The sequence below is a fragment of the Symphalangus syndactylus genome, chromosome 16 (genome assembly GCF_028878055.3).
Source record: "Symphalangus syndactylus isolate Jambi chromosome 16, NHGRI_mSymSyn1-v2.1_pri, whole genome shotgun sequence".
Lineage (NCBI taxonomy): Eukaryota > Metazoa > Chordata > Mammalia > Primates > Hylobatidae > Symphalangus > Symphalangus syndactylus.
Genome location: NC_072438.2, coordinates 45,057,580 through 45,129,668, shown reverse-complemented (window position 1 = coordinate 45,129,668; position 72,089 = coordinate 45,057,580). Strand labels below are relative to the sequence as shown.

Below are 72,089 nucleotides of genomic sequence, written 5' to 3'. Positions count from 1 at the left end.
TCTCTACTAAATATACAAAAATTAGAAGGGCGTGATGATCGTGCCTGTAGTCCCAGCTACCTGGGAGGCTGTGACAAGAGAATCACTCGAACCTGGGAGGCAGAGGTTGTGAGCCAAGATTGTGCCACTGCACTCCAGCCTGGGTGCTAGGGTGAGATTCCATCTCAAAAAAAAACAAAAAAAAAGAAAAGAAAGAGAAAGAAAGAAAGCAGCCCAAATGGAAAAGAAACACAAATGAAAGAGAAAGTTGAATGTTCACTTGGCATTGGATCTTACGCTGCCTTGGATAGTTTATGCTTCTCCTATGACTTCTCTTTATGATGAGATTCAAACTCTTCAAGGGTAGTGATGTATCTCATAAACGTTTGTATTTCCCAAAGTTACCCACGCTGTCTGATGTACAGACAGATAGACAGAAATGAGAGGGAGCTGTGATTCAGAATATTTTCCACTGGATTTTACATGTCATGCCTGGAATGGCTGACTGTAAATTTCATGAGAATGAAGACTTCTATGTTTCCCATAGCCTAGCACAGCGCCTAGCACATAGAATAATAAATATTCATTGATTAACTGAAGGGTACACTAGAGAGAAAAATAAGTGCTCTCTTCTCAAGGCCCTGTTGTCTCCCCCACCACCATCTCCTAGCAGTGGAAATGTTTAAATATGCTTCTTGTTGTTTTACAGCCTTTTGCATTTAAATTGGGCGTGTCATTATCACGTTTCATTAGCTATTCCTCATACCAGCCCTGTGAGGTTGGCTCTGTTATCTGCATTTTACAGGCAAGGGCACTGAGAGGTAAAACAACTTGCCTGGTTTCAGATGGCAAAGTGAGCTGCTAGAAGTGGATTTCAGTGTACAGCTTTGCCTTCCAGCCTGCTTGGCTGGTTCACAGAGGTCTGTGACTTTGAACATGGTAATAAAATGTAGATTTTCTATATTAGACTTTGAAAATCATTTTAATGACACTAATTCCAGAAAAGAGAATTGAGGTCAGATTTTAACTATTTGGCTTGATTGTTTTTTTATGAGGAGATTTTTTAGATACTTTAACTGGACTGCCTAGACCCGAGGTCCTTGAAATGTTCACCCTGTCCAGAGATGAAGCACCGTTATTTCCTGCTCAACTGCACTGCCTCTCAGAAGTCCCTCTTTCTTCAGCAACCTTCCAGGAGAGCCCACCCATATAATGGAACCCGTAAACAATATTTAAATAGGAGTAAAATACTTTTATGAAGCTGGAAGGGATTCAGGGCTTATCTATTTAAGAAAAATGTACCATGGCCCATGAACTTCCTAAAATTCTATGTATAAACATTATGAGTGCAGATGCATATGGCTTTTTTTTTTTTCCTGAAAAGCTTAAGCTTTTGGACCATTCTTTTAAAAAGTTTTTATGTCCCTAACAGACTGGGAAATTGAAGCTCAGAGAGTTTAAGAAACTTGCATTAAGCATCACACAGCAAGGCGAGAACATGCTCAGTCCAGAACCTCGGCTCTCCCTTGTGACAGCAGAACTCTGACCATTATCTTGATTCCTGGAACATGCATTTACCTTGAAGAATTACACCCATGGGCTCTTTAAGCCATTTACTTTATTCTAAAGAATAGGTTTCCCCAAAGTGGTATCCTCTATCGAGATAAAACCACTGGCACTCCCCTATAGGACAATTGGCTGAGGTAGCTCTTTTTATTAAGGGAAAGGTTACCCATTATTATATATTTCATCATTAAGGGAAGGGTTACCCTTTCCCTTGATAGCAGAAGGGAGCAACCACAGTTTCTAGAATTCCCATTTCTGATAACTCTGCCCAATGTGATTAACAATTCTATTATTGCATCACCCACTAACTCCCTATGTGATACCAGGTGATTCAATGAAGACAAGTGATTTTCGACCTAGGCAGCACTTTAGATTCACCCAGAAGAGCTTTTAAAGATCCCCATGCCCATGACCAGACCACACCCTGGACCAATTAAATCCAAATCCCCAGAGGAAGGACTCAGGCAAGAGGGTTTTATTGGTTGTTGTTTTTGTTTTTGTTTTAAAGATCCTCAAGTGACTCCAATGTGCAGCCAAAGTTGAGAACCACTAATAGAAAGAAGTAAGAGAGGAAAAGAAATCATGTTTCTAAGGCACCTATTACATACCAGGTGTTTTATATGTGTTAGTTCCTTTACTCCTCACTGACTCAGAGAGGCTGTATAACTTCTCCAAAATCACATAGCTGGGAAGTGGTAAGGTCCAGTTTTAAGTCCAGGTTATTATAATTGCTAAGGCTTCCTTTAATACAGGAACAGATGGTTTCTTGAAGGCTATTTGTAAAACATAGATTTAGTGAGGATTAAACGAGGTGCCACCCATTAAGCACTTGGCACGTAGTCAGTGGCCCTGAAGACTCTTTCTGTCTCCATCTCTCAGCCTATGCATTTTTCTTAAATGCTCCTCTTGACCCATGCTATGACATGACACCAAGACACCAAGGTCAGGGAGCTTCATGTTAACCCCAGCAGTTATGCAGTTATAACACCTTCTTTATACACAAACCATGTTTTATTAGAATTTCTTTTTTCTTTTTCTTTTTTTTTTTTTTTTTTTGAGACAGATTCTTGTTCTGTTGCCCAGGCTGGAGTGCAGTGGCGCAAGCTCCGCTCACTGCAAGCTTCGCCTCCCAGGTTCACGCCATTCTCCTGCCTCAGCCTCCAGAGTAGCTGGGACTACAGGCGCCCGCCACCACGCCCGGCTAATTTTTTTGTATTTTTAGTAGAGACGCGGTTTCACCGTGCTAGCGAGGATGGTCTCGATCTGCTGACCTCATGATCCCCCCACCTCAGCCTCCCAAAGTGCTGGGATTACAGGCATGAGCCACCACGCCCGGCTTATATTAGAATTTCATTGTATGGAGATGTTAAGTTTTAGGGGACATAAATTGATGGAATGTGTAACTGAAAATATGTCCTACCTATTACATGCATTTTATAGAAGCTCTTGGGTTTATATATGTTAATGTCCTGTAGTCATTATTTCCCTCTCTTGTGACTGTGGGATAAATGGAATTCTTCATTTAACTGATGGGAAAGTTAGCAATGGTGGCATGCCCTGTTATGCAGTTGAAACCTGGTGTAAGGTTTCATCCATCCATCCATCCATCCATCTATCCATCCATCCATCCATCCATGCATCCATGACCTTCACAGGATAAGGGCAGGGGGCTGTGCCCTACCAATTGTAAATATTTGCTGTCTCTTCCAGTCTATATGAGAGAGTCATAAACCATTAAATTTGTTTTTTTCTGAATTAGTGGTACTCAAACAGTAATGGATGGAGCAGGGTCCTCTGCAGGGTGAGACCTATTTTTGCATCTGAGGAGTGGAGGCAATGACTTTGTCCACCATGTCTCTCTGTGCTAACTAGTGCTGAAGAAATCACAGGCCAAGCATTGTCCTAGATACTTTGTGGCAGGTGAGTCAGTAAGTATTCAAACCAGGCAGTCTGGATCCAGAGTATGGTTTCTATGTACAGCGCTAATCCTTGGGAGCCACAAGAGAGCTGGGGGACTGTCACAGAGGGAGAACCTCAAAGGAGATGGGCATTAGGCATGTGGCTGATCATGTCCATACCCCTTTCCTTCTTTGTCCCCTGTTCCTCCAAATCACTGTTCACCAACCTCCTTCTGAGAAAGAAGGAACCACGAAGAGTCAGAAATAGTCTTCTCTGAAGAGAGGAGAGGAGAAGGACCAACAATCTATCTCCTCTTCACACTTTATTCATTTCTTCAGCCTGCATTGAGAGCTGGCTATGTGTGTGACATGCTTTTCAACTCTTTGCACACATTAACTCGGAAAAGTGCAGTCACCTGCCTAAGGTTCACTGCTATGAGGGGTGACCCAGGCAGTCTGACCCTACAGTTGTACTCTGAGCATGGGCTAATGCAGGCACCGAACCTTATCAAACTGATGACGTGCAGTGCCAGGCTTCTGACTTCTGGTAGTTTCTATTCTTTTTTTTTTTTTTTTTTTTTTTTTTTTGAGACGGAGTCTTGCTCTTTCGCCCAGGCTGGAGTGCAGTGGCGCAATCTCGGCTCACTGCAAGCTCCGCGTCCCGGGTTCACGCCATTCTCCTGCCTCAGCCTCTCCGAGTAGCTGGGACTACAGGCGCCCGCCACCACGCCCGGCTAATTTTTTGTATTTTTTAGTAGAGACGGGGTTTCACCGTGGTCTCGATCTCCTGACCTTGTGATCCGCCCGCCTCGGCCTCCCAAAGTGCTGGGATTACAAGCGTGAGCCACCGCGCCCGGCCTATTCTTTTAAAGGAATTTTTAGTAGAGCTCTTTGGTAGAATATAATAATTCATGTAAACTGAAATTAAACTTTTATCAGAGAAAGATCAGTGGCCTTATGTATTAGTCCATTCTCACATTGCTATAAAGAAATACCTGAGACTGCATAATTTATAAAGAAAAGAAGTTTAATTGGCTGATGATTCCACAGGCTGTACAGGAGGCCTGTCAGCATCTGCTTCTGGGGAAGCCTCAGGGAGCTTTTACTCATGGCAGAAGGGAAAGCAGGAGCAGGAGTCTTACACAGCAGGAGCAGGACAGTGCGGGGGAGGCACCACCCACTTTTAAACAACCAGATCTCATGAAAACTCACTTATTGTGCTGTACCAAGGGGGGATGGTGCTAAATCATTAATGAGAGACTCACCCCCATGATCTCATCACCTCCCACCAGGCCCCACCTCCAACATTGGGGATTACAATTGAACATGAGATTTGGGTGGTGATGCAGATCCAAATCACATCATTCCACCTCTGGCCCCTCCCTAATCTCATGTCTGCCTCAAATTGCAAACTACAATCATGCCTTCCCAGCAATCTCCCAAATTCTTAACTCATTCCACCATTAACTTAAAAGTCCAAAGTCCAAAGTCTCATTTGAGACAAGTCTAGTTCCTTCTACCTATGAGTCTGTAAAATCAAAAACAAGTTAGTTACTTCTGGCTGGGTGCGGTGGCTCATGCCTGTAATCTTAGCACTTTGGGAGGCCGAGGCAGGAGGATCACGAGGTCAAAAGATTGAGACCATCCTGGCCAACCAACATGGTGAAACCCCATCACTACTAAAAATACAAAAATTAGCTGGGCATAGTGGCACACACCTGTAATTAACTGGGCATAGTGGCACATGCTACTCAGGAGGCTGAGGCAGGAGAACTGCTTGAACCCGGGAGACGGAGGTTGCAGTGGGCCAAGGTAGCACCACTGCACTCCAGCCCAGGTGACAGAGTGAGTCTCCATCTCAAAAAAAAAAAAAAAAAAAGTTTTATAGGCATTGGGTAAATACTTCCATTCCAAAAGAGAGAAATTGGCCAAAAGAAAGGGGATACAGGCCCCATGCAAATCCAATTTGTGGTAGTGTAGCCATTAAACCTTAAAACTCTAAAATAATCTTATTTGACTCCATGTCTTACATTTAGGCACATTGTTGCAAGGGGTGGGCTCCCAAGGCCATGGGCTGCTCTGTCCCTGTGGCTTTGCAGGGTTCAGACCCCAAGGCTGCTGTCATGGGCTGGTGTTGGATGCTTGCAGCATTTCCAGGCTCAGGGTGCAAGCTGTTGGTGGATCTACCATTCTAGGGTCTGGAGGAGGGTGGCTGTCTTCTCACAGCTCCACTAGGCAGTGCACTAGTGGGGACTCTGTGTGGGGGCTCCAACCCCACATTTCCCCTCTGCACTGCCCTAGTAGAGGTTTTCCATGAGGGCTTTGCCCCTGCAGCAGGCTTCTGCCTGCACATCCAGGCATTTCCATACATCCCCTGAAATCTAGGTGGAGGCTCCCAAGCCTCAACCCTTGCACTCTGTGTGCCCTGGGGCTTAATACCACATGGAAACCCTCTGAAGCAGTGGCCTGAGCTGTACCTGGGCCCCTTTGAGCCATGGCTGGAGCTGGAGCATTTGGATGCAGGGAGCAGTGTCCTGAGACTGCACAGGGCAGTGGGGCTCTGGGCCTGGCCCATGAAACCATTCTGTCTTTCTAGGTCTCTGGGCCTGTGTTGGGAGGGGCTACCAAGTAAGTCCCTGAAATGCCGTCAAGGCCTTTTCTTCATTGTCTTAGCCATTTGGCTCCCTTTTATGCAAATTTCTGCAGCCTGCTTGAATTCCTCCCCTAAAAATGGGCTTTTCTTTTCTACCACATGGCCAGGCTGCAAATTTTCCATACTCTTATGCTCTACTTCCGTTTGAAATGTAAGTTCCAATTTCAGGTCATTTCTTTGCTCACACATTTGAGCATATGTTTTTAGAAGCAGGCAAGTCACATCTTGAATAGTTTGCTGCTGAGAAATTTCTTCCACCAGACACCCTAAATCTCCTCTCTCAAGTTCAAAATTCCACAAATCCCTAGGGCAGGAGCACGATTCAACCTAGCTTTTCCCTAAGGAATAACAAAAGTGACCTTTTCTCCATTTCCCAATAAGTTTCTCATCTCCATCTGAGACCACCTCAGCCTGGTCATCTCTGTCCATATCACTATCAGAATTTTGGTGATGATTACTCAACAAGTCTTTAGAAAGTTCCAACCTTCCTTAATCTTTGTGTCTTCTTCTGAGTCCTCCACACTCTTCCAACCTCTGCTCATTACCCAATTCCAAAGTCACTTCCACATTTTCAGGTATCTTTTTAGCAATGCCCCACTCCTTGGTACCAATTTTCTGTATTAGTTTGTTCTTGCATTGGTATAGAAAAATACATGAGACTAGGTAATTTACAAAGAAAAGAGGTTTAATTGGCTCATGGTTCCACAGGCTGTACAGGAAGCATGGCAGCAACTGCTTCTGGGGAGGCCTCAGGGAGCTTTTACTCGTGGCAGAAGGCAAAGCAGGAGCATGCATCTTACATGGCAAAAGCAGCATCAAGAGGGAGAGAGAGGAGGTAACTAAATACTTTTACACAACCAGATCTCATGAAAACTCACTCATTATACAGTATGAAGGAGGGACAGTACTAAACCATTCATGAGAACCCCACCCCCATGATCCAGTCACCTCCCACCAGGCCCCACATCCAACAGTGGGGATTACAACTGAACGTGATATTTGGGTGTGGACACAGATCTAAACCATATCACCTTAAAACAGAAGGGCTCCTTCTAGAGAAGCCTCATTATGCACCTTTTTTGTTTCTGTCAATCCTGCTCTGGGTCCTTGTCTGAGCTTTGCACTCATATGTTTGTTCCTTGTATTAATGAGGGTGCCACTAGCTGCTATTGCAAAACTCTAATATATAGATTGCTTAACAGCATCAGTTTTTATTTCACATTTCCATAAACAGCTAAGGCAATTTCAGGTCAGGCAGGGTTGGATGAAGCAGGGACTCTGCTCAAATACAGACAGACAGGAGTTCCATCTTTCTCAGAACAGGGATCCTGATGGTGCTGTATTAGTCTGTTCTCACACTGCTATAAAGAAATACCTAAAACTGGGTAATTTATTTTAAAAAGTGGTTTAATTGGCTCATGGTTCTGTGGGATGTACAGGCTTCTGCTCCTGGGGAGGCCTCAGGAAACTTACATTGATGGTGGAAGGTGAAAGGAAAGCAAGCACCATCTTCACATGACCAGCAGGAGAGACAGAGTGTCAAGGGGCAGGTGCTACACACTTTCAAACAACCAGATCTCATAAGAATGCTATCATGAGAGGGGGATGGTGCTAAATAATTAGAAACCACCCAGTGATCAAATCACCTCCCACCAAGCCCCACCTCCAACACTGAGAATAACAATTCAACATGAGATTTTGGTGAGGACACAGAGCAAAATCATATCAGATGGTCTGTTCATTGACATTGAACTGGCAAAGGGGAGACAGCCTGGGGGAATGCACAGGAGAGGTTTATATAGGCCAGGCCTAGAGGTTGTGCTTCTCACCTCTGTTCACATTTCATCAGCTGGCATTCAGTCCTAGGACCACACCTTAGAATGAGGAAGGCTGGCAAATGTGCCCAGCCATGTGCCCAACAAGGAAAAATGTTTCATTTTATCACCGTTCCTTTTCTTTCTTTTGTTTTGTTTTTGGATTTTATGGTTGTTGTTTTATGGCCAATAGTTTGAGGGCTGAAAGTTGCCAGTAGAAAAAAAGATAAGAAGTAGAATCTCCTGGTATGATTTGTGTAGAATATTAATTCTAAATGTGAAATAATCATAACTCATTTTTATTGTGTGCTTACTATGCACCAAACTGTACTAGGCCCTTCCCCTACATGGCTGCATTTAATCCTATAGCAGCCTTGCACGTGGGTTTTGAAGTATATCAACAGTTCATTGCAGGAGGATATGGCTCTGCTCTTCTAAAGCGAATAGGGAGCAAATGGGCTGGAGCACTGCAGGTTCATTCTCCACTCTACTTTCCCTTCTTGTGTGTCCAGGAGGTTGATTTTCATGGACAATACTTCCAAGTTTCATTGTCCTCTGGCTTCTGGTTGGATTTGGCTAACAGGAGGCACCAATAGGAGATCAGAGTTGGGTATAATGTCTGCAGGCTGCTCTGTGGTTTGACAGTACCTGTGACTCTATGGTCACATAGCTGCCACTCTCCCACTGCTGCAGATCTCACCAGATTGCCAAAGAGGCCCTTTTTCTACCTCTCCAGGCCTGGGATTACAGCAGCTTTCTGCTGCTGATACTGCCTTGGTGTTTCTCTACCCCTTGACTGGTCCCTTCTTCCTCCCCACACCTCCACAAATAGTGCTTTCCATGAACTCTCTTCAATTACTCCTTGGAGAGAGCTGTCTCTCTCTCACTGGTTCCTGATTGATTCAACCAGAACTTGGAGAACTTATGTAGCATCTTTTAAGAAATAAAACAAAACAAAAAAAACTTTATTTATTATAGTTTCTGCTTTGGAGTCAGGCAGACCTAGTTATGAACCCTAGTTTGATCACTTACCAGTTTGTGTGATCTTGAACAAGTAACTTAGCCCCTTACTATGAGTAAGCCATAGTTTACTCACTCAAAATAAAAGATAATGGTTTGTGAAGACTTTAAAAACAGGAATATGCAAACTACCTAGACGAGTGTTTGGCACATAATAGGTAATTCATAGAATTGAAAATGGGAAATGATGTCATGGAAATATGTCTGATATGGTTTGGCTGTATCCCCACCCAAATCTCATCTTGAATTCCCACGTGTTGTGGGAGGAGCCCAGTGGGAGGTAATTGAATCATGGGGACAGTGGGAGGTAATTGAATCATCTTTCCCCTGGTGTTCTCCTGATAGTAAGTCTCACAAGAGCTGATAGTTATTTTAGAAGGGAGTTTTGCTGCACAAGATTTTTTTGCTTGCTGCCATCCATGTAAGATATGACTAGCTCCTCCTTGCCTTCCACCATGATTGTGAGGCTTCCCCAGCCATGTGGAACTGTAAGTCCAATTAAACCTTTTTCTTTTGTAAATTGCCCAGTCTTGGGTATGTCTTTATCAGCAGTGTGAAAATGGACTAATACAATGTCAAACAATAAATTATTAAATTAGTTTAAATTAATCTATACATTGCACATTGAGCTGACAGACATTTTAAAATCCCAGTGTTGATAATGATATAACAAAAAGGCACACAATATAAGTGAATGCAGAAAATCTGGTAAAACCTTTATGAAGGGCATTTTATCTATAGGTCCGTAAAGCCTATAAAATGTGCATTCCCTTTAATCCAGCAATTCACAGCAATTTTAGGAATTTATCCTAAGGAAATAATCAGATAAAGATGCATCTACAAACAAGTTCACACTATTATTGTTTACCATGGTTAAAAATGGAAAATAACAAATATTTGACAATAGGGAATTGGCTAGATAAACCTTGGAACATCCATGCAATGATGAGTAGATGAATAATTGATATAGAAAAATGGCCATAGCACATTGGTAAGTAAAATAATCAGTTACAAAACTATTTCTGGAGCGTTACTCCAAATTTTTGTAAAACAATAAAAAAGAGGAAAAATTGAAGGACTATAAGTTGAAATATTGATTTTGGTTATTTCTGGATGGTAGGATTACAGGTGCTATTTTCCCCCATTCTTATTATTTTTCCTGTATTTTCTAACTTTTTAAAATAGTGAACTTTGTAAACATAAGATTGTCCTTGGCTGTAAGTAACAAAAATTCAAACAATAATGGTTCAGCAGCTCAACAATGCCAAGACCAATGTCTGAAATGTTTATGGCTTTTCTTTCATGGCCTTCATGTGGTCATTGTACCCACCAGTTATCACATATTCATTCAAAGAGAGAGGAAAGAAACAGGAAGGACTGTCTCAGGAAAACACGAACGAGAACGCCATCACAGATTTAATGTTAACTGGCCAGATTTGTGTCGTATGGCCATCCCCAGCTGGAAAGTGGAAGGAGGGATGGGGGTGTGCATGTGTGTGTTAGGAACTGGGGCTGAGTCAGCCACTTTACAATGTCTGCTGTAAAGAGGTATCACCAGGAGGCTGAGGCAGGAGAATCACTTGAACCCGGGAGGTGGAGGTTGCAGTGAGCCGAGATCGTGCCACTGCACTCCAGCTTGGGTGACAGAGTGAGACTTTGTCAAAAAAAAAAAAAAAAAAAAGGCATTGCTTTGATAATTTTAAAAATTAGAGTTATTAAAATGTTAAAACAAGTTGTTTCTTTTTTTTCTTTGACTACTTTAATGCTCTCCTTCCTCCAGCCACCCTTCCACCCACTTAGGCTGCAACAGCCGGCAATTTCACATTCACTGAGCCAAGGGAGTGAGGAAGAATGAAGAAACCTGAGAGGAGGCTGCACCCTCTTATGTGGTAGGAGTGGAGAGAGGGCAGTGTGCCAAAGGACTGGAAATCAGCTTGCTTGTTCAGTCAACCTCATCTAGATCTCTCTAGTCTGAGGTTCTGGCAATGAAAGCTTATCAGCAGAGGCTTTTGCAACTTCAGTACTTCTGGCCCTGCTGTTATTTTTTAGTCTGTGCAGAACTGGCCCTGGTATTTCATTTGGCTGCTTTGGTCTCAGCAGGCCTTCCAAATAAATAACATACCCATGAGACCTACTGAGGGAATGGACTAGATTGTCTGGGTTCAGTTCCTGGCTGTGCAGGTACCTGTTATGGTCCTTGGACCGGTTACTTAAACTCTCTGTGTTTCTGCTTCCTCAAATGTAAGATGTGAATAATAAATAATAGTATATATTTCATAGGGTTGTTATAAAAGATTGGATGAGTTGGTATTTGCCAAATGCTTAGAATATGCCTATCACATAGTAAGCATTATACAAGTATTTGTTTAAAAAATAAATAAATATGAGAAAGGCAGAAACAGCCATAAGCTGTCTGGGCCCCATTTGTTTGAGGTTACAACTTACTTAGCATAAAGCTGAGGCATCTAAAGCTACAAAGAGGGTCAAATTTTCTTTTGTTCCATGCTGGCTGAACCACGTGCTCCCAGAAGTAGGAAGGAAAGGGAAGGCTTAGGAAGCTAAGAGCCATGAAACACCTGCTGAGTGGCAGGACTCCCTAATGGCTTTCTGTGTAGCAGCTCAGTTAAGTCTAATCAGGCAGGTGCTATCACTGCCCTCATTTTACAGATGGGGAAACTGAGTCTCAGAGAGGTGAAGTAACTTGGCCACAGTCACACGCTATGAGTGGTGAAGCTGAGGTTGAACCCCAGCAATGTGTGACTTTCAAGTGTGGATATTCCACATTAAGAATGATGTTTACACAGGAGACTTCACTTTATGTGTTTCTAAAAGGTTAAAGTATACATCAATCTCTAGTTTAAAGATACTGAGGGCACTTTTATTTAACAGGCCCTAGTAGCAAATTTTCCTGTAAAATGTTTAATTTCTCTCTGTTTAGTTTGGCAAGTTTGAATTTTTACATGTTGAGTTTTCTTACAGTATAGTGTATCTCTATTGTTCAGAAAAATAAATTTCAGGCCTGGAACTTAGTTAAATTCTGAGGTTTTGTGGGTTGGTCTTTAAAAAAAATTTTTTTTTGTCTCTTTTCTTCCTTTCTTTCTTCGTTCCTGCCTGCCTCCCTGCCTTCCTTTTTCCTTCCTTCCTTCTTTCCTTTCTTTTCTTCTTCCTATTCCTCCTCTTCCCCTCCCTCCCTTACTTTCTCTCCTCCCTCCCTCCCTTCTTTCCTTCCTTCCTTCCTTGCTTAAGTCAGGAATACATGATCTAAAGATCTCTGTGTATCCTTCTAAAATAGCTGAAGCTCAAAGCCAGTAATTACTAGCAAAAAATGACCATTTTTGTTGCCAATTCTGGGCACATTATCTTGAAGCTCAAAGCCTGGCCTAAACCAACTGAAATTATAAATAATTAACATCATGAATATCTCACAGGTCCAAATTCCTCCACGAGTAACCGCAGAATTCCTTTCTGTTCTCTGATCTGTCAATGCTGCCAGTTCCAAAGACATAGAAGCAAATATTGCTCAATGTTTTTATTAATGACTATGATCATGTTCAAGCAAATTGTGAATGTTCAAGGCACATTCCCTGTTCTTTCTCTTTAAGAAAAAAAATCACTAAGCCCCACCCTACCCCACCCTTAGCTTTGAAAGGTCTGAAGTCAGTGGTGCCTGAGATACAGCCAAGATAAAACGAACTGAAAACAAAATGAGCTTTTTTTTTTTTTTTGAAACTTTTGTTTCCAGCTTATAGACACTCCCACCTCAAGTTGCTGAATCCCAGGGATCTGACCCAGTGTCACCTTCAGCCCCACTGGGGCCTTTGGGCCTGTCCTATGTAGGCTGAGGCCCCTCCCAGGTCAGTCCCTACCCCCATTGGAGGCAAATTAACTCTTTCAGGGGAAGACATGTGCTGGCTTCCAACAAGCCAATCTTCCTACTCTGTAGGCTAATCTTTTCCCCTTTTATGCTTTTGGCTTCATAATAGTCCTCATTCTTCTGCCAGAGGGTTAGAGGGTGCAAATAGCCAAGAAGCAGTTGCAAGAAGGCTCTGAAGTTCACATCTTGTGGGTAGGGCTGGCAGTAGGCAGGAGAGACCTGGGAGAGAGATTAGGTGAAACATTAGCCACAACCTTTTGGATTCAGTCCAGTGTCTTTCAATTATTTCTTTATGTGCTTTGGGTACTGGGCTTATTTGGCATGAGACAGGCATCCATTAGAAGATTTCACAATGATTTGCCATGTTACAGTTCTAAACATGCGAACTCATCACCAAAGAAAATTTATGTTTTTACCGCGTTTTCCTCCCACCTCTCCCTGGGGAGCTGCAGGAAAAAGCAATCCAAATGAATTAATCAAAATGACTAGGTAATGCTCTAAAAATAATAAACGTTGCCGTAGTCTGGATCTTTTTCAAGTTTGAGCTTATTTTGTGAGCTTGAATATCGATACGTCAAAGCGCATGTGTATGTATATATTTTTATTAGAGGGATGTGGACTATTGCATGAGGACAGGTAAGTTATTAAGATACACAAATGCAATTGCTCTCATAATACTAGACTGCATTTCAACTAAGTTAATTAAGCTACTTGGCCAATGAAGATGCAAAGGGTAGGTGCCTTAATGATTCCTTAACTTGTCTCATGAGCCAGCCTTGCAAATTAGGATAGGCTACAGAACTTGAGCTCTGAAAACAAAGCAAGACAGAAATTGAGGTGCAGACTTAGAACAATAACAAAAAGGAAAAATACATGTTGTGTCTCCTTGAGCTTCCCCTACCTATTACATAAGACATTGCTAGACAAAAGCAAAAGGACTGGAAAAAGTTGAAAATTTATTCAAAAAAGTTAGTAAATAATAACAGCAAACAAGCAAACAAGAAACTGTTATTATCATCATATTTTCAAAATATCTTCTAAGAGATCAGCTCCAAAAGAACGTTTTAATATAAAAAGAAACAGGCCGGGCACGGTGGCTCAAGCTTGTAATCCCAGCACTTTGGGAGGCCGAAGCGGGCGGATCACGAGGTCAGGAGATTGAGACCACGGTGAAACCCCGTCTCTACTAAAAATACAAAAAATTAGCCGGGCGTGGTGGCGGGCGCCTGTAGTCCCAGCTACTCGGAGAGGCTGAGGCAGGAGAATGGCGTGAACCCGGGAGGCGGAGCTTGCAGTGAGCCTAGATTGCGCCCCTGCACTCCAGCCTGGGCGACACAGTGAGACTCCATCTCAAAAATAAAAATAAAAATAAATAAAAAGAAACCTGTAGCTGAATCCTGAGTTTTCAAGGCCTTCATGTATTGTGAGAAGGCAATTAGATCAACATTAGGGTGAGGCCGAGAGGGAAAAATCTCTATTGGGAAAAAGGAAAGTGGTGATGATCGGGGTAGAGTCTCTTCTTATTTTAAATGATGCAGTTACCTGATTTTTAATTGACCTTTTTCCCTAACGTATGCCCCAAATATCCACAAGTAAGATGTTTAAAAATCCAGATCCAAACCATCCACAGCCCTTGATGATAATTTATCCATGTCAGGCAGGGCAACGAGGCCCCTGTGATTGTGAGAAAAAATTAGGAGCAAGGATTCCCCAGCTTTATTGTGCAAGTCCTTTGTCTCTGGATCTGATCCCTGATGTTATTGGGCTAAATCACAAGGTTATTTCTCACCTAAGAAATCTCATCTGGCTTGAGAATGCTCGTTAGATAATTTCGGCGTCTTTATTCTCCAAAAAAGGTTGATCTCAGTGTTACTAACCCCATCCTACTTTAGCCAGCCTCCATTAATCATGGCTGGCAGGAGAGACTAGAGGGTCATGGGTAATTGAATTCCAGCCAACCTTCAAACCTAATTCAAGTCAACCCTTTGACCTCTTTGCTGACCAAATCTGCTGCCAGAGCTAGTAAATAAATATTGCTTTTTAATTACAAGAAGCCTTTTTCGAGAGCCTACTATGTGTTAGCTTTGTGAGAGAGGCAACTGCTATCTCACTTCATTCATTCTTTCTGTCCACACTTCCATTGGAACCCAGACACAAGGAATTAACAGATAGTGGAGAGGAGTATAAAGATCAACTTGGGGTCAGCCCAATGGGAAAATATGTGCTCTGCAGACACCCTGACTTCCTATCTTTGAAAGAAAATAGATCTTTAGCATGACAGAAAGGCTGAAGCCCTTTCTGCACAGGAAAATGGAATAATAAACATTTTCCCTTCTCTCGAGAAGCCATGTAGGATCTTCCGACTCCAAAGACTTCTGTTCAAGTCCTCCCTCCACCATATTTGACATGCAATGTCGGGAAGGTGATTTTACCTCTGTAGGCCTCAGGGCCCTCACCTGTGACATGGAACAGGGTGTGCACCACTAACCTGGCAAGGTCATTGTGATACAATGTGTAGGGAAGCTCCTTGTAAACTGCTAGGCTCCAGCCACACAGGAGACTGCTGCCAATGGCTCTTGCACACTCTGTGTTAAAGATGCCACCCAGCAATGAGACCAGTCAAAGACAGGACTGGGGAACAGACACCTAGACAGAGAGTACGCACTCATTTTAAATAATGAAATTTTAGCTGGATTTTCTCATGAAATTTGTTTCTTTTGTTTTGCTTGGTCTCTGGGTCATCACCATGCCTAAGTATACACATGATCTGGATTTTTTCTTTTTTCTTTTCTTTTTTTTTTTTTTTGAGACGGAGTCTAGCTCTGTCGCCCAGGCTGGAGTGCAGTGGCGCAGTCTCGGCTCACTGCAAGCTCCGCCTCCCAGGTTCACGCCATTCTCCTGCCTCAGCCTCTCCGAGTAGCTGGGACTACAGGCGCCCGCCACCACGCCCGGCTAATTTTTTTGTATTTTTAGTAGAAACGGGGTTTCACTCTGGTCTCGATCTCCTGACCTCGTGATCCGCCCGCCTCGGCCTCCCAAAGTGCTGGGATTACAAGCTTGAGCCACTGCGCCCGGCCTTTTCTTTTTTCTTTTTGCCAGAATTCTTTTGTGGCATTTAGAAGTCTCCAGAAAATATGAAACTTACTTTTCCCTTTCAGAGGAGGCCACCCCACACTTTATCACCTATTTCTCATCCTCAGACAATTAGAAACCAGCTCACCAAGGACTAGCAGTGTTCCACTATCACCAACCCTCAAATTTCATAATAAAGCTAGCACTGAGTTGCTACGATTAATATTCTCAGCAGCAATACTTTTGGGGGGAAATGATGAGTCAAAGATGTGCAGAGGTTTGCTCAGAAAAAAACCAAATGTGCTTGAATAATTTACTCTCTCATTTTAATTCCAGAATGATATGAGGCCCCTAAGGCTTAGCAAGCAGCCAGGGGACCTGAGCAGCCTGGAAAGGCTGTGTTTAAGTGGTAATGTTAATGGAATTATCCGTTGCTGCTGGAGAACTGTCTGCTGTCGAGAGATAATTACCCAGGCAAAGATGAGGTATCATTGAAGATAAACGCTGAAGCAGGGACCTCAATGTTTATTTTCCATGCTAGGGCGTAATCTCCTCCGTTGTTTAACTTCATTAGCATCCCTGCTAACCCCGGGCCACACAATTTCACTTAAAAGAAAGAAATTAAATAACCCGAACATACATGTAATTGTAAACAAAGTGGCAGAATATGTGGGTTGGGCTGTTTTTTCTGCTACAGTCAGTGGCAAACAAGCCTTCTCGTTTACCCTATCCTTCTCCTGTGCAGTGAAAATGACAGCAATGTTTGTTGAGTGCTCACTGTGGGCCATATCTTGTGCATTTTATATATGTTGTCCTATTTAATCTCCACACATAACAATTCCAGGACATGAGTACTAGCAGAGGAAACTGAGTGTCAGAAATGTTAAGTGACTTGTCCAAGGTCACTGGACTAGTGAGCCATTGAGTGAGGGTTTCAACCCTGGCAGACAGGTCCCAGCTATTCACAGAAAATCACTGGATCCGCATGGAACTTTAGCTTGGTCTTCTTGACTTTACAGCAGAGTCCAGGCGATTTTATCACCACTACAGCTGCCACTGCTAACTTTCTTGGAAGGACTGCCAAACCTCCCATCCAATCCTTGAGTCCTTGGTCCAGTTCTGTATTTCTGTTTCATTGAGAAAGAATTTGCATTCAACCCCATGTGGTCAAGACCAGGCTTTTTAACTCATCCCTGAAGGCCTTCACATTGGCCAAGTTCCCGGCCTTCTTTGGCCAATCTGTAAGCAATCACTGTCTCCTCACCCCAGGCTCTTTCACCCAAAACTTATTATTATGAAAATTACATGCAGAAAACCTGAAAGAATATTTCAGTGCACAGCTGTCTAGCCTCCACCAGATTCAGATTCAACAATTGTTAACATTTGCCATGTTTAACTTACAAACCAATCTTTCTATTTTTCTTTCTGAACCATTTGAAAATTGGTTTCAGAAATCATGACACTTCAGCCCTAAAAGCTTCCCGGTGCATCTCCGAAGATTGTAGGACATTTCCTGCATGACCACATTAGCATTATCAGAGCTGAGAAAATTAACAATAATTCCCTTGCTATTATCAATTATCCAGTTCATAATCATAGTCATTTCTTAACTGTTCTCCAATTATCTCTTATAGCTGTTTTTAAAAAAAAAGAAGTATCTGCATTGTATTGGTAGTAATGTCTCTTTAGTCACTGGTAATCTGGAACTTCTCCCCAACACCTTAATTTTTTTCCCTACCATGTTTAATTTTTAAGGAATCACTAGTTTTTGAACAGTTGAATTGCTTTCTGTTCTGAAGGGTCTCAGGTGGTCTTTAACTCTCAACCAGCCCTTAGCAAGATGGTGGCTCCAGAGTCTCTACATGGGAAGGGCTTGAGGAGAGATGCAGTCTGGTTAAGGAGTCCCGGTGGAGGCCTTTTGCATAAGAAACGTATGTTTTAAAAAACTTAGATTGTTGAATTTTTTTTTTTTTTGGACATGGCTGCTGCCCTAATATAGAGGCAGTCTGTGCTATAGGAGAGGTGATGAATAGTAATTTGTGAATGGTGCAGATTCTGAGCAAATTGCCTAGGTTCAAACATCAGCTTGGCTACTTCCAAGATGTGTGACCTTGAACAAGTTACTTAACCTCTCTGTTACTCAGTTTTATCATTTGCAAAATAGTGCTGATAATAATAATAGAATCTAAGTTAAAGAGTTGTGCTGAAGTGAATTAATAAACACAAAGCAGTGAGAATCCTGCTTGGAACAGAATATTATCTATAAATTGTAACCATTATCATTATTAATATTCTTTCCCTACTTTCTGTCAATTTCCTTCTCCAGTTACTTCTTAGAACTGGAGCACCTAACATTTCTGGCTGCCTGCTAGTTTTGCCTATTGCCTTTTTGCTTATGTTCAATTTATTCGGGTTGGCCAAAGGAATTCTTGTTTGCCTTCAACTTCATCTTCATTCCTCTGTCTAATCCCCTGTTGTTGTTATTTCCAATCAAATTATTTTAAAAATATCCATTTGGTTCTAGTTTCTTCTATCATCTTGTATGCCTGGTTTAACTTCTGCCCTTTTTGCTCTGAGACATAGATTCATCCTTGGATTTAAGATGTGTTTAAATCTGGTGATTCTAATCCAGGAGCACTTCCCTACCGAAGTGACCCATGAAGTTTCTGGTTCCTATTCATTCATTCACTCACTCAGTCAATTATTCAACACACTTCTGAGCCCCCATGAGGAACTGGGCCCTTGGCTCGACACGAGGGATACAGCAGTGAACTAAACGTGGTTCCGGCTGTGGAAAAATAACCAACCAATTGCTGAAAGTGAATCTGAACCAGGTAGTTCTGAAAACTCCCTGCACCTCACCACATATGATAATTCTGGGAGAGTGATTGAAGGGGAGGTGAATAGGTTCCTTTCCCCAAAGTATCCTCCATAGCCCTGAAATTTCTCCTAATAAAGTACGGTCATGCATTGCATAATGACATTTTGATCAACAATGGACTGCATATACCATGGTGGTCCCGGTGGTCCCATAAGATGATAATGAAGCTGAAAATTCCTATTGCCTAGTGACTTTGTAGATGACATACTGTGGTAGCACAATCATTTAATTTTTAAAAATATATTTCGTGTGGCCTAAGCGTACAGTGTTATAAAGAGTGTACAGTAGTGTCTTAAACCTTCACATTCACTCACCACTCACTCACTGACCCACCTAGAGCAACTTTCAGTCCTGCAAGCTCCATTCATGGTAAGTGCCTATACAGGTGCACCATTTAAAAAATCTTTTATACCATATTTTATTGTACTTTTTCTGTGTTTAGATACACAAATACTTAGCATTGTGTTACAATTTCCTACAATATGCAGTACAGTAACATGCTGTCTAGGTTTGTAGCCTAGGAGCAATAGGCTCTATCATATAACCAAGGTGTATAGTAGGCTATGCCATCTAGGTTTATGTAAGTACACTCAGTGATGTTTGCATAAAGATGAAAAGGCCTAACAATGTGTTTCTCAGAATGTATCCCCATCATTAAGAGACGCATGACTATACTACTAAATAATAGTAGCTCGGGTCACTTCTTGTTTTCCTCACAAGTCCTTTAAACATTTTGAGATCAGCCTGTCCAACATGGTGAAACCCTTGCCTCTACTAAAAAAAGAAAAAAACAAAAGATTAGTCGGGTGTGGTTGGGGGTGCCTGTAGTTCCAGCTACTCGGGAGGCTGAGGCAGGCAAATCGCTTGAACCTGGAAGGAGGAGGTTGCAGTGAGGCAAGATTACACCACTATACTCCAACCTGGGCAACAGAGTGAGCCTCCATCTCAAAACAAAAACAAAAATAAAAGAACAACAACAAAAAATATCTAGAATCATTTAAAACTTTAGCAATGACTGCTTATTTTCACAAAAGTATGTGTATCATATTAGAATAACCATTACTTGGCATAATATTCTCATCTGAAGAATGGGTATTGTAATAGTACCCACCTTATAGGATGTTAAAAGATTAAATGTGTTAATATTAGTAAAATGCTTAAAACAGAGCATGGATTTGTGTTTGGTAAATAAAAATAAGTTTGTTGAGAGATCGTGATGGAATCAAAAGAGAATAAGACTCAGAGATGAGCTTTGAGAGGGGTAAAGGGAGGAAGGTAGAAGCTTGGGCTTCACTCAACTGCTAAATGAGTTAGGAATCATTTGAAGAAATTCTGGAAAGGTCAGAGGGAAAGTAAAGAGTAACTCTGACTACTTTATAGTTTTTAAAAAATGACCTTCTTTATTTTCTTTATTTTGAGTTCTGGACTCTATAATCAGCCGATTCCAGAACAAGCATGCCGTCATGTTGTGTGTATTGGGAAAGAAACTTGTTGGGAGACAATTTTTCGTGAGTTTCTCTAGTTTCCACACATCTTGTAAGCAGAGACACTGAGTATCTTTGCTCTGAAATATCTTTTCGGGAATGTTTGTATAGTGAACAGCCTTGGAAGAGGAAATAGTCCCTCTGTCTCCAGGCAAAGGGCAGAATTTTTACTGCTATTACAAAAGATTCAGGTTCCCTAAGTTCAGGTTCCTCTTCTGTAACAAAACTCCCTGTGTGAATGGTGTCACCTGGCCCTTTTCTCTTCACCCTGTGAGAATTGGGTATCAAGAAGCTAACAAGTGTTGATAGTGTGGCTGCTACTATTGGTGTAAGTACTAAGGGAGATTTCACAATCATAAAAAGGAATTACTATAGTCTTCCCCATCCCTTCTTTCTCTTCCTCACGCAGTTAGGCTACTACCTATAAATAATAACTTTTTTTCTCTCTTCTTAATCTCTTCCTTACCCTCACCTTACCCCAGTTCCTGCATAATTTCAGCCCCATGCCCCATTTCAACAAGAACACAGACTGTGCATTTGACCTCCCAACAAATGGGCCCATTTGTGATCCTGGACTGGGAAAAGGAACCTCACAAGGGAGTCCCTCCTTTTTGGCTTTTTCTCTCCCTTTCTGGCTTTCCAAAGCATTCCTATTTAGTGACTTCCAAATGCGTATGGACTTAGAAGGTCTCCATTTGCTGCCCTTTTACTATCTTCTTTTTTTGCCCTAATCCTTCTCTCTGTTGTCTTTGATCTTTTCTAAGCCTTCCCGAGGCCTTTTTCATGAATGGGGAGTGTATCCCAGCACCTGGCCCAGACCCTGGCTCATGGCAGATATCCAGTCACTCTAAATTCCCAAACTCTTGTGCTCTACACTTCTCCTTTTCTGGACCATCCTAACCTTTCTCTCCTACACTGTCTGCATCTCTTTTCACTCTTCAAACACTTCAAGGAAGAATCTAGAAGATAAAAATAAAAGCAAAAACTGAAACACATTAAACACAACATAACTTTATTTTCAAGATGAACAATAAAAATACAGAATGTGTGCATTTCTTTGTAAATGTTTTTCCACAGAAGACATTAGTAATCTAATAAATGTTTACAGGACAAACAATTGTGGTTTCACAGCCTTCTACTCCTTGAGCATTTAAACATTTCTACAAAGCAATTTCTGTCACCAGCATCCAGCACAAGGGTAGTTTTGGATGATTAAGTTTAGACCCTGTTGTACTGCATTTTGGGACTGATAAAAACGCACTGCTGTGGTAAAATGATCTTTTCAGCTTGTGTGGTTGTTGAAGTATGAGTCAGTTGGGGGAGCTTGGGGGAAAAGACTGGGAGATACCTGGATGCCTATGCATGTGGCAAGCTCTCGGGGGAAGGGAAGAGGGAGGATACAGACCCAGTATGCCCAGACCACTTTCTCAATATCAGACAGCTGATTCATGGGGTCTCTGGGCCAACAGCAAGACCCAGCTCACCTAGGGACTGGGAATTAGAAACAGGGAGCATCATTTTTTAAGAAAAGCTAAATCCACATTAGGAATTTGTTAATTGCATAAATTATGTGTGAACATTGTAAAGACATTAGAAGATATAACAAGGAAATTAATAAATAAAATTATGCATGATTTTGCTACTCAGGTGTAATCACTGTTAACATTTGGACAATAGTTTTATTTTCAATGTGTATGTATATTTTACACATGTATATACACCACATAAATGGGGGACATATTACGCATTCTCTCATAGATTCTTTTTTGTTTTGCTTACATTGTCCTGTGACCAAAATTATATATCAGCAGCAAAGTTTTCTTTCATGTCACTGTCCCAACCACCTCACTAGATAGGTGTTATTATTTTCCCCTCTTTTTTTCAGTTTTTTTTTTTGAGGCAGGATCTTGCTCGATTGCCCAGGCTGGAATGAAGTGGCATGATCACAGCTCACTGTAACCTCAAGCTCCTGACTCAAGTGATCTTCCTACCTCAGCCTCCCGAGTAGGGAGTACTACAGGTGCATGCCACCATGCCCCAGCTACTGCAGCATAGTTTTAAATGGCTACATGGTATTCCATTGTGTTGATAGTTTCTAAGTTATAATACCTACTGCCTATTTTATCCATTTTGGTTGTCTTCAAGTTTTAATTTTTTACTGTCATAAACAATGCCATAAGAAAAGCAAATTTAAACCACAATGAGATATCATCTTATTCCAGTTAGAATGGCTATTACTAAAAAGAAAAAAAAACAGATGTTGGCAAGGATATGGAGAAAAAGGAACGTTTATACACTGTTGGGAATATAAATTAGCACAATCTCTATGGAAAAAAGTATGGAGATTTCTCAAAGAACTACAAATAGTACTACCATTCGTTCCATCAATCCCGCTACTGGGTATCTACCCAAAGGAAAAGAAATCAATATATCAAAAAGATACATGCACTCATATGTTCATCACAGCACTATTGACAATAACAAAGGTATGGAGTCAATCTAAGTGTCAATCAGTGGATGGCTGGATAAAGAAAATGTGGCATATATACACAATGAGATACAATTCACCCATAAAAAGGAATGAACTCGTATCTTTTGCAGCAGCATGGATGGAACTAAGGCCATTATCTTAAGTGAAACAACTCAGACACAGAAAGATAAATATCACACGTTCTCACTTATAAGTGGAAGCTAAAAATGTGTACACATGAACATAAAGTATAAAATGATAGACAGTGGAAACTCTGAAGGGTGAGGGGTTGAGGGGGAATGGATGATGGAAAAATTACTTAATGGATACAATGTACATTATTTGGGTTATGGATACACTAAAAACCCAGACTTCACCACTACACAATATAGCTATGTAACAAAATTGCACTTGTATCCCTTAAATTTATACAATAATAATAATAACCCAATGCTGTAGTGCACATCCTTATCATACTTCTTTGAACGCTTGTCTGACTATATTCCTGAGATAAATTTCGAGAAAGGGAATTTTAAGCCAAACAGCATGCATATGCTTAGAGCTTAGATATGTATTACAACCATGCCCTCCAGAAAGTTTCAATCAATTTACAGTCCCACCAGCAGTCAGATTGGGTTTTTGAACAAAGTTCAATCTCCATTCTAAGGAGGAGTGTGAGAATTACTTGCCACTGAAAATCACAAGATGGCTTGAAATATGGGCAGAATGAGAAATACTGTTGCTCATACAAGGCTCTTCTTTAATGCTGTGACCTAAGTTACTTCTACAATAAAGAGAAGAGTATCCTTGTTTAGGTGGATGTAATTTATATTGATCATGAAAACAACAAAAGACCAAGAGTTTTCAAACTTGTGGAGAGATAAACTCAGTACAAGAATATTGGGTCAGAAAAGTAAGTTAGCAAAAGCAAGTGTATCCATTTTTAAAAAATTATGGCTACATAACAAATTACCACAAACTTAGTGATTTAAAACAACACACATTTACTATGTCAGAGTTCCCAGCACAGCTAATCTTGGTCCTCTAAAAGGCTGCAATAAAGGTGTCATCCACGGCTAGGTTCTCATCTGGAGGTTCAACTGGGGAATTGTGTGCTTCCAAGCTTATTTAGTTTATTTACTTAGTTGTTATTCATTTTCTTGCAGCTATACAACTCATGGGAACTTGATTCCTCAAACTCCTCAAGGAAAACAAGACACTATAGCATGTCTGCTAACAAGACAGTCTTACATAATGTAATGTGATTAGAGGAGTGATATCCCACCAGTTTTGCCATATTCTACTGGTTAAGAGCAAGTCACAGGGCCTAACTATGCTCAAAGAGAGGGAATTATACAAGGATGTGGCCGGGCGCGGTGGCTCACGCCTGTAATCCCAGCACTTTGAGAGGCCGAGACGGGTGAATCACGAGGTCAGGAAATCGAGACCATCCTGACTAACACGGTGAAACCCCATCTCTACTAAAAATACAAAAAAATTAGCTGGGCGTGATGGCAGGCACCTGTAGTCCCAGCTACTCGGGAGGCTGAGGCAGGAGAATGGCATGAACCCAGGGGGCAGAGCTTGCAATGAGCCGAGATCCCGCCACTGCAATCCAGCCTGGGCGACAGAGCGAGACTCCGTCTCAAACAAAACAAAACAAAACAAAACAAAACAAAACAAGACAAGGATGTGAATTCCAAGAGACGAGGATCATGAGGCTACTTAAAGTGTGTTCATCATAGTAAACAACTCTGAAATCTCTCTCCTTAGAATGCTTTCCACGTGAGTAATCAAGGAAGTTGAAAACTTGGGAAAATGTAAAATGCAAAACTCATTGACCAAAAAATATTTATCCTAGGTCTCTCATTTCAGGTGGTGGTAGATAACACAGTATTCTATAAATAAAATGTGGCCTATGATAAATGTGGTATTTTCAAAGGTGTACAGAGGAGCATGTGTTTTGTTTTTTGGGGAATTCACTTCCACATCCTTATGACTAAGATATTTTCTCCCAGTTTTGTCTTGTGGAATGAGGTGGCATATTCCCAAACCCATGTCGTGATGACCACAGTTGAGACGTTTTCCATATGAGAAATTGTGCTAGCTATTCTTATGTCTCTAATTACTATGTCTCCCCAAGACCTAGCCATACGTCTCCATGGCCTTTTAAAAAATACAAAGGGAGCCAGGCAGTTAAAAATATTCTTTTAAAAAAGTAATATGAATCATGTTATTCAAAAGGAATCCTAAAGGAGGTCCCTACTGATATCTGCGTTTTTCTCTTTTTAAACCTCTAAGGAAAGTTCATACTCTGTATTTCATACATTCCTCTTTAGTCCACTTAATTATAGCCTGAGTTGTAAAGTAGCTATAATACATTTTCTCAGGAAAACATTGTGCATTTGATGCACCTTCATATTACTGTTTGTAATTAACATTATTTGACATAGCATCAAACACTTGGAGGTGAGAGAAGAGAAGGGGAGAAGATTCCTCTTTCAGTATTTAATCTTTAGTCCCCTTCTCCAATTCCAACTGATTTCCTTCCTAGACCTTCAGTTAGAGGAAAGCAAACTGTGATGGTCCATGAATGAGTAATAGATGACCGAGAAGGAGTGTGAGCTTCTCATTCAATGAATACTGCAGAGGTTTCTGAAGGCTTGAGCTCTATGTATCTGCTTCATCAATTAAATTATTCCTTCAAAGGAAACAAAAAAGATAATTTTTTAGTCACAGTGAAGATGGTGATGGTTGGATAAAAATGTTTCCTGGGTGGTGGTCAGAGATTGTCTTCTTCCCCTTTCTGCTTAACTTCCGCCATCCCACCCCACCCCACCCGCCCCCACCCGCCCATTCTCTAAGGCAAGGAAGCTGCCTGGCAGGCAGATTAGCCTGAGAAACCCTGAAAGGAAGTAGAGGAATTACATTCCCCAGGGGACTGGCAGTGCAGAGTGGACCTGTCCGGGAACACCGTTTTGGGTGTTGTGCTCTCCTTGGAGAGGAGAGGTGAAAGGAACTAAGGAGGGGAAACAACATGCTTGGATTAAAGGGTCTTGGACTGGGAATGGGGTAGGAGAGCTGCAGAATAGGGCAGGGGCAGGCTGGACCTTCTAGTAACAATTGCTGTAGACTTTACACTTGGGCCCCTTTAAATGTTAGAGGGTGTTATTGTTGAAGACCGGTGTTCCCATTTAGCCTGGGCTTATTTAAGTGTTCTATCATTCTGACCCCTTATAAGCATGTGTGAGTTTCTCAGGGCTGCTGTAACAAAGTTCCACAAATTAGGTGCCTTAAAACAACAGGAATTTATCGTCTCAAATTTCTGGGGGCTAGAAATCTGAAATCATCCACCCTCTGAAACTAGGGAAATCCTTCTTTGCCTCTTCCTAACTTCTGGTGGTGGCTGGCGTTCCTTGGCTTGTAGACACATCACTGCATTCTCTGCCTTTATCATCATGTGCATTCTGTGCGTATGTGTATTTTTGTGTGTGTCTGTGTAGGTGCGTGCATGTGCGTCTTCTCTTCTTATAATAAGGACGCAGTCATATGGAATTTAAGGAGTACTAACCCAGTATGACCTCATCTTAACTAATTGCATCTGCAAAGACCCTGTTTCCAAATAACATCACATTCTGAGATTCCGGGTGAACATAAATTTTGGAAGGATACTCCAATCCAGTGCAAAGCAGAACATATATACACACACAGTTAAAACTACTAGCCAATTAACTTGAGTTTTGATGCCTAATGAGTTAGACTTGGAAAGAAAGCCAGTAGTACTCCACCTCGGAAAGGAACTGAGCTGAAATTTTCAACTGCTCTAGGTTTTTCCAAGCCAGTAGACCTCTCCTTAAGCAATGTGCTCTATTTTCTGCTGATTCTATTCTCCAATCACCTCCTTCCTACACACACTTACGCTCCATCGCTAGCAAGGAGAAGCAAGACTTTGATGATTATCTCCATCTTTGTCTCCAGCACCCACAGACAAAGCATTTTGCTTGCCCTGTTTTGAAGAAGCGGGACACTGGCCCCATCAGCGTCCAGTATCACAGAGGTAAGGCTGGCCAGAAGCAGTGTTGGGGGACTGGAAGACCAGGGGCTACTGGGCTATCTTGCTGTAGGAGCCCAGGAAGGTGAAAAGAGTACAGTGATGTTGGAATACAACTCCAGTAGTTGAAAACTCCCCACTCCCTTTAGCTAAGGAAGACTTACAAGAAACTAATTTACCAAGTGCCAGAAGATGTTTAGGGCCATATTTTGCCCAGCAAAGCAGTCTGCATGATTCAGGACAGGTAGAGTTCAGTCTCAGACTTACTCACTCTAGGCTCAGATGTGCAAAGAAAATGTAGCTCTATAATTTTATGGTCTTTAAATGTTTCCTAACCCCCACACCACTGACTAATGAGAGATTCTGGTAAACTGAATTTTAGACCAATCTGGTATACTCAGGCTATTCCAGTAAGCAGTCTCTTTTGAGTGAGTCAGTTTTTCCAATTTACAATATTCTTCCTGGTTCTGTCTAAGATGGTATCTGGGAATGTGGAAGGAAGGCACTTTGGGCCAGTAGGAGAGAGGGAGGCCCCTCAAATTGTGCTAGTGCATAGCTGTGAGCTAGCTGGCATTTGTGGGTGTGATTGGACTGCTATTCACACAGGCTGCTCAGAGGAAGCGTCCTGCTGACGTATGCAGCTGGGGCACTTGTGGTCTGTTTTCTCCTGGCTTGGACAGGGTTCAGGATCCTCCCGGCTGACTCAGTTCCACCTCAGTCCTCTCTGGCACTCTGGACTAGCTGGGATCTAGCTGGGATTCCTTTCCAGGCCCCAGCTTGGTGGACAGATCCACAATATACCCCAGCATGGACATTCTTCCCTCTAGGGCCAGGCGACAGGTACAGCAGGGCTCTTGAGAACAGAGCTTATGGCCCCATTTGTCCTAGTCTGAGCTTCTTCTCCCTGTCTTTGATATTCTTAGTTATATCCTCTGGTCTGGACCAAGATAGGAGCCTGAGAAGGATGCAAAGGAGGTACAGCGTTGCTGGACTGCCCTGGCTGGCTCCACTCTCAGAATCAGGGAAAGGTCAGGGACTGGAGATGGAGTAAAGGTTTAGATGAAAAAAGGAAAGCAGCAAGAATCTTAAGATAAAGTCACTTTGTCCCCACCCCATCCCTAATATTACTGTTTGAATATGTAGTCCGTAGTATTGGGCATAGAGAAGAGACAAATTATGGCAGTGAAAAGACAAATCAGAAATTAAGCACTGAGCTCCAGAATATGATGGGCATATGCTGAATCTGCCCTGCCCTCCATGGTAGCCACTAGCCACTTGTGGTTATTGAGCACTGGAAATGTGACTGGTGTTACTCAAGACTGAAATTTTGAATTTTATTTAATTTTAATTAATTTAAAGTTAAATTTAAATAACTGCATGCGAGCTGGGTATGGTGGCTCATGTCTATAATCCCAGTGCTTTAGGAGGCCAAGTTGGGAGGATCCCTTGTGACCAGAAGTTCAAGAGCAGCCTGGGCACCATAGTGAGACCCCTGTCTCTACAAAAAACTAAAATATAAAATAAATGAGCAGGGCATAGTGGTACAAGGCTATAGTCCCAGCTACCTGGCAGGCTGAGGCAAGAGGATTGCCTGAGCCCAGGAGTTCAAGGCTGCAGTGAGCTGTGATCGCCACACTCCAACTTGGGTGATTGATTTATATTGATTATACGATTTATATTGATAATAAAGTCATGTAGTGAGACCTTGTCTCTAAAATAATAATAATAACAACTTTTAAAAGTACATGTGGATAGTGGCTACCATATTTGACAGTTCGGTTCTATACATTAACCTTTTATGTGCCCTGTTTTGGTGATCTGGCAAGGCCCATAGATACCTCCTCAGATGGTGAGTTTTTAAAATTATTATTATTATTATTATTATTTTGCGGGGAGGAGGTCTCTCTCTGTCACCCAGGTTGGAATGCAGTGGCGCAATCACGGCTCACTGCAACCACTGCCTCCCAGGCTCATGCAATCCTCCCACCTCAGCCTCCTGAGTAGCTAGGACCACAGGCAAACGCAACCACACCTAGCTAACTTTTTGTATTTTTTGTAGAGATGAGGTTTTGCCATGTTGCCCAGGCTGGTCTTGAACTCCTGAGCTTAAGCAATCTACCTTGGCCTCCCAAAGTACTGGGATTACAAGCATGAGCCACTGCACTCAGCCAGATCAATGTTTTTAAATGCATAAAATAAAATATATAGGATTACAATGGAAATCAATTAATTTAATATTTGTATTGTTCTTTGGTTTTTTATTAGATTTTTAAAATTAATTAGAAAGTTCTCATAGTATAATGCTCTATATTGTTCTTTATTAATGCATTAAATATCAATCTAGCAGTGAACCTAATAACTGTCACAATTTTGAAGTAGCAATGAATATAAATGGTATCTTGACATATCTGATACATATCATAATGTCATGTGAAAGTGCCTATGATTTACACTGACAATAAAATCATGCGTACTGCTAATACTACTGTGGTTTAGGTTCAGTTAGGAATTAGTGAAATAAACATGTGATTTTTTTTTCCCATCTAAGTTCACAAGGTCCCTGAATTCTCTTCACAGGTGAGGGGCACATGGACCCACGTTAAAAAGTCCCACTCTAGATTTTTGTAGATAAGACAGGTTGATGAATAAGGTTAATTCCTTCTAGAAATATGTATGGAATGCCTCCTACATGCCAGGTACTGATCTAGACACTTGGGCTGCAGCATGAATAAGAGAGACAAAGTTGGAGTTTTCAAAAAGTTTGTATTTAAGTGGAGGAGGACAATAAATCAACATTCAGATAGTTTTAAATGGTAGTAAATGCTGTGAAGAAAATATAATAGAGTGATCTAATAGAAAGTGACGGGAGAGAAAGTGGCTATTTTAAATTGGGTGATGAGCAAGGTCTCTCCAGGAGGCCATTTGAGTTGAGGCTTGATTGAAAGACGGAGCCAGCCTCGTACAATCTGAAGGCAGCACCTTCTGAGCACAGAAGGCCCTGTAGCTAAAGGCCCCATAGCTAAAAGGGGTGGGTGTAATTGGAACAGGTTAATGGACAGAGGGAGCACTGTAGAAGATTGAGTTCAGACAGGTGGGATGGGGTGGCAGGGGGAGGCCAGGTCAGTGCTGGAGCACTGGGTTTTTGAGTACTCATCATAGACAGCTGGGAATTTAGATTTTATTCTAAATCCACTTCGAGTCGAAGGTGGATTACGTGACGCTCTTGGCAAAGGATGGATTAAATGGGGAAGTGGAAGCAGGGAGTTCATGCAGAGCCTGATGTAATAGTGCAAGTGTGATAGTGGCTGGTGACTCAGGAGGGCATAATGCAGGAGGAGAAAAGTGAATGAATTTAGAGAATCTTTTCAAGTAGGGCTTATTAGCCACAGGAAGGGAGCAAGAATCCCCAGCCTGACTCAGGGCAGTGTGAATTTCTGAAATGAAAGAGTGGTGGGGGAGGCAGATTTAGGGGCAGAGTGAAGATTTCTGTTTTGGTTTAATTAATGTCTTTCAGGTATTAAAGGGGAGAGGTTTGAATCTATAAATCTGAAGTTCACCAGAGAGGTTAAGGCTGGTGCTATGAATGTTGCATTCACCATCATCAAGATGGTATTGAAGCCAGGGGACTGAGAAAGATCAACTAATAGCAGAGTTGTACAGAAAAGAAAAGGGTGGGTCTGAACCCTAGGGAAACCAAGTATTTAGGATTCATTTTTTGATTATTTACTGTGCACCTATTCTTGGTCCAGACTTTCTGCTTCCAAAGGCAGTGCACCACTCTCCAACCAAAAACAGCTCTTCTACTGAACTGGTAAATTGACTATGGTTAAGATTATGACCCCCACAAAGACCTCTAACAAAGTATAATTGCACTTTTGCAAGGATCCATTACCAAATATTTCCATAACTAACATCACAATGAGGCTTCCCAGGCATTTGCCTTTTCTTTTGTTGTTGATTCCAGTATCTGAATCTCCTTCCTACATTTGAAGATTTTCCCCACTTTATGAGTCCCATCTTTCTCTGTAGATTTCCCAGGGAGCTGTCTTAGGGAGTGATCTGAGGCTTTGTTTCTTAGAACGCATTCTTCACGCCTGGCTTGCTGGCCTTCCTAGAGATCCTATGAGCTACTTATTATCCTTTAATAAATTCCTTTTCTGCTAAGCCAGTGTTGATGTTTGGGTTTCCCAGGAAACAGACTCTCAGACAGAAATTTGTGTGCAAGGAGGTTTTGGGAGGAGTGTCCTCTGGATCAACATCTGTCCCCTGGATCACAGGGAAAGGGACACAGGAGAGGGCAGAGAGAGAACTTGAACTGTGATGACGTTCCAGTAGAATCCTCATCTGATACCATGGGGAGCTCAAGAGCTGGAGGGCCCTTTAGGGGACTGGGATATTTGTATCCCTTCTCTTATCCCTGGTCATTGAATACAGGCTGCCCCAGAAAGAGGGCAAGCCCTTGGATGAGATGACTTTCTTAGGCTAAGAGCCACATCAGGTCAGGGATACAGCTGAGACCTATCATCCACTTGCACTCCCAGTCTCCACAACAAGCTTTACAGTTTACAAATCCATTCTTCCCCTGGATTCTAGCAATAATCCAATCATTTTCTTCATAGTTCGAATGAGAAACTGAGGCTCAGAAATAATAAATGAACATCTAGAACAAGCTTGTCCAACCCATGGCCCACAGGCCACATGTAGCCAGGATGGCTTTGAATGCTGCCCAACACAAATTTGTAAATATTCTTAAAACATTATGAGGTCTTTTTTGCTCATCAGCTATCATTAATGTTAGTGTGTTTTATGTGTGGCCCAAGGCAATTCTTCTTCTTCCAATGTGGCTCAGGAAAGCCAAAAGGTTGGACTACCCAAAAGCAACCAAAGTCCCACACTAGATATTGCTGACAGTAAACATCTACTCCTATCCTCCTATCATCTGGAAGGCAGCCAGGGTTCTGAGTGAGATTTCAGTTCTGCCAGTGAAATGCCTTTGATCTAGAAAGAGGTAGAGGTGAAATGCAAACCCTCATCTTATGATTCCAAATGCTGTTTCTTTGCCTGCACCATATTGAACATTGTTGCAGAGAACAAACCTTTGAGATGGGCAAGCCATCCAAGAGCCTGAATAGGGCCTGGGCACTTCAAAAATCTTGAGCCATATTACTTTTGGATCTTTCCTCAGGAGTTCTCAGAATTTGGGACAATGAATTCCAGTTGAAGCCACCATTTGTGAAGGAATCTCACCTTATCCTCCTATGGGAAAAAGAAAAAAAAAAAGGTCACTAAACAGCAACCAAAGTGCCATACTAGATATTATCTGTTGACAGTAGACATCTACTCTACCCTCATTTGTGTTTCCTCCGAGGGTCTGGAAGGCAGCCAGGGTTCTGGGTGAGATTTAAATTCTGCCAGTGAAATGAACTTTCATGCTATTTGGAAGGCAGAGGAGAGGTGGAGACTGTTTTCCCACAGCTGTGACAGCAGACAAGAATGTGCCAACAAAAGCAAGTAGCAACAACTGGGCTCTGCAATCCACTCTCTGGTCACCAGTGTCTGGAACAGAGGTGGCAGGAGCTCAGGTTTTCTGACCTCTAGCTTATAGCAACAGTGGTTGATCTTGAAACCAAAACACCAGAAGCTGATTTTTACTACTCCTTCTCTTCTAAAATGTTGTGAGCACTGAATTTCCTAGATGAAGCCAATCTCTTTCTGCTTGGAATATTATATTTGTAATGGTTTTCTTTTTTCTATGCTGAACCTGAGATACTACCCCAAGCGTGAATCCAGAGTCAGTGACTCCCCTTTCCACACCCAGACATGATATAACCAGAAGAAAAATGCCGTTTTACCCAGAGCACAACATGGAGAGTACCGTAAAACAAACTGGATCTCAAAGTGCTGAGATGACTCCTCCGGGGAAACTAGTGACTGTTGGCCCATTGGGGATTGCTTCTTAAAGTAGGTGGGATGACAGCCTTGTCTTGCTGTGTGGATTGTAATACTCAACCTTTACCACCATGCACTCAGTCCCAGCACAGACCTATCTTCTATCTTTTTCATCCACCATCCTAATGTCATAGAGAGGGAATGCATGAAATCTCACCAGGATGTTTGCTGGCCCACCATGTTGACAAGATGCCTCACTAACAGAGCAGAGGCACAAGAGCCCATGACCATGGCATGGAGCCAAGTGTCAGCTCAAGTCGGAGACAGCAAAAGGAGTGTTAACAAAGGAAGAACACTTTACAGGCATCATGAATCCCACACCCCAAAATGCAGACAGGCAGTGGACTTTTGGAAATGGAATCTCTTGGATTTGTAGCCATCAAAAACAAAAAGGCTTTTCAAACAAAGATGTCATTTTACAGAGGCAGAAAAAGCCAATGCTGCAAAGAGTCTTTAGCCCTGCAAATTCAAGCACGAAATGGATATTCAAGGATAGCTTGCCCACAAATGCAGAAGCTGGGACACAGAAGATGCATAAAATATACAAAATACAATTTGAATGAAATAAAATGTAAGAAGGAATCCAGAGAATGTGCAAGCACCTTCATTTTTAAGAAGAATCACTATAATATCCAGTTTCTACTTCATAAGGCTCTTTCCATATTCCAGGCAACAGCTGGTCCCACTTTATTGCTGTGGGTACAATGAGTTCTAGTAAATCCTGTGTAATAGATGTATTCATATGCTCCATCCTTTTAACAATCTTCTTAATTAGGGTGCTGTCCTTTTAAGCAAAGCATTTATATAGTTATTTTATTGCATTTGAATACAGTGTTAGCTTCAATAGACTTAATGTAATTTTATGGGTTTTTTAAAAATTGCTTTACAATGAGGGGAATTTATTTTATCATCAGTGTGGAGTTATTCCCATGGACATTTAAGAGCCTTTGGTACAGAGGTTTATGAATCACTGTAGAGGAGAAAGGATCCTAAAGATGTGGTAGATGGTGGTGGTTCTGCCACTTACCTTACTTCTGAGAACCTCAACTTTCACATCCGTAAAACAGAATCAGAATATTCCTGGCCCGCTTCATGGATAAATTGTGAACATCAAATAAGCTATTATATATGAAAGGGCTTTACAAGGCATCGAGAGTTATGTACATTTCAGGGGCTATTACTACCCCCTCGGAAGGTCCTGTCCTCAGTCCCATGAGGAGATGGTGCTGGTGCATGGGTTTTAGGGTAGACTTGGACTTTCAGGATGCATGGACAGGGGAGAGCAGAGAGAGCCTGGGTTGTTTAAGATGCTGGGGGTATGCAGAAAGGAGAGCCTCAGGCATTGCGGGATTAAGGGCAGAGGGCCAGGAACAACAGAGGACAGATGTGGAGTTAATTAGGTGTTAGCTATGGGTACCTGCTGACATTCTGGTACCTAAGGCTGGGCCTCCTCTTCATTACCAACAACCACCAAGTTATTTTCCAGGCCTCCACCTAGTCAGTATCACTCAAAACCTCATTCTCTCTTTCATTAGAGTTCAGACAAACAAGTCTTCACTTAAGCGACCGAATGTTCTGGAATATCCTCTGTGTACCCTAGAGCACTAAGATTCCATTTATTGGGGTCAAATGTCCTAATCCCCACTTACATGTAGATGAAATGGAACGTGGCCAATATCAGGTTTCAGCTACCCATGCACAACACAGACATATCCTCAACAGTATAATTTGCAAATGTGAATGACAAAGATTTATGAAGTAAGCCCTAATGTCTTTCAAATGATACTACATCACCATTATTTTCTTTTCCTTTTTTTTTTTTTTTTTTTGAGACAGGGTCTCGCTCTGTCAGCCAGGCTGGAGTGTAGTGGCGCAATCTTGACTTACTGCACCTCTGCCTCCCGGGTTCAAATGATTCTCCTGCCTCAGTATCCCAAGTAGCTGAGACTACAGGTGCCCATCAGCACTCCTGGCTAATTTTTTTGTATTTTTAGTAGAGATGGGGTTTCAGCATGTTGGCCAGGCTGGTCTCGAACTCCTGGCCTCAGGTCATCTGCCTGCCTCAGCCTCCCAAGGTGTTGGGATTACAGGCATGAGCCACCACACCTGGCCTGCATTACTTTTTTTTATCATTGTGCATCACAGAACCAAAGGAATGTTAGTTACCTTTCAAATCATGTCATGAAATCCATTATGTTGTCCACCATACATTCAATAAGAAAATTCAATTATGTCAAGCCCAGCTGTTTTATCTACTTCTTTTAAAATATATTAATGTTTCAGTTTATTCTCAAGTATATAGGCTGAGAGGCAGTAGTAACAGAGTAAAAAGACCACCGTACTTCGAGTCAGAAAACACAGGTTTTGTAGAGGAGTGAAAAATTTCTCTCTTTTAGTTTCCTTGGCTGGGCTACAAATTAAATGGACATATGACAGATTAACAGAAGGAAAACCATATTTAATTATGTGCATACCCATGGGAGTTCTACAAAATATGTCTCGAAGAAGGGTCAGATGATTGATGCTTACATAGCATCCAGAACTACAGAAAAGAATAGAGGGTTGGGGCTTCTAGGGGGTAGTGGAGACACAAGGAATGAGGTTCCTTGGCTGGGCTACAAACTAAATTGACATGTGACAGATTGACAGAAGGAAAACCACAGTTAATTACATACATACACATGGGAGTTCTACAAAATATGAGTTTCAAAGAAGGATCAGATGATTGAAACTTATATAGTATCCAGAGCTACAGAAAGGAATAGAGGCTTGGGGCTTCTACTGGGTGGTGGAGACACAAGGAATGGGAAGGTGAGGGGAGGAAATACAAGGTGAATAAAGCTTGTCTTGTCATGCAGATTACAAGACTCTGCACCCCTCAGAAGAACAGGCTATCGTCAGGGCATGGAGTTAATCTGTAGTCTCTTTTCTTGTGATTGAAATTAATCTTACCTGGTTGATAAGATTCCCAGAGAGAGGAAGTAACGGTTGCGTTCCTTTTAGAGGATCTGTCTTTAGGCGGATAAGGGGAGCTCAGAGAAGACCTCTGCCTGCACCACTGTTCTCCAAGTGCCCTCCAGTTCAAAGTAATCGGCATACCAAAATGTATTTTGTGGTGGTGTTTCCTGACCTCCTTCAGTTTGAATCTGATTTTAACACACTGGAGAAATTTGAGCAAGTTACTCTATCCCACTGGGCCTCAGTTTGCCAAACTCTTAAAATGGGGATGATATTATCTACCTCACAGAGCAAGGATCAAATCTGATAATGTGGATGAAAAAGTTTGGGAACAGTTAATGTTAGGGCCTTACTTTATCGATTATGTGTTATGGTCATGGACACATGTCCTAATTTATTGGTATCTCATTGATACTGTAAACTCTCAACTATATTCTTCTGCAAATACTGATTTACAAACTTCTTAGCTGCAGATCAAGGGGGTTAGAAGGTGACTTTCCTTTCTTGGCATCTCTCTCCTCTCTAGTTTTAATATTCAGTTTAATCGTGGCCATGCCCTTCTTGACTGACCTCGCAATTAAAGATCAAAGCAGAGTCTCATTGCCAATTTCAAGTCCATCTAACTGCTATCCAGATAAAGAAGCTTTTATTTATTTTTTTCCACCTTTTTTTTAGAGGTGGGGTCTCACTCTGTTGCCCTACTGGAGTACGGTGGCTATTCACAGGCTCAATCACAGCACACTACAGCCTCCAACTCCTCAGCTCAAGTGATCCTCCCACCTCAGCCTCTGGAATAGCTGGGATTACAGGTGTTTGCCACTGTTCCAGGCTTAGACACTTTAATATTCTCTAATACAATCCTGAGAATGTACACCACAGGAAGAACAAAAGGAAACGTGGACAGTCTTGGACCTCTGAGTGAATGAAGAGGAGTGTGCAAGGCCTAAGGCAAAATGTCAAGGCCAAATGATGTCCCATGTCACAGTCATATGATTCTGCAGCCTATTTGTTTACGTAAGTCCAAAACTGAATACCAAGATGTTTCTTTTAATCCAGTGCAAGGTGAAGGAAATGCTAACGTGAAAGGTAAGTAGAAAACAATGTGAAAACATATTTCCTATCAGATGAAACCCGCTACTGGCTGAGCATCTGTTGAGGCTTGTGGGGGGCCTATATTAGTCTGTTTTCTGTTGCTTATAACAGAATATTTGAAGCTGAGTAATTTATAAGGAAAACAAATTTGTTTCTTACTGCTATGGAGGTTGAGAAGTCTGAGGTTGAGGGGTCATATCTGGTGAGCACCCTCTTGCTGGGGGAAGATCTCTGAAGAGTCCTGACATGGCTCAGGGCATCACGTGGCAAGGGGGCTGGGCGTGCTAACATCCTCGCTCAGGCCTCTCTTCTTCTTCTTATAAAGTCACCAGTTCCCCTCCCATGTTAACCCATGAGTCCATTAACCCATTAGTCCAATCTATCAATGAATTAATTCATTCACAAGGACACAGCCCTTATGATCCGATCACCTCTTAAAGGCCACATTTCTCAACACTGCCACACTGGGGATTGAAATTCAACGTGAGTTTTGGAGGAGACAAATATTCTAATCAGAGCGGGAACCACTAATTAACACCTCTTTTCCTTGCCTATGTTTTTGTTTTTAGAGACAGAGTCTGTCTCTGTCACCCAGGCTGGAGTGCAACGGCACAATCTCGGCTCACTGCAACCTCTGCCTCCTGGGTTCAAGCGATTCTCACGCCTCAGCCTCCCAAATAGCTGGGACTACAGGCACACACCACCATGCCCGGCTAATTTTTGTATTTTTAGTGGAGACAGAATTTCACCATGTTGGCCAGGCTGGTCTCAAACTCCTGACCTCAGGTGATCCACCTACCTTGGCCTCCCAAAGTGCTGGGATTACAGGCGTGGGCCACTGTGCCTAGCCCTTGCCTATATTTTGAACCAATTGAGAAATAAATAGAACCCAAACATCACTCTTATTATTGATGATGTTAATATTATGAACATGGCTGATAGGTACAAATAAGTGGCTTCCTAATGCTAATATTTTAGAACGTGCCTTATAGGTACAAGCAGGTGGGCTTCCTACTGTAGACACACATCTAGTCATGGCCAGGTCTCCCCTGAAGGTTTCTCCCATGTCTGGGAGCAATGGAGACTTATTCTCTCTGCAGGTGGGCTCACTCCCAGGAGAAATAGAAGAGGAAGAAGCTCAGGAATGCATGCCCAGGTCCTCCATCAAACCCACCCTGAGGAAGAATAAAGGATGGAAAGCAGAGAAAACCCAAGAATATCATGTTAGTAGAAGTCCTTCTGCAGAGATGGAAGCTTCAATTCTGGGAGAGAAGCACTTCTGTATAGCAGAATAGTCTTTCTTTCAGCCTAAAAGTAGATTCCTGTAAGAGCAGTTAACTCTGAAAGTCCACAATATGTAGCAATTGTGTTTCTTAAAGATGATAACTTGGATAGAACATCCATATTTTAAGAATAGTTGTGTATTGAAAAATATTTGGCTGCCACATCTTTCATCTCCCTTCTTACAGTGGTTTCTCCTCCAGGCCATCTACCCTGCTAATTATAAGCCCATCTATCAACCCAAGACTGGGAAGACAATAGTTGATGGGCAGTTGGAAACAGAGGGATTGAGAGCAATGGCTGTTTTCCAGATCACAGAGTCAACGCTATGAAACACTTTGCAAGATGGCATGTTGTTTTTTTTTCTCCCTCAGCCTGGATTATTTCTTAGTGTTCCTGATTCTGCTGGCAGGAGTCCTGTTGAATTCAGGAAAACCATATGAAACCCATCCCGGGTGTTGCCAAAATAAATTGTTAATCATATCAGATGTAGCACCAAAGAGTCTTCCATCATAGTCAATTTTCTGTTTTGCAACTGTTCCCCTTGGCTCCATTCAGGATCTGCCAAGAGAAAAGGAAGCTTCCATTGTGCATGCCACATCTTGTTATCTGCTGGAGGAGAGAGGCCAGTGGGGAAGGCTCACTGGGTCAGGATGAGGGTACCTCTAACACTAACAAGAGGTGTTTACTACAGCCCAATTTCAATGATCCTTCTGGGCCTACTGAGAGCATGTGATCCTCAACTGTATCCGTTAAAGCTTGGGAGCATGAGAATCTCACGAAGGTTCAATTTGCACAGAGTGGGGATGGCCTGTAGGATTTGTACCCGAATATTTCTAAATGGCTTCTTTAGATGCAAAAGTTATATAAAATGACTACAATTGCCTCCACTATCTGGTGCAATTAAATGAGACCAACTTACCTGAGCACATAGTTATCTGGACTGTTGTCTAGAGGAGAAAGAAAGAAGCAAATGACAACCAGGGAAGCCATGATCTAGATTTTTTTCTAATGGAATGAAAGCCAATAGGTAAGCAATAAATAAAATCTGTCCTAGAGTAGGTCACATCAACACATTCAGTCTAGTCATAACAGATCCTTGGGAAACATACTGAATTGCTTTGAATTGAATCTGCACCCCCTCCTCATTTACAGTATTCTACAGGTGTTGACATGAACATGCTGGAGGGCTAAGCAGTTCTTGAATGTTAATCGTGGCATAGGTCCTTTATATGTACCAGGGCTAGAAAATGAACTGATATGGTTCAAACAGGAAGGAGATTTTTTCCGAACCTCAGATATTCAGATGAACAAATTCTGCATCCCTCTTTGGCTTCCATTTAACTGAAGTTCAGTTGCTTTGCAAGATAAACACAAAGGTTGTTCTACTGTCATTCTCAAAGCATGCCAGTTCTAGTGGCTCTCATCAAACCCACTTCTGGATATAAGTCTTGATTTCAGTCTTAATAAAGCAAGTTCTAGTCAACAAGCTTTATTTCCCATGACTCATTTAAAGAGTGGTTTTTGCGTGCCGATTTGTTTTGATCTATATATCTCATTGTTCTTCTGAATTCAGAAAGCCATCTTACCTTAACAAGGATCAAGCATCCAAGTCTAGAGCTGAACTGTAACATTAGAACATTTCTGACACTCCACAAAGTCAATCTAAGTGTATAAGCATACCGAAGGGTTGAAAAAGTGACACTTGAAGATGGTTAGCTGTTATGTGAGGAGACATTTATTTATTAAAACATAAAGGAAAAATGAATCCCAGAAAGCAATGTGGATACCACTTTGCTGTATTTTTAACCTGAAATTTCCAAATATGAAGTTTTAATCCACCAGTTTAGGTTCTAGCAATGATGTTTCTGTATATCTGGTGTGTATGTGTGTGTGTGTGCGCACCCATGCCTGTGTGTGTAGTGGGGGGGAGTAGGTGTACATTTTCTGTGGAGAATTTGAAAACGATAATAAAGCCAATTAAGAGATGGTTACTTTTTATTATCACCACATGATGAACAGTCTTCAACCATGTCAGAGATAAAATGCCTTTCCTCAAAAAACTTGTATTAGTGTAAGTTCTACGCAATTATAGCTGTTACCTTTGGATTTAATAATATATAGATAAGCCTCAAATTAGCAAATGTTATTATTTATCCATTTCTCTTCTGGCTATTATTATTCATTTTATTTCACAATTATTCCTGAAATAATGTCATCAATATACTAAGTACATCACTGAGTTCTAGGTAAAAATACAGAGTGTTTCTACTTTGAAGAAGTACAAAAAGTGATCAAGGGGAAATAATGACTTATTTGCAGATGAAGCAATGAATGAATGAATCCAGCCTTGTTATACAAATGTTTGAGGTAGCTTTTAAGCAATGCCCACATAAAATAGCAAAATTCAAACAAAACATCAGATCTATAGGAAATATGTCCGAATAAGGAGGTAGCCTAGGGCAGAGGAGAGAAACACGCATGTGCGTGTTGTAAAGTCTTCTATGGTGGCTAACATGAAGCCTCTATTTTCAAAGAAAATATGCAAGCAGAAACAGACACACTACACCAGGGTATGACTGATGTAATATAAAGTGACACAGCACTGGCTGGAAGTATGCAGCAAGCATGTATGTTCCTTGCGGTACTATGATCTGTAAGCTGTGATCACATCGATGGTTAATTACAGGTTAATTAATGAATAGTTACAATGCAATGGGATAAGTGTTGCGAGTAGCTCACACGGAATTGTCTGCTCTCCACGGGAGTTTCCTAACCTCATAATGGAGTGGGAAAAGATGCAGAAAAGCATGCAAACAAAACATATCGACTATGCAGAGCCTCAAATAATTAAAAGAGCACTTGAGTTTGAAAAGTATAAGAACTTCAGTGTGACTAGATGGAGTATATAATTTAGGGTGCAGCAGCTTTTGAAGAACTGCAGGGGTAGGAAAACTATGGCCCTCAAGTCAAATCTGGCTCCGTACTTGTTTTCGTAAATAAAGCTTCATTGAAACACAGCTGTGTCCATTCTTTTACATATTGTTTATGGCGGCTTCCTCATTCTTTTTGGTGGTGGTGGTGGTAGGTTTTTTTTTTTTTTTTTGATACAGAGTCTCACTCTGTCGCCCAGGCTAGAGTGCAGTGGTGCAATCTTGGCTCACTGCAACCTCCGCCTCCCAGGTTCAAGCAATTCTCCTGCCTCAGCTTCCCAAGTAGCTGGGACTACAGGTGCACACCACCACACCCAGCTAATTTTTTGTATTTTTAGTGGAGACAGGGTTTCACCATGTTAGCCAGGCTGGTCTTGAACTCCTGACCTCAGGTGATCCACCCGCCTTGGCCTCCCAAAGTGCTGGGATTACAGGCATGAACCACTATGCCTGGGCCTGCTTCCTCATTCTTTACTACAAAGGTGAGCAGTGGACAGAAATCCTATGGCCAGCCTAAAATATATACTCACTGATCCTTTATAGAAAAAGTTTACCAATCTCTGGTGTAAAACATACCAAGGAGTTTGAATTTTATCCTGTAGATGAAAGGGAAACAGTGAAGGATTTTTAAAAGTTAGGAAAGTTAGGAAAACCAGAAGGGTTGCCCTGGCAAGTTTACTTCACAAATATTCGTCTTAATTCCTTAAAGGTAAAAATGATTTGATGTGTCACCTAACCCACGCACCTTAAGGAAGACAATGTCATGGCAGAGTACATACCAGGGTCTCAAAAAAGGTTAACTGGACACCAAGACTTGAGTTGGGATCAAATGATCTACTACTCAAATGAGCTCATTTGAGATACGCTCAAGGCCACTGTGTAAGGATGTGAGAAGTGAAGAGAGTGGCTGCAATATTTTTATCTGCATAAAAGAATCATTTTGTACAGCTTTTTGTATGTCCAAAAAAAGAAAAAGAATGGTAATAAAAAAATAAATTCCTTTCCTATATCCTGTTTCCTTCTAAAAGTAGTATTGTTTTACATTTTACATTCGAATGCATAAATCTATGACTCATTGTGAATTCATTTTTGTATAAGTTATAAAGTTTAGGTCAAGATTCTTTTTGGAGGGCTGTGTGTGTGTAATGGCAGCAGCACCACAATGTTGAAAAATGAAAAATATTGCTTTTTAAAAAATTAAGACATGATATACTTCTGCTGATTAATTTTCTTGTGGATAGTTTTCTTTTTTTTTTTTTTTTGAGACGGTGTCTCGCTGTGTCGCCCAGGCTGGGGTGCAGTGGCGCAATCTCGGCTCACGGCAAGCTCCGCCTCCCGGGTTCACGCCATTCTGCCTCAGCCTCTCCGAGTAGCTGGGACTACAGGTGCCCGCCACCACGCCCGGCTAATTTTTTGTATTTTTAGTAGAGACAGGGTTTCACCGTGGCCTTGATCTCCTGACCTCGTGATCCACCCGCCTCGGCCTCTCAAAGTGCTGGGATTACAAGCGTGAGCCACCGCGCCAAACCTCTTGTGGATAGTTTTCTATGCATATGTGCCTGCTCTGCCGCTTTATGAATTGAGATTTTTTCCCAGGTCTTAATTTGCCCATATTATATTGCAGCAAACAGAAAGAATAGTTTTTTGTTGTTTTTTAAAGAATCATTTTGAGTGGCATTCCCATGTTTACAAGGCATATAGGTAACCTAGTGGTTAGGAGCACAGGTTCTGGAGTCAGTTTCTTGGTCAAACCCTGTCTTTGGCCATTTACCAGCCATGTGCCTTTGGAGACAAGGTTCAGTGTCCTCGTCTGTCAAATGGTAATAATAATAGGACCTGAGCTGGGCACAGTGGCTCACTTTGGGAGGCCAAGGCGGGCGGATTGCCTGAGCTCAGGAGATCGAGAACAGCCTGGGCAACACGGTGAAACTCCGTCTCTACTAAAATACAAAAAATTAGCCAGGCATGGGGTGTGTACCTGTAGTCCCAGCTAATTGGGAGGCCAAGGCAGGAGAATTGCTTGAACCCAGGAGGCGGTGTTTGCAGTGAGCAGAGATTGCACCACTGTACTCCAGCCTGGGCGACAGAGCGAGACTCCATCTCCAGTAATAATAATAATAATAATAATAATAATAATAATGATAGCACCTACCCTATCATAAGGTTGTTGTGAAGGTTAATGAGTTACACAGTTCTGTTCACACAGGAAGCACTCAGTAAAGCTTCATCGTTCCCCTTACTAGAAGCATTTAGGTGGAATTTAACCCTGACTTTAGGATATGACATTACATCATATCACATTACTTTACGTTACATCTCACAACATTTTAATGTAAAACGAGAGATTCTCTTCTGTTCTAGTCTCTTGGCAGCTACAGAAATAAGAAACTGGTTATAAAATTCCCTGAGAACAGAGGGGACAGGAATTGATATTTGAAAACAAATGATTAATCTTTTTTGATCCAAGACCCAGCTCCCAGGGTTTGTTTTTTGTTTTTTGTTTTTTTTTTTTTTTTTAAGCTATTGGATTAGTTTCCTAGAGTTGCCATGACAAATTACCACAAACTTTGTGCCTTAAAACAATAGAAATTTATTCTTCTGTAGTTCAGGAGGCTAGAATCTGAAGACGAGGTGTTGGCCCTACTCCCTCCAAAGCTGCTCATTTCAGCTTCTAGTGGCTTCCAGACATTTTTGGTGTTCCTTGGCTTTTAGCTGCATCACTCCAATCCCTGCCTCCATCCTCACATTCCCTTATTCCTTTCTTTGTGTCTTATAGGGACACCAGTTATTGGATTTAGAGCCCACCCTGATGCAGGAAGACTTCATCTTCTTTGATCCTGTCACCCACGTAGTGAGCATAGTATCCGATAGTTTTTCATCACTCGTCCCCTCCCTCTAGTAATCCCCAATGTGTATTGTTTTCATCTTTGTGTCCATGTGCATTCAATGTTTAGCTCCCATATGTATGTAAGAACATGTGGTATTTGGTTTTCTGCTCCCGTGTTAATTCACTTATGATGTTAGTGTCCAGCTGGAGCATCCATGTTGCTACAAAGATACGATTTTGTCCTTTTTCATGGTTGCATAGTATTCCATGGTATATACATACTACTTTCTTTATCTAGTCCATCACTGATGGGCATCTAGGTTGATTCCATGTCTTTGCTAGTGTGAATGGTGCTGTGATGAACATGCAAGTGCATATGACTTTTTGGTAGAATGATTTGTTTTCCTTTGGGTATATACCTAGTAATGGGATTGCTGGGTGGAATGGGAGTTCTGTTTTTAGTTCTTTGAGAAGTCTCCCAAATGCTTTCCACAGTGGATGAACTAATTTACATTCCCACCAACAGTGTATAAGTGTTCACCTTTCTCTGCAGCCCTGGCAACACCTGTAATTTGACTTTTTAATAATAGCCATTCTGACTGGTGTAAGATAGTATCTCATTTTGGTTTTGATTTGCATTTCTCTAATGATTAGTGATGTTGAACATTTTTTCAAGTTTGTTGCCTGATTGTATGTCTTCTTTTGAGAAGTGTCTGTTCATGTTTTATGCCCATTTTTTAACAGGGTTATTTGTTTTTTGCTTGTTCAATTGTTTAAGTTCCTTATAGATTCTGGATTACACCTTTGTTGGATGCATAGTTTGAGAATATTTTCTACCATTTTGTAGGTTGTCTGTTTACTCCGTTAATAGTTTCCTTTGCTGTGCAGAAGCTCTTTAGTTTAATTAGGCCTACTTGTCAGTTTTTATTTATGTTGCAAATGATTTTGTGGACTTACTCATAAATTCTTTGCCAAGGCTGATGTCCAGAATGGTGTTTCCTAAGGTTTTTTCTAGAATTGCTATAGTTTTAGGTCTTATATTTAAATTTCTAATCCATCTTGAGTTAATTTTCATATATGGTAAAGGCAGGGGTCTAGTTTCAATCTTCTGCATATGGCTATCCAGCTATCCCAGCACCATTTATTGAATAGGCAGGGAGTCCTTTCACCACTGCTTGTTATTGTTGACTTTGTCAGAGATTAGACGGCTGTAGGTGTGCAGCCTTATTTCTGGGTTATCTATCCTGTTCTTTTGGTCTATATGTCTGTTTTTATGCCATCACCATGCTGTTTTGGTTATTCTAGCCTTGTAGTATAGTTTGAAGTCAGATAGTATGATGCCTCTGGCTTTACTCTTCCTGCTTAGAATTATGTTGGCTACTTGGGCTCTTTTTTGATTCCATATGAATTTTAGAATAGTTTTTTCTAATTCTGTGACAAATTATGTTGGTAGCTTGATAAGAATATTATTGACATCATAAATTCCTTTGGGCACTATGGCCATTTTAACAATATTGATTCTTCCAACTCATGAGCATGGGATGTTTTTTCATTGTTTGTGTTGTTGTCTGATTTCTCTTAGAAGTGTTTTGTAATTCTTGTTGTAGAGATCTTTTGCCTCCTTGGTTAGTTATATTCCCAGGTATCTTTTTGTGGCTATTGTAAATGGAATTGCATTCTTGATTTAGCTGTCAGGTTGAATGCTATTGGTGTATAGAAATGCACTGATTTTTGTACATTGATTTTGTATCCTGGAACTTTACTGAAGTCATTTATCAGTTCTAGAGGCCTTTTGGTGGAATCTTTAGGGTTTTCTAGGTATAGGAATCATATTATCTGTAAAGAGACATAATTTGATTTCTTCTTTTCCTATTTGGATGTTTTATCTTTCTTTCTCTTGCCTGACTGCTCTGGCTAGGACTTCCAGTACTGGGCTAAATAGGAGTGATAATAAGAGTTGACATTCTTGTCTCCTTCCAGTTCTCAAGGGTAATGCTTCCAGTGTTCAGCATGATGTTCCACCATTCAGTATGATGTTGGCTATGGATTTGTCATAGATGGCTCTTATTATTTTGAGGTATGTTCCTTCAATGCCTAATTTGTTGAGGGTTTTTTTAACATGAAGCAATGTCAGATTTTATCCAAAGAGTTTTCTTCATTTATTACACTGATCATATGGTTTTTGTTTTTAATTCTTGTATGTAGTAAATCAACTTTATTGATTTACGTATGTTAAACCAACCTTGCATCCCAGGAATGAAGCCTACTTGATCATGGTCAATTAACTTTTTGATGTGCTGTTGGATTTAGTTTGCAAGTATTTTGTTTAAGAATTGTTGCCTCTATGTTCAACAGGGATATTGGCCTGAAATTTTCTTTTCTTTGTTGTGTCTTTGTCAGGTTTTCATATCGGAATGATGCTGGCTTCATAGAATGAGTTAAGGAGGAGTCCCTCCTTCTCGATTTTTTAGAATAATTTCTGTAGGATTGGTACCAGCTCTTTTTGTACCTCTAATAGAATTTGGCTATGAATCCATCTGGTACAGGGCATTTTTTTATTGGTACTTTTTAAAATTACTGATTCAATTTTGGAACTCAATATTGGTCTGTTTAGGGTTTCAATTTCTTCCTGTTTCAATCTTGGGAGGTTGTTTTTATTTGGGGGGGCGGAATTTATCCATTTCTTCTAGGTTTTCTAGTTTGTGTGCATAAAGGTGTGTGTAATAGTCTCCGAGTATTTTTTGTATTTCTGTGGGATCAGTTGTGTTGTTAGCTGGTTTTTACATAGACTTGACTGTGTAGTTGCTTTATAATGTCAGTGGGCTATATGCTGAAGTGTGTTTTTGTGGTGGAATGTATCTTTCTTTTATTTCAATGTTTAGCACTCCCTTAAGGACCTCTGGTAAGGCAAGTTTTGTAGTAACAAACTCCCTGAGCATCTGTTTATCTGAAAAAGGTTTTATTTCTTCTTCTCTTATGAAGCTTAGTTTGGCTGGATGTGAAATTCTTGGTTGGAATTTCTTTTCTTTAAGGATGCTGAATACAGGTCACTAATCTCTTGTGGCTTACATGGTTTCTGTTGAAAGTCTGTTGTTAGCCTGATGGGATTCCCTTTGTACATGACCTAACCCTTCTCTCTAGCTGCTTTTAATATTTTTTTTATTTCACATCGACCTAGGAGAGTCTGATGACTATGTGTCTTGGGGATGGTCGTCTCATATAGTATTTTGCTAGGGTTGTCTAAAGTTCGGGGATTTGCATGTCCACTTCTCTAGCAACGCTGGGGAAATTTTCATGGACAATATCCTCAAATATGTTTTCCAAGTTGCTTGCTCTCTCTCCCTCTTTTTCTGGGATGCCAATGAGTCATAGGTTTGGTCTCTTTACATAATCCCATATTTCTCAGAGGTTTTGTTCATTTAAAAAATTTTTTTTCTTTATATTTGTTTGCATTGATTCAAAGGAACAGTCTTTGAGCTCTGAGATTCTTTCCTCAACTTTGTCTACTCTGTTGTTAATACTTCCAATTGTATTATGAAATTCCTGTAATAAATTTTTAAATTCCAAAAGTTCAGTTTTGTTCTTTCTTAAAATGGCTGTGTCATCTTTCAACTTTGGGATTGTTTTACTGTTTCCTTTGGTTTGGGTTTCAACCTTCTCCTGTATCTCATTGAGCTTCCTTGCCATGCAGATTCTGAATTCTATGTCTGTCATTTAAGTCATGTCATCTGGTTAAGACCCATTGCTGGGGAGCTAGTGTGGTTGTTTGAAAGCAAGCAGGCTGGTGGATGGGGTGGTGTGCAGATCAGACTTGCTCCAGTCCCATGGAAAAAAATAGCCCTACTCTCTCTAGATCTGGCAGTTAGCAAAGGTCAGAACCACCTGGAGGAGTATGAAGAGCCTTTGGGTATGGGTGCCTACGATCATGTTCCTTTGTATCTGTCCCTGTGCCAAACTCCCTGGGCTCCATAGAAAATTGTGCTCTGTCTCTACCAACTCATCAGGTAATTCTCTCTGCCAACTCAAATGTCCATGAGGCCATGGGATCTCCCACAACTAGATCCCAGAGGTCCATGGTGAGGGTGGGCTGCTCTGCAGTTACCTCACTCACCCCTTCCTCAGGAGCCACTTAGGGCCAGAAATGAGTCTCAGTGCTTAGCAACCCCATGCAGTGTTCCTAGCTTCCTCCCACTTCAGCCCTGGTGTCCGTGTAGTCTCTCCATCCACTCTGAATGCATTCTCTCAAAAGATCTGTTTGGAATATGCTGGCTCACTTGATATTCTGGTCTCTCTTGGTGAGAGAAGCTCTTCCTGGCTGTGTCTATTTGGCCATCTTGTCCTGCCCCCAAACTTCATCATAATTTAAGGAATTACATATGCAAAAGCATTGTCTCCAGATAAGGTCACATTCTAAGGTTCTGGACGGACATGAATTCTGGGATGGTGGGGGGCTATCTAACCCAGTACAGTTATTTATAGACTTATTTTCCCTTCTGTAGCTTCTGGACATCACTATCATTTATTGTCCTCTGACATTGGCTCTCTCTGTCCCTCTTGCTCCTGATGCACCTTGAAGCATAGCCACCTCTGCCATGGAGAACTCCCAAAGCCCAATCCCTCCTGTTTCACCCCTTCCTTGGCAAAGCAGAACATGAGTGGATAATTCTTTGCATTGGGGCTATGCTTTGCCATTTGGAACAGTATCTATTGGAAAATGCAATATTTTCTCTTAGAAAATACATGAAGTTGCAAACAGTCAATTTAAAAACTATTTTTAGGAATGCTGTCAGCTTGATGTTGGGGGATGCATGCATTGTTAATGAGATATCATGCAGGGTTTTAGATTGTGATTGGAGTCACAGTGGGGTTCCTGCTTTAGGATAATCCATACAATTAATGTCTGTTTGATGTTTAAGAGTGGAGTATCATCATCAAATATCAAATTTTGTTTTTGAAAGACCCATAAACTTAAGTCAATTTATTCAACAATATTCTAACTTACATGGAAATGATTTAAATGTTAGATTTCTTGGTGTAGGTTCTTCTAAAGAGTCTGGAATAAGATCTTGGGTCTAGATGGTTTACTTGGGAAGTGATCCCAGGAAGTAGGCACGAGTGAGCAGGGAGAATGAGAGAGACACACTGAAGGAAAAGCTACAATGAGGACGCAAAGTGAAGATCAAAGTCACTACTGTGGGCAATGGAGGCATGATTCCCCAAGACTCTGGAAAAATATAGAGAAAACCCTCCCCAAATCATCCTCCTGAAAGACTGGAGGCTAGAACATCCCCTTAGCTTCCTCTCTCCATGAAATGAGGACTGTCTTTGGGGACGTTAATTCTCTCACACTTGCTAACCTGTGCCTGCCTGGGAGAAGATGCTACAGCAGAATGTTCTTAAGATGGGGTGCTGGCAACAGGTGATAAGACTGAGTTCATGTCTTTTTAACTTTTTATTTTATTTTATTTTATTTTTGTAAATGGGTCTCACTCCGTTGCCCAGGTTGGTATGCAGTGGCACAATCACACCTCACTATAGCCTCAACCTCTTGGGTTCAAGCAATCCTCCCACCTCAGCCTCCCAAGTAGCTGGGACTATAGGCATATGCCAACAGGCCCAGCTAATTTTTTTTTTAGAGACAGTGTCTCACTATGTTGCCCAGGCTGGTCTCAAACTATTGTACCCAAGTGATCCTCCTGCCTCATCCTCCCAAAGTTCTGGGATTACAGGTGTGAGCCACCATGCCTGGCCCAAAACTCATATTTCAATGTCCACCACAGCTTCAGTTTCAGTCAGAGGTGGGCTGAGGAAAGGTGGCACAGGCACCAGCAACATCTGCTCTATTAGATTCCTTCTTTTTGTAGAGGATATGACCTTCATCGTACTCGTCTCTAAAATTTAACTGCCCTATGAATTAGGAATGGCATACTGTATGCTTCTTTTACAAGTAAAATATAATTAAGGCATTGTAACCTGAACATAATTTATGTACTGTTATACCAGCTAGTATGCCTTAGGCTGCAAATACAAAAAGACTCACCTCAAGATGGTATAAAGAGAAGGCTACAGTCTGCTATGGTACCCTGTGCTGTGAGAACATGATCTCTCATCGTTGGGTAGCCAGATGATAGAATCCTTGGGCAGGTTGACTCCTACTACAAGCAGCCTTTTGGGGGCTTATCACAGGGTGGCCTAAGTGGGAATGGTTTCTAGACCTCCACCACAACATGTTAAGTGTAGCCAAGGAGGCGTTGTACCAAGACATGGACTTCTCCAGTGATGCGGCTGGGAATTTTCATGTTCTAGGTTCCTAAAGAATGTGGCATGGAGTCCAAGCTTTGGGGAGTGGAGTACAGGGTGATGCAGACACTCCTGGCAGGCACAACTCCAGATGGTGGCGCTAACATTTGCCTTTATGTACATTAGACACTTATGTCCTTTTATAGCTGATATTACCATTTAGTGCCATCTGAGCTAGCTGCAGTGTCCCTATTTTAACAGTGAATCTATAAATTAGAATTTTAAATTGTTTTGACATATTTAATGTAAAAAATTACATGAGATGAGAAATTCATTTGCATTAATATAAGAAATTTTAGCATTAAATTAATGAGAGAAAAATTAGTTATTGAACTTGTCAAATATATTTCAACAATTATATATTTTAATAGTTTTTTAATGTTTAACTTCTTACTTTTGCAGTTTCTTGTTGACAGTCATATTCAAGTATTTGAAGCTATCATCATCAAAAATTTTCATCAGTAATTTCAGGTAGCCATTTCAAGCATAAATCTCTGATTTAGTTATGTTGTATTCACAGACGCAAGCAGCTCAAGTTCCTCATTAAGGAAACTTGAAATTTTTGAAATTTTATTTGGAAATTTTATATAAATTCTGTATTCTAAATATTCCCTAGTAATTTGCATTTTACTTTTCCTAACTTAATTGTACAGTATAAACTTCCACAGTGCACATATGCCAGTGTGACATGCAAACATTATCGACATGCAAACGTTATCATCATGCAAACATTATCTATGAGCAGTGATATGGTTTGGCTGTGTCCCCACTCAAATCTGGAATTGTAGCTCCCATAATTCCCACCTGTTGTGGGAGGGACCCAGTGGGAGGTAACTGAATCATGAGGGCAAGTCTTTCTCATGCTGTCCTCATGAGAGTGAGTAAGTCTCACGAGATCTGATGGTTTTATAAAGGGGAGTTCCTCTGCGCATGCTCTCTGTCTTGCCTGCCACCACGTAAGATGTGACTTTGCTACTCCTTTGCTTTCCACCATGATTGTGAGGCCTGCCCCACCAAGTGGAACTGTGAGTCCATTAAACCTCTTTTTCTTTTTAAATTACCCAGTCTTAGGTATGTCTTTATTAGCAGCATGAGAACAGACTAATACAAGTGCCATGTCATTAAAACCAAGTGAGAACCCTTGAATAAATATTTACCTTACATAAGAAGTTTTGGAGAAGTGCAGTTCCTGGGTTAAGTTGGATGCCTAATGACATCTTCATGTACCCTCAGTTCTTCGCTCTTTGGCTCTGCCATCCCCTATGCTTTAGCCTTTGTCCTCAGTGTGTCCCCCTCATGGTTGCATGATGGCCACAGCGGCTGCAAATGTCGTATCTTCATGCAACAATATCCAAAGTTTAGAAGAGAGAATTCCTCTCCTCGGGCACACTCTAAGGGCGAGGGAGGCCTTTGTAAAAGTTTCCCAGCAAACTTCTCATCACTTCTCAATGGCCAGAATGTACTCATGTGCCTTTTCAGGAAGGGAATCACCACATAAATTAGTCAGATCTCTTCACTGCAGACCTCAGAAACTGATTCTAGCTGATAAAGACAGTTTTCTTTAAAAGATAGTGGCCAAAGCCCACTAATCAGTGTTAGCAGCACTAAAAGGAAGACCCACCAATGTTCATCTTGTGATACGAGGCAATACAAGTACTTAGCACTTCCTAGAAAGTATTCTTGCCGAAACATAAAATTGAACCTGAATCTTGTCAAGTCTTCAGATCCAATTACCAGTTTAAAGGAAATGCTGTGGGTAGAGGAACTAGCTAAGCATCAGTGCAAGGGGAAAATTCTCTAAATCTGGGATATAGTACATTCTACAGAGCAAATCATCTGGTTTTTCCAACAAATCAATGGTTTCAGAAAAAAAGGGAAGGCAACTATTAGAATAAGAGAGAATTAAGAGACGTCACAATCAAACACAATGTGAACCTTTTTGGATCAAGCCAGACAACTATAAAAAGACATATTTAAGACAATCAGGCCTGGCGTGGTGGCTCATGCCTGTAATCTCAGCACTTTGGAAGGCAAAGGTGGGCAGATCACCTGAGGTCAGGAGTTCGAGACCAGCCTGGCCAACATATAGTGAAACCCTGTCTCTACCAAAAAATACAAAAATTATCTGGGTGTGGTGGTGCATACCTGTAGTCCCAGCTACTTGGGAAACTGAGGCAGGCAAATAGCTTGAACCTAGGAGGCAGAGGATGCAGAAAGCTGAGATCACACCACTCTACTCCAGCCTGGGTGACAGAGCAAGACTCCATCTCTCAAAAAAAAAAAGAAAATCAGGGAAAATAAAACATAGAATGGATATTAGATAATATCAAGAACACTGGATACTGTTAATTTTTGTGTTTAAAATGGCATGGTAAGATATTTATTGGTGAAATGGCATGATGCCTGGTATTTGCTTTAAAATAAGCAAAAAAGTAGTGAAAGGGACTAGATAAATCATGAATGACAAAATTGTTGATAATTTTTGAAGATGGAAATGAGTATATGGGGCTTATTTTATGACACTTTCTAATTTTATGTAGCTTTTAAAGTTTCTATAATACAGTATAAATATTAAACAAATACTAGATAGCTCTCATTATTTGGAGAAAGGCCTTGTGTTAGTCTGTTTTCATACTGCTATAAAAAGCTGTCTGGAACTGCGTAATTTATAAAGGAAGGAGATTTAACTGACTCACAGTTCAGCATGACTGAGGAGGCCTCAGGAAACTTACATTTGTGGCAGAAGGAGAAAGGGAAGCAAGGTACCTGCTTCACAAGGTGGCAGCAAGGAGAAGTGCAAGCAGGGGAAATGCCAGATGCTTATAAAACCATCAGATCTCATGAGAACTCACTATCATGAGAACAGCTTGGGGGAAACCATCTCCATGATACAATTACCTCCACCTGGTCCCACCCTTGACATGTGGGGATTATGAGGATTACAATTCAAGATGAGATTTGGGTGGGGACACAAAGCATAACCATATCAGGCCTGAACACTTTGCTGGAAGGTAGACTTCCATCAACAAAGTCTCTAAACGATGACTGAGAACTGGCCTACTGAGGAGGCAGCCCCAGTGATTCCACCCACTGAGCACCAGAGGAAACTGCTGCCCCCAACCGGTGCCTCTTCTGCACTAGGAATTCATCTTTGAGACCACAGAGAAACTGATGCTTCTGATGCAGCAGCCCTTGAAAGCCAGACACCTTGATTACTACTTTAAGCCTGTAAAAGATGGAAATGCCAAACAGAGTCTGTTTCCCCGCACTGCTCCCTTCTCAACTGAAGACTTATACAGGTGCATCTGAGAGATGGAGTCTGTATTGTGTCTTAGCTGCAAGGGAGTCTGTGAATTTCTATTCTGGATTATCCATGAACAAACCAGAATTTATAATTCCACCATGTATGTGGCATGTCCCAATTTCCCCCAAATATAAAAAAGTTATCCAAAAGATGATGAGCAGCCATACCCATGACAGATATCTACAATCCACTACACCCTAATCTTAATCCCTGGAGCTTGGGAGGGACTCAACCTTCCCTGAAACACGTGGATACCCCATACCTGATTAATACAGGGTACTGATGGAAAGGAATAAAAGGAAAGGGGCATGGAGGGCCGGGCAGGGGTGGCTATTGGATAGGCGCCCAGAGCATGTGTCACAGATGGTAATGCATCTGCATGACACAACTGCAAGTGCCCTGGTCAGGAAACAGAGACTTGCTAATCTTGAGTTAGTGATAGCCTTGGGTTAGTTATTTAACCTGTCTGCCCTCAGACCCAATAGGAGAGCTGACTTAGATCAGTGGTTTTCCTTTCTTTCTTCCTTCTTTCCTTCCTTCTTCCCTTCTTCTCTTTCTCCTTCCCCCCTTTCTCCCTTCCTGTCTTCCTTCCTTATTTCCTTTCTTCCTTTTTCCTTTTCTACCTTCCTTCCTTCCATCCTTCCTTCCATTTTCCTTCCTCTTCCATTCATTCCTTCTTTCTATTCAACAGGACATGCTTTTTACATTAGCTAACCATAGATAAAACCATAATCTACAAACAGATCATCAGCAAACTGTCGTAGTGGAAGCTGAAGGGCAGAACAGGGTGAAAGGGGAAGGTCCCACAGCCCTGTTCTTTCTCCTTCTCTCCTTCACCTCAGAGAAACCCTTGGAAGCTACATCGACTTCTAAAAAACTTGCTATACTAGGTGATATTTTAGTTACTTTTCCTCCTGTTCTAGCATTTTATTACTCAGTGACTCCCCCTTGGATCAATTGATAGTTTATACTTTGCTTTACATTAAAGACAATAGAGTAACAATAGAGCTCATTGTTCTATTAAAATAATATCTAATCAACTAGAGGGCCACAGCAGTTCAATTTTATGCTGTCCTGACACTGCTTACTGCGATGAGTCATTTGTCTGTTCTGTATCTCAGATTTTCAGGCAGTAAGGTATTCAGGTCCCCAAATTGTCAGAATGTAGACTATACATATATATGCTCTCTATCCATACTCTCAGTTTATAAACTCCTTGGGGAAGAGGTTCTGCCTTATGGAGAAGAAAGACAGAGCCTCTCCCTATCTGTCAGTCCTCCATAATGACTTATACACAGAATATGCTTAGAACATGTTAGCACATCATTTGATAATATATAAATATAATATTGATGTTCTGGGTAGTTAATATCCTCTTAAATTGTCACTAGTACCTGTACCTATGGAGATTGGCTTGGGAGAGTGTTCCTCCAGGCCGTGGGAGCAGAGCCAGGAGCCCATCTGAAGCCACTGACACATAGAAGCATTTTCAACACTGGAGAGGTGGCAAGCAAAGCTGCATCTCTGACCATCTCCCTCACCTCCAACCCTATCCCTTGGAAAACTGATTTGTAAACTCTTTCGCCTATTTCCCCAGATCCTTTTCTTTCTAGTCCACACATCATCCATGAACAGCACAACATTTTTCCTACTTAGAATCAGTGAAAAATTACATAGATGGGTGAAATTCAAGGAAAGACTCTCTTCATCACCAGGGTTGATATGGCTAGCATTTTTCTTACAAGAATCAGACATGTCAGGAGGCATTAAGATGCTATGATGTCTCTTTGATAGTCTTGCCTATCACAAAGAAGGGAGCAAAGGTTATAAAAAAACTACTTAGCATTCTGCAATAGGCAGTCCTTTCAAATACAATTAGCTTCACACAGTATTCATCTGTTCTTGTATTTGCTAAAAGACAAAGTGGCCTATTAGTCCATCGTGTCTCTCCTCTGCCTTTCAAATCACGTTGAATGTTTTAGCAGAAGAACTGAGCTGCACTCTCCCCTATAAATTGTATAATTGGAAAGCAATAAATTTAAAGATCTAAAAGGAGCAGAATAAAGAAAGTGTCAAACAATGACTTACTCTAATTAATAACCATTTAGGTCTCCCATTTGGTAAAGTGCTTTGCAATTGTCATCACCTTTTACCTTAAAGCCTATTCATTTTGTGAGTATAATATGATTTCATTTGTGAGTATGAGAATTATATATGGCTTTTAAACAACCTGGAGCTATTTAGTATTTAAGAGCTCACTTCTGAAAATTACATCGGCACAATGAACAGTTAATTTGCTACATTGTTATAAAAATCTAATCTCACCATGGAAGTTAATGCTTTATTTATTTCTAATTGATAAAAGAATTAAATATATACACACATTATACAGTCAACCCTTGAACAATAAGGGGATTAGGGGAGCCAACCCACCACACAGTCGAAAATCCACATATAACTTTTGACTCTCCAAAAACTTAACTACTAATAGCCTGCTGTTGACCAGAAGCCTTGCTGATAACATAAACAGCTGTATTTTGTATATGTCTTATATACTGCATACCTATAACATACAGGTAGACTGTATACATTGTATACTGCATTCTTATAATAAAGTGAGCCAAAAGGAAAATATTATTAAGATGATCATAAGGAAGAGAGCATATATTTACTATTTATTAACTGGAAGTGGATCATCATAACGTGTCCATCCTCTGCAGGCTGAGGAGGAGGAGAAAGAGGAGGGGTGGTCTTGCTTTCTCATGGGTGGTAGTTACTCTACAAGTTTTTTCAAATTGTCAAAAATATCCATACAACTTTTTAATACATTTATTGAAAAAAATCCACATGGTACGTTGACCTGCACAGTTCAAACCGATGTTTTTCAAGGGTCAAGTGTATATTAAAACTGTTACGGTGCCTAAGTTTCTCAAACGCTAGTGGTATTTTGGTAAGTCATATCTTTAGTCATGACTTGATTTTTGTGATTTATTGTCTTAAGTACCAAGCTGCTCTAATTATAACCAGCCATACAATTGAGTTCCAACTAAGGAAAATTTCTAAAGATATTGCTAATATGAATAGTTTCACATTAATGGCATGAAACATTTAATATCTGTCCTACCAGGGACAAAATATCATTTTTTGAGAAGGTTAATGATATTGTTTCTAACTTACAACTGGCTTGCAGAAATCTTTGTTTGAAGTTTGTTTGTAAAAAGTACAGGCTGGGCGAGGTAGCTCACACCTATAATCCCAGCAGTTTGGGAGGGTGAGGCAGGCAGATCACTTGAGGTCAGGAGTTTGAGGCTGGCCTGGCCAATATGGTGAAATCCCATCTTTACTAAAAATACAAAAATTAGCTGGGGGTGGTGGCACAAACCTGTAATCCCAGCTACTTGGGAGGCTGAGGCACAAGAATTGCTTGAACCTTGGAGGTGGAGGTTGCAGTGAGACAAGATCGTACCACTGTACTCCAGCCTGGGCAACAGAGCAAGACTCCACCTCAAAAAAAAAAAAGAAGTGTGTACTATGTTGGAGTTGGGAAGATGTGGCCACCTGAATGCTGGAACAGTGGCATATGGGAAGGGCTTTATAAGCTTTCCTAGATTCTCATTGCTAGTGTGTCCCATGCAGAAGGAAGAAGAATTTCCCTTTTTCCCTTCAAGGTTTTATTAATAAAATCTGTAGACATACAGAGAAAGAGTTTTACAGTAAATACCTACACATCCATCTCTATATTCTACAATTAAGACTTTCTATATTTGCTTTTTCACATAACTATCCATCTACTCATCCCTCTCACCATTCATCAATCCAGTTTAGTATTTTGGTAAAATTCAAAGTAAGTTGCAAATGCTAGTGCACATTGTTTTAAATACTTCAGCATACATATAATTAGCTAAGGTTCTATATTTATTTACAGTTCTTTATGGCTGTTTTCTGTAAGACGTATGTATGTTGAAATAAACATACATCTTAAGTGTTCCTTTGATTAGTTTTGACAAGTATCTGAATAAATTATCAAGATAAAGAACACTACCATCGCTCCAGAAAATTACATCTTGTCCCTTTCCAGTCAATTCCTGCCTGTACTCCCCAATCCCAGGCAATCATTGTTTGGATTTCTTTTCACCATAGTTTTGTTTTACCTACTCTAGAGCTTCATATAAATGGAATCATAGTGCACATATGTTTCTGTGTAAGGCTTTTTTACTCAGCATAACGCTTTTGAGATTCATCCATATAATTGCCTATTTGTAGTATGTTTCATTTTTATTACATTGTAGTATTTCTTTGCATGAATATACCAACTTTGTTTATCCGTTTTCCTGTTGATAGACAGATTATCTCCAGTTTGGAACTATTGTGAACAAAGCTGCTGGTACAAGTTGGGCTTGTCGTTGTGTGTGCGGACATACACTTTCATTTCTCTTGGTCCCCTAGAGCAGTGGTCCCCAACCTTTTTGGCACTAGGAACTGGTTTCTACATTATACAGAAATAAAGTGCACAAAAAATGTAATGCCCTTGAATCATTGTAATATGCAACAACTCACCATAATGTAGAATCAGTGGGAGCCTTGAGCTTGTTTTCCTGCAACTAGATGGTCCCATCTGGGAGTGATGGAAGACAGTGATGGGTCATCAGGCATTAGATTCTCATAAGGAGCATGCAACCTGGATCCCTCATATGTGCAGTTCACTATAGGGTTCATGCTCTTATGAGAATCTAATGCCATGGCTGATCTGACAGGAGGCGGAGCTCAGGAAGTAATGTTTGTCTTACTGCTGAGTTGAAAAAGCTCTTTATGTATTTTGGATACATATGCTTGTGGTGAATTGTTTTGTCATATGCATGTACCGTGAATTTTTTCTTGGAATGTGTCATTTTCATTCACTTAAAAAATATCTTTAATGAGCAGAAGTTTAAAAACTTTCTCATGCTTAGTTTTGTAAACATAATTTATTGAAAATATTTTTCTTTCCTCATTGTATTGTTTTAGCATCTTTTAAAAAAATCGAATGACCCGTAAGTGTTGGTCCATTTCTGAGATCTCTATTTTTTTCACTAATTTATTTGTCCCAGTACCACCCTGTCTTGATTATCATAGTTTTAAAAAAAATCTTAACATCAGGTAATTAAAGTTCTCTAAATTTATTCTTTTTCAAAATTTCTTTTAATATTGTAGGTCTTTGGAATTTCTATGTAAATTTTAGAAATAGCTTGCCAATGTTTGCAAAACTCGAAGTGGGATTATGATTTGAATTGAATTATATCACTAGAGCAATTTAGGAAAAGTTGGTATCAACATTATTGAATCTTCTAATCCATTGACATGATATATCGCTACAGTTATTTAGATCTTTAATTATTCTCAGCAGTGTTTTAGTTTTTCAGTGCAGATCATGTGTATCTTTCGCTAAATTTATTCTTGAGTGTTCTTGAACTCTTTTTTTTGAACATGTTTTTGAAACTATTGAAAACAGAATTTTAAAACTTTTATTTTCATTTATCTGCTTTTGATATATGAAACCACATTGATTTTTGCATCCTGGTACAAACAAAATCCATCCCTGTAACTAAATCTGTCTCTTAGTTCTAGTAGTCGTTTTGTAGATTCCTGAGGATTTAATTGTGAACATTCAAGTAATCTGCAAATATAATAATTTTTAATTCTTCCTTTCTTATTTGTATGTACTTTATTTTTTTCATTGCCAAATTGCACTGGCTTCAACCTCCAGTACTATGCTGATTCAGTTTTAAGACCAATCAGCTGGGCACAGTGGTTCATGCCTGTACTCCCAGCACTTTGGGAGGCAGAGGCGGGAGGATCTCTTGAGGCCAGGAGTTTGAGACCAGCCTGGCCAACATGGCAAAACCCCATTTCTACTTTAAAAAGAAAAGAAAAGAAAAAAACAGCTTAGCTGTGTGGCTCATACTGTTGCAGGAAGTCAGGGACCCCGAACAGAGGGACCGGCTGGAGCTGAGGCAAAAGAACATAAATTGTGAAGATTTCATGGACATTTATCAGTTCCCAAAATTAATACTTTCATAATTTCTTAGCTTGTCTTTACTGCAATCTCTGAACATAGATTGTGAAGATTTCATGGACATTTATCACTTCCCTAATAATACTCATAATTTCTTATGTCTGTCTTTACTTTAACCTCTTAATCATGTTATCTTCGTAAGCTGAGAATGTACGTCACCTCAGGACCACCATTGTATAAATTGACTGTAAAACATGTATGTTTGAACAATATGAAATTAGTGCACCTTGAAAAGAACAGAATAACAGTGATTTTTGAGGGAACAAGGGAAGATAACCATAAAGTCTGACTGCCTGTGGGGTTGGGAAGAATAGAGCCATATTTTTCTTCTTGCAGAGAGCCTATAAACGGACGTGTGAGTAGGAGAGATATCACTGAATTCTTTTCCCAGAAAGAAATATTAATAATTGATACCCTGGGGAAGGAATGCATTCCTCGGGGGAGGTCTATAAACAGCCGCTCTGGGATTGTATGTCTTATGCAGTTGAGATAAGGACTGAAATACGCCCTGGTCTCCTGCAGTACTCTCAGGCTTACTAGGATTGGGAAATTCCAGCCTGGTAAATTCTAGTCAGACCAGTTCTCTGCTCTCAAACCCTGTTTCCTGTTAAGATGTTTATCAAGACAGTATGTGCACAGTGGGACATAGACCTTCATCAGTGATTCTAATTTTGTCTTTGCCTTGTGATCTTTATTGCCCTTTGAAGCATGTGATCCTTGTGACCTACTCCCTGTTCGTACACCCCCTCCCCTTTTAAAATCCCTAATAAAAACTTGCTGGTTTTGCGGCTCAGGTCATCATCATGGTCCTACCAATATGTGATGTCACTCCCAGAGGCCCAGCTGTAAAATTCCTCTCTTTGTACTCTTTCTCTTTATTTCTCAGACTGGCTGACACTTACGGAAAACAGAAAAGAGCCTATGCTGAAATATTGGGGGCTGGTTCCCCCGATATCACACATCTATAATCACAGCTAATTGGGAGGCTGAGGCATGAGAATTGCTTGAAGCTGGGAGACAGAGGTTGCAGTGAGCCGAGGCTGCATCATGCCATGCACCCATGCACCCCAGCCTGGGTGACAGAGCAAGGCTCAAAAAAAAATCTTGCATTTTTGCTGATCTTAGTGGGGAAGTTTTTAGTAGGCATGAAACTGCCTATAGGTTGTTTTGTAGATGCCTTTATCTGTTTATCTATTACTAATTTTCTGAGAGGTTTTTTGTTTTGTTTTGTTAACATAAATGGGTGTGACTTTTGTTAAATGATTTTTCTGCATCTACTGATGACTTTTCTCCTTTACTTTGTTAATATGGTGAATTAAATTGATTTTAAAAAGGTAAACCAACCTTGCATTCCTAGAACAAACCCACCTTGGTCTTAATGTATTATTCTTTTTTATATGTTATGGAATTAACTTTGTCAATATGCTGTTAAGAATGTTTACAAAGGATATCTGTCAGTAATTTAATTTTGTTTCTCATGGGGTTTTCAGAGGTTTTGTTTGTTTTGTTTTTGTTGTTGTTGTTTGGGTTGTTTTTTTTTTTGAGACGGGGTCTTGCTCTGTTGCCCAGTCTGGAGTGAAGTGAAGTGATGTGATGTGATCATAGCTCACTGTAGCCTAGACCTTCTGGGGCTCAAGTAGTCCTCTCACCTCAGCCTCCCCAAGTGGCTGGGACTACAGATGCATGCTACAACACCCAGCTAATTTTTGTATTTTTTTGTAGAGATGGGATTTTATCATGTTGCTCGGGCTGGTCTCAAACTCCTGGGCTCAAGTGATCTTCCCACCTTGGCCTCCCAAAGTGTAGGGATACAGGCATGAGCCACCACACCCAGCCTGTTTCTCATGTTTTTAAAATCAGGTGTTGATATCAGGGTATGCTTGTCTCATAAAACAAGTTTTTGAAAAGAGTTTATTTAAAATTGGTGTTATTTCTTCCTTAAATATTTGATACAATTCACCAGCAAAACCATCTGGACCTGGAGTTTTCTTGTTGTAAAGATTTTAGATAAAAATTTAATTTCTTTAATTGACAAAGCTATTCAGATTTTTCTATTATATCATGAGTCAGTTTTGGAAAGCTGTATTTCCAAAAAAATATTTTTGTTCTACATTGTCAAATGTATTGCAAAATTTTCTCTGAAATATTCCTTTTATTCTTTTCATGTCCATAGGCTTTCTACTGGTATTCCCTTTTTAGCTCCTGATATCCACAATATGTGTCCTTGCTCTTTTATTCTTGATCAATTTATCTATAGTTTTATCAATCACAGGAAACTGCAAAGATAAAAATAATGCATAATTCAGAGAGCTTTAGCTTACTTGAGGGCTAAGTCCTGACATGGACTGACATGGATTGGTTCCCAAAACTCTCTACTAGATGGTCATATCATGAGACATTTGTTGTATGTAAAATCATACAATGATTTCATTATTTCACAGCATGTATTCATTTACTAATCCATAGATAATGATGCATGAACACATGAGTTATGTGATTAAAAAAAAAATTCGGTTGACCAAAGTCTATCATTATGGCATCAAGGTTAGGTAGTATATCCTAGTAATTAACTGCTCGGCCACTGGAAATAGGACAAAATTGTGTTTAAATCCAAGATATAGCTGAGGTGAGTGGATGGCTTGAGCTCAGGAGTTTGAGACCAGACTGGGCAACATGGTGAAACCCCACCTCCACAAAAAATACAAAAATTAGCCAGGCATGGTGGTTCACACCTATAATGCCAGCTACTTGGGGGGGCTGAGGCAGGAGAATAGCTTGAGCCCAGGAGGCAGAGGCTGCAGTGAGCCAAGATCACATCACTGCACTCCAGCCTGGGTGACAGAGTGAGACCCTGTCTCAAAAAAAAAAAAAATTCTGGATATAGTGCCTACTAGCTGGGGATTTTAAACAATTTACCTCATTTTTCCAAGCATCTAATGTTGCTAGGATTAAATAAGATAATACATTTAAAGTATTATGCAATTATTGACTCAGTGTGTTGAAAAAAATTTTGGCTGTTATTTCTGTCATCACTACCACTATTACTACCTGGTCAAATTTAATCTTAGATAACAGAATTTGGCATATTTGTGTGTATCTTAGTCTGTTTTCCATGGCTTACTATAGAATACCTGAAACTGGGTAATTTATAAGGGAAAATAACTTATTTCTTATTGTTATGGAAGCTGAGAAGTCCAAGGTCAAGAGGTTGCATCTGGTGAGGGCCTTCTTACTGCTGGGGACTCTCTGCAGAGTCTCAAGTCAATGCAGGGCAGCACATGGTGAGGGGGCTGAGTATGCCTTCTTAGGTCTCTCTTCCTCTGTTTATAAAGCCACCAATCCCACTCCCATGATAATCTATGAACTCATGAATCCATGGATGAATTAATCCATTCATGAAGGCTCTGCTCTCATGACTCAACCACTTCTTAAAGACCTCACCTCTCAATAGTGCCACGTTGCAGATTAAATTTCTTTCTTTCTTTCTTTCTTTCTTTCTTTCTTTCTTTCTTTCTTTCTTTGAGATGAAGTCTTGCTCTGTCGCCCAGGCTGGAGTGCAGTAGCGCAATCTCAGCTCACTGCAAGCTCCACCTTCTGGGTTCACGCTATTCTCCTGCCTCAGCTTCCCAAGTAGCTGGGACTACAGGCTCCCGCCACCACGCCCAGGTAATTTTTTTTTGTATTTTTAGTAGAGACGGGGTTTCACTGTGTTCGCCACGTGGTCTCGATCTCCTGACCTCATGATTCATCCGCCTTGGCCTCCCAAAGGGCTGGGATTACAGGTGTGAGCCACCGTGCCTGGCCTGCAGATTAAATTTCAAAATGAGTTTTGAAGGGGACAAATATTCAAACCATAGAAGTGTGTGTGTGTTTGCATGGTGTATGTGTTTGCATGGTGTGTGTGCACGTGTGTGCACACACGTGCACACTTTCTCCAGTTGCATTATCTCAGGAGTCTTTACTTCCTGTCCCAAACTTTGTAAAATGCTACTCAGCATCCATTATTTTACCAGTACTGTGGTTGTAAATCACCTCCAGAGAAAGTTTTGATATCAAATGGAATGTAGTCTTTGTTGATTGAAATGATTTCTGCACCATTTTCATTTTTGCATAGTTCTTTGCAATTCTTTGGGGATGATGGGGGTATTGCCAAGGCTTTTTCCATATGTTCTCAACAACTATCCAACCAAGACCAAAAAAGACTTTAAAATTTAACCCCAAGCAAACAGGAAACTGACTTTTTCTTTTGGGAACTTAGTCAAAAGCCAACTCTTTGTGGTTTATGTGAAGGTTCCTCTCACAAAGTTCAGAAATTCATCTTACATTTTCAGTGTCTTATTTTCCTCTTTTTTCAGGCTACCTGCAAAGATTTTATCTCTTCTTTTACCTTACAGAAGCCAACTCCAGAGATAATTGCACAGATTTTTAAAAAAATACTTTCTCTTTTTCTTACAAAACTTCTTTATTTCTTTTTGAGATGAAGTCAATCCCATAGAAATACCAGACAGCCATACTGTCTTTACACAACTATAAATAATTTCTCCATCCAAAAACAAATACAGGTACCTGGCACATTGTTTATGTAACCTATTAATCATTATTTAGTCAAGGAAAAGTCAAGCAATGGACAAGCCCGAACAGATGATGTGTCTTTTGTGGAGAATCTTTTGGCTTATTTATGAAACAACTCACATTTTGAAGCCATCATGTTATAGTATAAGACTGTCAAGCTATACATGAAACTCACGGGAATTTTTTGACTTTAAAAAAGTGACAGAGCTAGGCAATTTTTTGGGGGAAAGTGAGGACTTAATAAGCACACACATCTTGTTTTCCTCATTCTTTTCCCATCTTTAAAAATATGTATTCATATGTTTTCATATGGCTGTAATCTGGGGGTGTGCATTGTTTTGTGTTCTATTTCTTGCGTGCCAGTACTTTCTATGCACATTTCCATATAATGACATAGACTATATATTTTCCATCATTGCCTAAGTAGCATTCTATCATGTTAAGATAAATGTAATGTGCTTTTCCATTTCTATAGTTGAGAATTTGGATTGTTTCACATTAGCTACGTACACTAATAAACATTGAGCAAATCAGGATTTCACTACCTGGATTATCCTCTTTCATTTTGGTGGTTATTTTCCTACTAAATATTATGAACAGTTCTGTGTATCATATTAAAGCTTTCTTTGGGAGGAAAGTTGGAAGGAAAGCTTTATTCTGAATTAATTCTTTGTAAGCAAATTTTAATTCAAATATAGAAGCAGTAATTACTTTTCATAACCACTTTATTTTTCAACCTATGAGGCATTTCAGAATCATAGAGTAAAAGCAAGAACTTTGGAAGTAACGTATTGTACACTTACTACATACCAGATACCAAGTTAAAGAAAATGAGCCCTGTAACAGGAACTCTGCAAGCGAAATACTAATACTTTGCACCTGTATTTGCATATGACGTTTTGCATTTCAAATGTTTTATCTTTAGTTATTACCTAGAATTATTCCTTTATATCATGCCAGTGGTTTTGTAAAATAAAAGAGGACAAATCCATTGACTTGTGTTTTATATTACTCTGCCTTGTGGATGAGGCATTGAAAACATACGGAACTTATGCAAAATCACATAGTCAATTCTTGGTCAAGCCAGAATAAAAACTCATTTTAGTGACTTCTTTTCACAATTTTGTGCTTGAGACTATATCAATCTCCCCAAATTAGGAAGGTAAACCAATTCACTCATGTGAAAGCTTAATTTGTATGCTACTTATCATAATCGGATTAATAAACTCTTAGTCTTCCCAGCATAGAATCCTATTATTTTCAAATATCTTGTCATTAAAAACATTATTTCCCAATGGAAAAATGAGCAAAGGCCATAATTTAAAATTTCACTTTAGAAAATATTTATTGGGTGTCTCCCATGTATCAGGCACTATTAGGGATCAAGCAATAAGCAAAATAGTCTCTGCTCTTGTGGCTAACATATATTTAATTAAAATGTTCAACCTTATTAATGATCGAACACATACATAAAGAAAAATAACAATCATATGCTTTTTTTTTTTTTTACATCAAATCAGTTCTTTAAAATAAAAAGAGAAAATAGTCCAGGTCTGCAAGCATGTGTGAAACTGATACTTTTATACACTACAAGAGGAACTGTGATAACAGAACCCGCTTCTGGGAAAGAAATTTTGCAATATTGAGAGAGGGACTTAGAAATCTTCACATGTTTTGATTCAAAAGTCTCACTTCTGGGAACCTTTCCTAATAAAGGAAAGGGTATATTCACAGATGTTCATGTCAGAGTTCTTTATAATAATTTTCTTTTTAAAGGAAGAGTGATGATGAAAATAATGAAGAGAAATTCATGAGGCATCCAAACAATAGAATAAAGCATAGGTTTTCAAATACGATGTTTGATAAGTTTCCTGCATCCATTATCCCGCAATCATACCCATCCAGGGAGAGTGGAAATGAATTCTCGCAAAGGGCTCAAGAAAACCTTCTAGAAAAACAAAAATTTCCTCATTCAGTCTTGCCTTTCCATGACTTTTCCATAAACTGTGTGTGGTGTATCTGGACAGAAGGCACTGTGCTTGCAATGGCAAGGTTAACTCAAAGTTAAATTTGGCCAGGTCAGGAGAGTTCTGGGGAGGGACCTGAGTAACAGGGGGTAAGGAGTGGGGAGGTGATGATGCTGACCAGCTGTTCTCAGGGCCTTGAGAGACTTCCGATGACCTTCCCCTCCTCTCTGCCGGTCGCTTCTGCTTGTCTCAGTGCCGGGAGCAGTGTGGCTGTAAGGATTGCTGATTTAAATGGATGGAATGAAACAGTGGAACAAACTGGCCACCAGTGGAAATATCACCAAGTATCAATTTGTTGCTCATCCATGTTGAATAGAAAAGCCCTTAGTAAGACACTTTACTTTAATATTTCCCTATAGTTGGAAATATGAACTAGGAAACTCTAGTTCCAAGGGCTTTAGATTATGTATGTTTATCTATATTTCTTTTTTTATGAATCCATGTTTATGTATTTATATGAATGCATCATTTAGCGATTGTATTTAGAACAAAATGTTATTATACTATACTACATAAAACCTTTAAGGTGAAACTAATCCAGAATGCCCCAGTGTTTTCCAAATAAAATATTTAATTTAATTCAACTCAGGATTCTAACAATATGCAAAAGTTCTGTGCCTCACATCAAGTATGTTCTACTGAAATGTTTGTATTCAATTCAAAAATGTGCAGCATGCCAGGTGCGGTAGCTCACACCTGTAATCCTAGCACTTTGGGAGGCCAAAGCAGGCAGATCATCTGAGGTCAGGAGTTCAAGATCAGCCTGGCCAACATGGCAAAACCCTGTCTCTAATAAAAACACAAAAATTAGCCAGGTATGGTGGCACATGCCTGTAATCCCAGCTTCTTGGGAGGCTAAGGCAGGAGAATCACTTGTACCCAGGAGGCAGATGTTGCAGTGAGCTGAGATCGTGCCATTGCACTCCAGCCTGGGCTACAGAGTGAGACTCTGTTTCAAAAAAAAAAAAAAAAGTGCAGCAAAGAGGGGCAGGGACTCATGGGACACTGTGCAAAATACTCTGGACTGGCTTACTAGCTGTAGAGTTTGAGAAAGGTGATTCCCAAACTGTAACTCTTTACCTTTGAGTTACGGTGTCTGTACCTGTAAAATGAGAGTGTTGAATCAGTAGACTTCTAAGTCCCTTTCCAGTGCTCTAACAGAGCTGATATGCTGGGCTTCTAGGAATCCATGCATCACCCATGGTAATTACCAGGAGCTTAAGGGCCCAGACTCTTGCCTCTTTCTCTATTCTGGATCTCTAAGCATGTGCTGTGATTATGGAAGTGTTTGTGTCCACAATTCCAGGCAAACACACATGTTCCAAGGCCTAATAATAGTGAGATACAAGGGAGGGACAGAAGCCAGAGAGGAAAAAGGTGGTTCTGGTATTGAAGGCAGGACCAAACATCATGCAATAGACAAACAGCACCATAGAGAAGCAATCCTGAACACTTCCAGCCAGGGCTGGAACAGCCTTTCTTGGGACAGACTCTAACGCTGTCACCCCTCAATGAGGACCACTTTAGTCTGCTCTCACTAAGAGCAACCAGTCCCTTTAATCCTCCACACTTCTGAGTCAGGAATAGAAGAGTCCCTAGGGTTCAGAACTGGATCTCAAAACTCCAGCAGCAAAACACATAAGCCTTATAATAGCTTATAGCATTAGAGTTATTCCTTTCTTTAACTGGCCCCGGCTGAGCATCTTTCTATTGCCAGGAAGGTTTTGGAGATAGAGGCATGAAGAGAACATAGTCCCTGCCCCCAAGAATATCCAAGTTCAGTAGCAAGAGCCTTACATACAACCATTAACTAGTTTCTCAATTCCAGAGTATTTACAATCTATATAGTCATCAGAGACATGATCATGCAATACCTACAATGATGTTTTCTTTGATCTTGCCTCCTGGGCTAGTTAGCAAATAGCTGTCATTCAGTTCGAAGTCTACCTTCTCGACTCTGTTTTATGATGCAAACCATCTTTCTGCTTTGCTAGCTGACACTATGTTGGGCTCTGCCAACAGAATGGCTACAGGTAGGCTGTGAGGCTGAAGAAGGAAGCAGAGACTTACTCTTTTCTGCCTGCGTCCTAGTCCTGTGAATGTCACCCAGCACCGCTTCTTCACTCTGGCAGTGACAGTTCCTTCCCATTGCAGTAGAAGAATCCAGGTGGCAGTTTTCCCAAACACTTACAGAACCATCTTGGTTGCACTGCCCTCCAAAATGTGGACACCAGGCTTCTCAGATCTGAGCCTCAGACTCCTTTGAGCTGAGAGACATCAGCACTAGCAAGCGGCATCCACTCTTCAGAGGCCCAAGCTCCAGCTCCATAGCGCCCACCCTCTACATTCTAAGTTTTCATCATTGCAACTTCTCCCTTTTGCTTCCTCAGCCTTAGGGGTAGTAGCTGCTTCTTGCGGTTGTTATCTTCTTGACACCTTAAGAGCTCTCTTTATACTCTTTCAGTTACCTAGTGAGCAGCTTAAAATAAGGGGTCTGGTTTCTGTCTCCTGATAAGACTCTGACTGATAAACATCCCTGGCTAAATGGAGAGGTGGCATAGAGGAGTGGAAAACAGAATGAGCTTTGGAGTCATCCACACCCAGATTTGAATTCTGACTCTTATAATCTGCTAGCTCTTTGACTTTGAAAGCTACCTAATTTATTTGAGTCTTAATTTGCTGGGAATAAAGATGGGCTTTCCAGCTGTTGTGAGGGTAGCTGAACTGCTTGGCACACATGACCTGCTCAGTGAATAGTAACCATTTATAATTACCAGATTGCTATCTTCTAAGGCCCAGGCCTAGTTCTTGTGTATCTATCATTTCCAGCAGAGCATATCATAAATTTATTTCTACAATATATGCTTAATAAGGATCTGTTGCGTAGAAAAAGTGCTTAAGAACATTGTGGCACACCGGACTAATTAACTTTTACTGATCTAACATGAAACCCTCTATAGTGGTCAGGTTTTTTTCTATAAGTTATGGTTTAAAAATCTTTTTTAAGTCATTATTTTAAAATGAGGAGCAACGAGTTTACCTGGGTGATAAGAAAAGAAAATCTGTGTCATTCACTCTGCTTCCTGCCTGGCAAACCTTCTGGGAGACTGCATGATAATATGTGGGAATGCACTATCTTTTCCAAAAAGAAGTGAAATCTGGCAGGTGCGTGATACACTCGTGACTCTTTCCAGCTATAAAGTAGACACTGGTTTTGTTTTGTTTTGTTTTTTTTATGGAGCATTTCATAAAGAGAAAGGATTTCGCCTACTCTCAGACAATCAGTGACATCTCTTCTGAGTGCTGAATTCAGGATTGTAATGTAAATCCTGAAAGTGAACAAGGTCCCACAGGAGCATCCTGGGCCTTCACAAGTCAGTGTGGATAAAAGTTGTTCTAACTCGAAGTGTGAGAACAAAGCATCTTTCTTTCAAGTACAACAGACAGACAGACACTCCAGCTGGATAACGGCTGTGTACACAGAAGGAGGAGGAGTAGGAGGAAGTCAGCAGTGCCTTCTTGTTGCACATTTAGGGTTATGTGGGGCTGGGCCTGATAAAGGCATTGGTGTCTGAGGCTGGAAGGTGTACGGTCCAAGCCAAGACTTTTCCAGTCTGAAAGATCTGAATGGGGATGTGGAGGAACTCAGTTCATTCTAGAGCATTTCCTTTGCACAAAAACCTAAAACTTCTCTAAAGAGAAAAATAGCTGCACAAGATCCTAAATCATTCATTTCTCTGGCAAACAAACCCTGAATCATGCAACTAACCAGGGAGGCAGGTTCAAGAGAACCAGGGCTCACGATCCTCTTCAGGTGGCTTTGTTAGCTTCAAAGTAGCTGTTCATTTCCTTGCAGAAGGGTGGTGGCTCCTAGACACAGGCAAAAAGACTGGCGGTTTGATAGAAGAGCCTGAGAACAAATCGTTCTGTTTTCAAAAGTTCTTGTCTCCATGCTTATTTGTTTTGGCGTCCCCATGCCACGTCTTCCGAGAAGGCTTTTCCGAATGCGCTCTCTTTTCCTAGTTCAGGTGAAGACTTTTTTGCTGGGTGTCATTTAAAACACTGAATCCCATTCCTGGCTGGGTGCACGCACTGTGTCTGCTCTCTTATAGAAATACTCACACGCACGGGTTCTCAGCCTTTTGGCTAAGATCAAGTATAGAAACACACACACACACACAGACACATGCACCCTGCAAGAAAGCAAGAGAGAGAAGAAAAGAGAAACCAAGAGGGTGGAAGGAATGGGAGGAGGGAGGAAGGAAGAAGAGGGAGGAAAAAGAAGGAGGGAGTAAAAGGAAGGAAGGAAGGAAGGGAGAAAAAGAGGAAGGGCAGGATGGAGAAAAAGAGGGAGAGAGGGTGGGAGAGAGAAAATCACTCAGAAACAAAAATGTGTCTAGTTATAAGACAGCCGGCCTTCTGCAGAGACCACTGTACTATATGGACTAAAACTGACTTCTTTGGTTCATTATTCTCCTGGCTGGAGATGAAGTGCCAGAATAATCTGCGGAAAACACCTGGGGAAATAAGAAGTCTTCTGTAACCTGAGAAGAGAAAAGGCTTTGACATTCCTCAGGCTGGGGTGTGTCTTTCACCTTTGCTATGCTAATTAGCTTCATGATGGAGGTTTTCTCTAGGACTGGATGCTGGACTGGTGCTGGTTCACTTAGGACATTAGATAGAGGCTGCAGCATGCAGTGAACCAGCCCCAGGATGGACCCACTGGCTGGCATGAGATGGCAGGGAGAAGAGGCCCAGGTACTAGCCTAGATCAAAGCCAAACATCACAAAAGCTGAGCTAGTGGAACCATCCGTTGATGAATACACCTCGCCCTGGGCAAGTTTAAGAACAACTGGATGAAGGCCAGGAGAGGCACCGAGGCCTGTGTGCCCTTTAAGGTGAGCCTGCGCATCCTCTACAGACTTGGCTGGGCCTTCATGATTTCAGGACACTAAATCTGCGCTCTCTAAGCCCAGCCATTTCATTACATTGTGGTTTCTGTTGCTCCTTGGTTTCCTAATCACACTTATTTTGGAAAATGTTAACACTTTCTCAGTTGAATTAAGGTATGAAGGGTATGCCTACATCTTAGCTAGGAAAAATAAAAACACTCCCCCTGCACCCAATAAAAAACCCATAAATATCAATTCAATACTTGCACTCTGTGTCTAAGGTGTAGGGGTGAGGACCGAACATCTTTAGAGTCAGATAAATACACTTCAGTCCCAGCTCCTTCATTAACAGCTTGTGTGACCTTCGACGAGTTAACCTCTCTGAGACTCAATTTCCTTATCTATAAAGTGAGGATACTTGTATCCAACTCATAGGATTGTATGATAATAAAGATCAACTAAGTTAATAGATTTGTGGCAGAAACTGTTCCATGTCTACCTAAATATGTATTCTCTCTTTCTTTTCTAGTAATGGATTTTGACCTGGGCACATGGCAGCCTGAAATAAAGACTGTATTTCTAAGTATTCTTACAGTCAGTTGTTCTATTTAACTACATTTTGGCCAGTGACTTATAAATGGAAATGCTGTGATCAGCTTCTAGGGAAGGCCCTTAAATTGAGAAAGCAATGGTGTCTTACCTGCTTCCTTTTCCTGCTGGTTAGAGAACAGAAGTGATAGCCGGAGCTCAAGCAGCCATCTTGGTCCAAGAGGCAGCACAATAAAGATGGTAGAAGACTAAGAAGAAAGGAGGCAGGGCCTCTCTGAAGCTTCATGGAGCCATCATACAGCCCTTACACTGCTGATCTGTGGATTTCTTTTAAGAGAGGAATGAACTAACCGTTACAAAAATCCATTTTGAGAGAATTTCCTGTTATTCACTGTTGAACTTAAATCTCACTTGAGCCATATGACATGTAGAGCGTACAGCACAGTGCAAGTCAAATTCCATTATTATTTTTCTGCTTTTTAGAAAATACATGTCAAAGATATCAAAAATACAGACATAAAGCAGAAGGACCAAGAAGGCCAAAGAAGGGATATTGGCCACCCCTTCCTGGCTTTGGTACCATGCCCAGG

The 72,089-nt window shown here is 40.8% G+C and overlaps 1 long non-coding RNA gene across 1 annotated transcript; it reads right to left on the bottom strand.

The window, feature by feature from the left end:
- Positions 1 to 21,236: 21,236 nt before the first annotated feature.
- Positions 21,237 to 68,480, bottom strand: LOC129464685 (uncharacterized). Its single transcript, XR_010116117.1, has 3 exons — positions 68,128 to 68,480; positions 31,859 to 32,018; positions 21,237 to 25,412 (listed from the first exon to the last, which is right to left on the bottom strand). It is a non-coding gene; the product is annotated as an uncharacterized lncRNA (long non-coding RNA).
- Between the last annotated feature and the right edge of the window lie 3,609 nt (positions 68,481 to 72,089).